The following is a 72,089-nucleotide window of genomic DNA, read 5'->3' as shown; positions in this document are numbered from 1 at the left end:
ATCCTGCAAGATGATTCCTTGGTCTAATGCGGCTGCCATAACCACAATTTCCTCTGAACCTTCGGTCATCATAAGTTCGTTGAACTGAACGGAGATGACGCAATCGGTCACCGACGGATTCAAATGTCTAACTTGCCTCGACGAAGGAGAACACCAAATCTCTGAACCTTGAAAGAGAAAGCAAGCAGCATTTCAGTCCAACTTTATCAGAACAGACATAAGCGTAGCTGAATAACTGTACTCTACTACTGATCATTGTTCCCCACAAATCACTGCCCCAAAACAAAATTTGATACCCGTAGATATAATTGATTCCCCAAAACACTGATACTGATGCCCTCAGGCCTGACACTCAGATTTGCAAACCGCTATATGCATTCCATGTAGAGATACACTCTAAAAAGCACATAGCAAGTAAAAGAGAGCCAAAACACCCCTATGTTGGGGCAGGGTTTCCCTGTCGTATTTTGTCAGGAGCTAGGGTTTCACTACGCACGTAGCGGTTTCAAACAACCTACAATCGGGTAGCAACTTGTCCTAGCTTGGAATGGTCACTATGGATTCCGAACATGCACTAGGTCGAATGGTCAAAAGGGTGCCCCGGTAAAACCGGGGTTTGTGTTCCCATACTGACAGCGCCCGTAACCGATCAACCTTATGGCACGCAGCCTCAGGCTAATCGCTCAGGAATAGCAAATGGCAAACACAGTGTCCTAGGCGGACCAATGCACATGCAATGCAAAGAAACACATAAGTGTAATTAAAACAAGATATCACGAGTTCGTGTCAAGCTCTCTAAACTCCCCAACAGAGTCGCCAGAAACTGTAGACGCGCCCTTGGGCCCCATGCTACAGTTCGGACTCGATTTGTGTGTCGGTTCTTAATCTGATCTCACAATGTGCAGTGTGAGATTCATAAATCACCAAAGAGTCCAAATCCTAGCAAATCGTTTTGGAAAATAGATTTTTTAGAAAGAAGTGCCAAACATGGACTGCTTTGCCAGATACAGAGTCGCCATCTAAATATTTTATTTTAGGAGAATTTAGGAAACCCTGACTCGTTGCCTAAGGCCACGTGTCCGTCATCACTAAAGTTGTCTCGGCTCAGGAACTTGGGTACGATTGGGGAAGGTCAGCTATGAGCACCCCTGCTCGCCCGATCCGAAGATCAGCCTCTACTAACCATGATATCTAGTTTAGAAAACGTTATGTGTTCTTATTCCGGTTATTAGCCTAATCTTACTATGTGATGCGCACAACACAAAAGTATAGACTAGATCGTCTAATTTGGAACAAAGCATTGCATATCTGTTTGGTTCAAAAACAATTTAAAATTTCCTACTCGCAAGTACGCTAAAACACGGATTTCAATGAGTTGTTCCAACTCAAACAATCCAACCTTCACCCACAGGCATTCAGGCAGTTTATATCACATAAGCATATAGCCACATGGAAAGCATGCTGTCATGTTTAACATTCACACTCATGTGAGATGCTAAAGCATAAAAACACTCACAGTGTACTCCAAGCCAAAACAAGAAACTAGTTTGTAATCATGCATGATCCTAGTTCATGTTAAAGTGGCTAATGCATCGCATACAAAATGTCACTAGAAATAGGCTCGGCTAATCTATGGATGGCATGTGAAATGCGACAGATAGCATATATTCAAGTTAGATTTGAAATACTATGCAGTTAGCATGATGCGCTGAGCCCGGTGCATGCAATACTGATGAATGATGCACGCATGCATAGCATAAGGTATGCAAAATTGAATATGCCCTACTACTAACCATCAAAAACTGGTAAATAAAAGGGAGAAAAACATGGGGTTGGAAGACATACACACACTCACGCACGCTTATTACACAATTGCCCTGGCTCAGAGGGTCCGAAAGAATAATACAAATTAATTAACCTACAAGCTAATTAATTAATTGCATACTAATTAACTAGTTAAGGAAATTAACTAAGCTAATAAAGCGATAAAACCGCTTCAGGAAGAGGGCCCAATGCACGTATGCTCGGCTCCGCTCGGAAACCCACCGCCATGCACAAGTTGCCTATGTTTTCACTGTTTTCCTCCTCTGAAGACTGCACAAGTCCCAAGGTACACCCTATGAACACTGGGAAATGCCATCGACCATGAGGAATGGTCACCGGCCAAAGGTAAGTGGTCATCGACCATCTATGAAGCCATCGGCCAGAAATGGATAGCCAGCCGGCACTGGAGATCGCCGACCGGCCATATCTTCCTGCAGGAACCTGTTTTGACAGCAGCAGAGGGCAAAACAAGGCATGGCAATGCATTTCAAAGAAATGTTTGTACCACCACACCCCTTATCATGTTTATGACTCAAAGGGGTATGGTACTCGATTCTCGAACCACTAATCGCGCATTTCAATGCGTGATGGCCCAAGAAACCAAGTTGTGCATTTTGGTGTGGAATGAAATGCACATAAACGAACAATGGAGGCCCAACCTCTATCATAATCAATTCAAGTGGCAAGGCATGCATGCTTAGTGAAATGCAACCTAGGCATGCAAGCTAAACATGCAACATGAGGATGCAAACAAGCATGCTAAGATGCAAATATGTAACAAGTATGCAAGTTAACAAGCATGCAAAGATGCAATGTGAACATGCAAACATGCAAGACATATAACATGTTAAGCAATCAAAACAAGAGGAAATGCATGCCAAATGCAATGTGATTCAAACATGCAACACATGCGATAGGCCAAGTTTGTAACAACATGCAAGGATGGCATGCAACAACACGCGAATGAGGGTCTTAGACTAGTTTGGGCAGCTCTCAAATATGCCCAAAACAGTGGCCGAATGCTAAGGAAATGAAGGCCAAAATACACACAAACATGCATGCATACATGGTTCAAAACTTAAGCATCAAAGAGCAACTTTTAAGCACACTTAAAAGGAACAAACATGGACATATGGCATGCATACTAAGCTCTGAAAATCATGTTATAAAGGTGCCAAACCAAGTAAACAAGACAAGCCAAGCGTGCAACAATGTCCAAGACTCAGGGGGGCTTAAACCAAAGCTATATGAAGCAAGCCCCAAAGGGCCAGGAGGACCTAAAACAGGTCCAATGCAGGTCTAAACAAGACCAAAGATGCACCTAGATGGCATCTAAATGGTCCAAACATGGAAGCATACATAAAGGTCCAAACATGAAGCATAAGACACGAGCCTTTTAAAGCATTAAAGGGGCATCAAATGCAAGAATACGAGCATACCACAAGGACTGAAATGATGCTATAAGTGGTGCCAAACCACTGAAACAAGCAAGTAAAGCATGCTAGAGGGGTCAACACTCAAGGCTCACAAGGGGGATTACATGGTAGCTATACAAAGCAAAACATGGATGACCCAAGCAACCAAAAATAGACCTTGGGCACACTAAAACATGCATAAAAGCTTCACAAAGCTAGGCCAAAACAAGTAAGCATAGTGGTCTAAATGCTAGGCACATGTTAAGGCAATTCATGGCATTACAAGTAAAGTATGCTAAGCATGCATGGTATGTCTAAACCAATTAAAAATAGTGTTATATCATGGCAAAATAAGCACAAATAACACTTAAGACATGGCCAACATGCACTTAAACAAGATGCTCACACATGAGGCTAAAATGGCCAACATTTAAGGCAACAAGGAGAGGAGATGGTCCTCTCCTTCTTAGGACCTTAAAGCACTATCCCCAGGGATTTCAACGGTGAGGAGGCCCAAACAAGGTGGTCCCGGAGCTCACCAAAAATGCACAAAATGGGGACCAAACAAGGCCTAAGAGGGGTCAAACAACCCCAAACGACAAAGTGACCTTAAACAACTATTTAGAGCACTCAAAAACAAGACTTTTATTAGTTATACACAAAGTCTAAAAATAGATGCAAGGTAGGTGTAGCTCTAGCAGCCTTCCTTACCCTTGTAGACCCCTTCAAGGATGGAGCTCCAGCAGCCTTCCTCAGCTCAAAACCAGCTCAAAACTTTGAAAACAAACCTTTGGCACCTCAGAAACCAAGGTAAGGTGTGGCACTAGGTGTTTATGCACAAAAGTAAGACACAAACACACTTATACACACACAAGGGCAAAAAGAGAGAGAGATATTGAGATAGGTGATACACAAACCCTAACCCTAATCTAGACCTCTGGAACTCAACTTTCTATCCCTTGAGAAGGGAGGAGAAGGCCTCCCATTATAGAGGATCACTCTTGCAAAGCTTACAAAACAAGCTAAGCAAGAGTGAAATCCCTCTATACACGTGTATAGAGGGGGGCAAAGTGGGTGCCAGCTATCACAGCTGGCACAAAATATCTGCCAAAAGCAGATGTACAGTGGTCGGCCAGCCAAAGATGCCAAATTGGCCAAAGCAATGGTCGGCCGACCATCAATAGTGCCGACCGGCCAAACATTTGGCTGATGGCAACAAAACAGTGGCCGGTGGCCTCAAGCCATGGCCGGTGAGGAGTGGGGATGGCCAACAAGCCATTCCCTGCCCTCCAAAGCAAAAACACAAGTGTTTGGTGCAAAACCAAACACAAAACAGTCGAATCGAGAGATCCTGAGGCAAGGCGCGTGGCCGAGACCTCCGGGAACTCAAGACAAACACAAACATGGATGATCACCGAGTGTTTAAATGGTGACATCCGAGTCTTAAGGACGGTCAAAAATGGGGTGTCTACAGCAACTTTTAAGAACACTTAAAAGGAATGGAAAGCGTGCAAATGTGACAACATTACATGCCCTGAAATGGGGCTAGGAGTGATGTCAAATCACATAAACGAGTCAAGCATGGCATGCTCAAGACTGGAGCCTAAGACTAGTCAAAGGAATTGAACCAAAGCTACACAAAACAAAGAGCACATGGCAAGTATGACCCAAAACATTCCTAAATCCAGCTAAAGTGAGCCTAAAACATGCAATGACCAAAGCCAAAACAAGCTAAAACGAAGGGGCAAAATCATGAGGCATGCAAGGCCATCAAAGAGGTGTTACACTACACCTAATACAACCAAACATGGCACGATTTAAGCGACCCAAAACAGAGTTAGGACTTGTCAAAATGAGCCGAAAAACCCACTTAGATGGCATCCTAATGACCTAAGCATGATGGCATACACAATGACACATTCATGAGGCATAAAACAAAAACCCTTTAAGACAATAAAGGAGTGATAAGTGCAAGTATTCAAGCATGAAATATGGACTGAAATAACATTCTAAGTGATGCCAAACCACTGAAATGATCCAAATAGTGCATGCTAGCAACTTGGACACTCAAAGCTAACAAGCTAGATTGCATGGTGGCTATACAAAACAATGCAAGCATAACCAAAACAATGAAAAACATAGCTTAAGCATGCTACAACAAGGCTAAAAACGTCATGGAGTTGAGCCAAAATCATGCTAAAAACACATGTTACAACATGATGCATGTTAAGGCCAAATCATGGGATTACAAGACAAGTGTATGAAGCATACATGGCATGTCTAAACCAACTCAAAGCAGAGGTGTATCATGGCAAAACAAAGCCTAATACATACTGAAATGGAGCTAAAACAAACTAAACACACATGCTACCACACAAGCCATTTATGTAAGCATTAAAGACAACAAGGAGAGGGGATGACCCTCTCCTTTTTAGGACCTCAAAACCACCTCTCCACCACTAAAAATCCTCTGGATTTCAGTGGTAGAGAGGTCATGCAAAGACCAAAACAATGGCCAAAAGGTATGGCCAAAAACAAGGCCTAACAAGGCCTTGGATGGGGGAGGAGGAAACAACCCCAAACCTCAAAGTGACCTTAAACAAAGTTCTAAAGAACACAAAATCATAACTTTTATCAGTTATAGTCAAAGCTTAAAACAGCATGCAAGAATGGCTAAAAGCCTAAGCAAGAAAGTGGTAACTAAAGTAAGGATGCTCACCCTTGTAGACCTTCTTTAGAAACAAAGGTCCAGCACCTTTCTTTGGTCAAAACCAATGTAAGAACCCTAACAACAACCTTTTAAGGCCTTAACAACCCAAGAATGGTGGAATGCTAGGTGTTCTAGTGCAAAAGTAAGACAAAACTCACTTTAGGTCACAAAACAAGACCAAACTAAGTAAAATAGATACAACACTATATCTATCCTCTCAAGAACCAATTTTTTGAACCCTAGAGGAGGGAGGAGGAGCTCCCTCTTTATAGAGGCTCAAATCCTCAACCTTTCAAGAGAAGCTAAACAAGAGGCAAATCCCTCTATACATGTGTATGGAGGGGGTGAATAATGGGTGCCAGCTCCAGCTGTGCCAGTTGGCACGAAATATCTGCATAAAGCAGATGAACAGGGTTCGGCCAGCAAAAATGGCCGATCGACCAACACAATGGCCGGTCGACCAAATATAGTAATGACCGGCCAACAATCTTGGCCGGTGGCAAAAAAAAAGGGCCGATGGCCTCATGCCCTGGCCGGTGGGTTAAGGGGATGGAAAACAAGCCACCGTCTTCCCTTAGAAGCAAAACCACAAATGTTTGGTCCATGACCAAGCACAAAACAGATAAGTTGAGAGATCTTGAGGCAAGGCGAGTAGCCGAGACCTCCGAGAACTCAAAACGAACATGAGCATGGATGATCATCGAGTGTTCAAACGATGACGTCCAAGTCTTGAGGACGGTCAAAAATGGGGTGTCTACAGAGTGCCAGAGCAAAGTAGGCAGGGAAACCTTATGAGTTAATGCATCGACCCATCCAAGGTACCCTAAACGGACGCTTTGTCTGGGAGGGGGAGGATTTTCCATTCTGCAGCTTCCCAGAGCCATGGTTGAACGCAGAGAAGCATCGCTTGCCAGGGTTTGAGATCTTCTTTGACCTGCAGTTGTCCGAGGATGATGTTGCCGAGGAGCAGACAGACCCATCAGCTGAAGTTGAGCAGTGGGGGAAAGTGGATTCTGAGAACACCGAGATCGAAAGGGGGGTAGCACTGGCTTGTCTACTTTTAGATCCTCCGATCGTACAGAAGTGCCTCGGGGATAACTTCTCGGTATCCATGATCGGGAATGAAACGGCTACGAGCCCATCTGCAAACATTTTGGATGCATCCATTGCACCTTCCCTCATCTGGTAGTACGAGGAAGGCTTTTTATCGAGCAGCACCGGGTCAGGTGGTGAGCCGGAATTTGATTCTACCGAGTCTGTAGGGTCGGAATCAAGTTCCAGCTCGTCTGAGTCTGAATCCGGTATTCCTGGGGGTGACAACCCAGATGCCATAGTCCTGTCTAGGTCGTCTTTTTCTTTCTCTTTTGAGTCTGTTGTAATAGAAGAGTCAGATGGACTAGATGGAATGATTAATGAGAATGATGCGGTTGTGGCCATCGAGTATTTTTCTATGCCTTTGATTTGTTATATTAATCAGGACTTTCAAAATTTTGATGAAAATGACGAGGAAGAAATTCCTCCGGTTTTAAAGCATTTGCTAGAGCAAGAGTAAGAGAGATTTGTTAAACCCTTGGTTGATGAAATCACCCAAATTAATGTTGGTACTGAGAAGGACCTGCGGCTGGTCCAGATCGGGTCCACGTTGTCTTCGGAGGAACGCGAGCACTTAGTCGATTTATTAAAAGATTTCAAAGATGTTTTCGCATGGTCCTACAAAGACATGCCTGGAATCGATCCTGAGATTGTACAACACCGGATCCCTCTTGACCCAGAGGCCCGACTTGTCAAATAGAAGCTTAGAAGGATCCATCCCGACTGGGCCATCAAGGTCAAAGAAAAGGTCACCAAGCAAATCGACACAGGGTTCCTGCTGGTATCTGAGTACCCAACTTGGCTGGCCAACATAGTTCCGGTGCCGAAGAAGGATGGCAAGATTCGGGTATGTGTGGATTTCAGGGATCTGAAAAAAGCCAGTCTGAAGGACGACTTTCCTCTACCACATATCAATGAGTTAGTGGATCTCACTGCTGGGCATGCACTGCTTTCATTCATGGATGGCTTTTCAGGCTACAACTAGATTGTAATGGCACCCGAAGACCGGGAAAAGACTACTTTTACCACCCCGTGGGGGACCTACTGTTATAGAGTGATGACGTTTGGGCTGAAGAATACTGGAGCTACATATCAACGGGTTGGGACCACAATATTGCACGACATGATCCACAAGGAGGTTGAGGTGTACGTGGATGACATGATTGTCAAGTCCAAAGAAAGAGAGGGCCACTACACTGCCTTGCAAAAGTTTTTGCAAAGGATCAGGGAATTTTGATTGCGGCTAAATCCTCAAAAGTGTGTATTTGGCGTTACAGCAAGGAAAATGTTAGGGTTCTTGATTACACAGAGAGGTATCGAAGTCGACCCTTCCAAAATTAAGGCCATCTTAGAAATGCCACCACCAAGAATTGAAAAGGAGGTGCGAGGCTTTCTAGGTAAAGTGCAATTCATAAGACGGTTTATTGCTAAATTAACCTTGACTTGTGAACCACTCTTTGGTCTCCTGAAGAAAGGAACAAAGTTCCAATGGGACGGTGAAAGCCCAGCTGCTTTTGAACAGATCAAGCTATACTTACAAAACCCACCCGTGTTGTCACCGCCTGAGCTAGGGAAACCGTTGATTTTGTACCTTTCAGTAACTGAGACTACAATGGGCTGCATGCTTGCACAGGAGTCTAAGGACAGAGTGGAGAGAGCTATCTACTACCTGAGCAAGAAGATGCTGGATTACGAGACCCGTTACACTCCGCTAAAAAAGGCTTGCTTAGCCTTGGTATGGGCTACCAGGAAGCTGCGGCACTACCTGTTAGCTCACTCTGTAATGTTGGTTTCAAGGTTAGATCCCATCAAATATCTCTTTGAAAAATCGGCACTTACGGGCAGGCTAGCTTGTTGGTTGCTTTTGCTTTCCAAATTTGATTTGAAGTATGTGACGCGCAAGTCAGTAAAGGGGAAAGCGGTAGCGGAGTTCCTAGCTGATCACCCAGTGGAAGGGGATAAAGCAGTTGAGTACCTATTCCCAGATGAGGCCATTCTGCATGTCGAAGAAGAATTTTGGACGATGTACTTTGACGGAGCGTCAAACCAGTACGGGTATGGGATAGGGGTGTTCCTGATAGCACCCGACAATTCCCGTATCCCTCTAGCAGTTAAACTCCGATTCAAAGTCTCGAACAACGAAACAAAGTATGAAGCGTGCATTGCTGGTTTAGAAGCCGCCCTAGAACTAGGGGCAAAACGATTGGACGTCATCAGGGACTCAAACCTTGTTGTATCTCAAGCTAAAGGAGATTGGAAAGTCAAAGAAGAAAAGATAAGGATTTACCACCAAACCTTGGACTTGCTGATTCCTCGGTTTGAGAAATTGAACTTCGCTCATCTGTTAAGAAAAAACAACAGGTTCGCAGATTCATTAGCAACTCTATCTTCTATGACAGACATCCCTTTTGGAGTTCGGATGTGTCTGATCATCATTGACTAAAAGTTTGCACCGGCCTACGAGTCGATTGCTGCCATAGAAGAGGTTCAAGATGAAACCCCCTGGTATTACGATCTCTGGAACTTCTTGGAGAAAGAAGCGTATCCACCAGGGGAAAATGCCAAAGACAAGAGGGCAATTCGAAGAATGGCTGCTCAGTTCATCATCTGCGGGGGAAAACTGTACAAGAGAGGTCATCTGGGAATGCATAAGCTGTGTGTTGAGGCTGAAGAGTTGAAGCGCCTAATGGAGGCCATCCATGGAGGAGAGTGCGGAGCACATATAAACGGGGTGATGCTAGCCCGAAAAATCCTCAGATAGGGTTACTACTGGTCCGCCATGGAGGAGGATTGTATCGGCTTTGTTCGGCAATGCAACAAATGTCAGATCCATGCAAACCGCATGAACATCCCGCCGTTGAAGCTATACAATATGACTTCGCCATGGCCATTTTCAGTTTGGGGAATCGATGTGATCGGGGCTGTCACTCCAAAGGGGTCTAATGGGCATGAGTTCATTCTGGTCGCGATAGACTATTTCACAAAGTGAGTTGAGGCCCAATCTTATGCGGTGTTAAAGGCTTCACATGTTGCGAAGTCCATCAGGAATAATATCATCTGTCGCTACGGGGTCCCAAACGAGATTATTTCAGATAACGGTTCCCACTTCAAGAAGGAAGTGATGGATTTGTTGGAAAAATACAACGTGGCTTTTCACAAATGTAGACACGCCCGCGGGAGGCCTCGCTACAGTTTGGACCCAATTTGTGTCACGGTTCTTAATCTGAACCAAAGAGTCCAAATCCGGCAAATCATTTTGAGAAAATAGATTTTTAGAAAAGAAGTACCAAACATGGACTGCTTTGCTAGATACAGAGTCGCCACCTAAATATTTTTTATGGGGGAATTTAGGAAACCCTAACATTGTTTTTCCACATTGCATTGTATTTGGCATACATGCATTGCATTGTGTTTGGTTTGACGTGTCAAACCAAACACGAGGAATAAGGGATGTTCATACTTGAAGGGACGAAACGTGCCTCAATCCTCTATCGCCGACGCTCTTGATCAAACATGATAGAGTTCTAGGCATTCATGTGTTTTGTTGCATTCACTCCACATTGATTTGCACACTTGGCACCTTTGGCCATCATGCATTGAAATGTGTGATTGGTGGTCCGAGGGTCAAGAGCCATACTCCCTTGAGTTCATAGTATGATAGGGAGGGTGTTCGTGCGTACATTGTCTTGTAAACACCTTGCCATGCATTGTCTGTCCTCTGCTCCAGCAAAAATAGTATACTGCAGGAAGGGATGGCCGGCCGGCCGTCTTCAGTGCCGGCCGGCTAAATTAACCTGGCCGAGAGCTCCACTTTTGGTCGATGATCATTTTCCCATGGCCGGTGACTTCATCTCTTGGCCAGTGACCTCCCACAATGCTCAGGGAGTGGTTCAAAAGCTTCCCAAGGATTTTCACAATTTTCAGAGATACAAAGCAGTGCAAACAGAGGCAACATGTGGCATGGCAACGGGTTTCCGAGCGAGGCGACCGAGCATGCATCATTCAACCATCCCGAGGCAGAGCTGCAGCGGCCTCTTTAGTTTCATACTTAGATTGTTTTGTAGTTAATTTGTTAATTAATTAAGAGTTTGTAATAATTAATTAGCTAGGATAGTTGATTTATTATTCGGTTTGTATTATTCTTTTGGACCCTCCGTCGAGAGGGCAAATTTGTAATAAGTGTGCGTGTGTGTGTGAATGTCTTCCAACCCCACGTCTTTCTCTCTTTTTCTTACCTGCTTTTGATGGTTAGTTTTAGGCCATGCTTCAATTAGCATACCTTATGTTAGCATGTTCGCATACATTAATTCGTACTACACGCACCGGGCTCGGCGCATCATACTAATTGCATAGTATTGCAATTTCAACTTGAATACGTGTATCGAGTTACCGCATTTCATATGCCATTCTTATAATAGCCGAGCCTATTTTAGTTGCATTTTTGCATGTGTTGCATTAGCCATCTTAACATGAACTAGGATCATGCATGATTTCTAACTAGTTTCTTGTTTTGGCTCGGAATACACTGTAAGTGTTTATGCTTTAGCATCTTGCATGTGTGTGAGTGTTAACATGACAGCATGCTTGCCATGAGGCTAATTGCTGATGTGATATAACTGCTTGAATGCCTGTGGGTGAATGTTGGATTACTTAAATTGGGACAATTCATTGAAATTCGCATTTTAGCCTACTTGTGAGTAGCAAACTCTAAACCATTTCCAAACAAATGGATATACGATGCTTTGTTCCAAATTAGGTGATCTAGTCTATACTTGTGTGTTGTGCGCATCACATAGTAATTCTAGCTAATTAACCGGAATAAGAACACATGTGTCTTCAAAACAAAATATCATGTTTAGTAGTGGCCGATCTTTGATCAGGCGAACGGGAGTGCTCATAGATGACCTTCCCCAATCGTACCCAATGTCCCAAGCCGAGGCAACTTTGGTGATGACGGACACGTGGCCTTAGGCACGAGTCAGGGTTTCCTAAATTTCCCTAAAATAAAATATTTAGGTGGCGACTCTGTATCTGGCAAATCAGTCCATGATTGGCACTTCTTTCTTGAAAATCAGTTTTCCAAAACGATTTGCTGAATTTGGACTTTTTGGTGATTTATCGGTCTCGCATTGCACTTTGCGGGATTAGATTCAGAACCGTGACACAAATGAGTCCGAACTGTGGAAAGGCATAAGGCCCCCCAGGGCACGTCCACATGTACCAGTGCCTAGGGCCAGAATTAGACCTGTAACCTCTAATCCTCCTAGCCATCATCTATAGTATAGGAATGTTGTCAGTATCCATAGTACCTTGAAAGGAATTCAATACGCTCAAACAAGAAAAGAATAGTGCTTACCGTGGAGGCATCGACGGACAAGTGCTCTGGAGGCTCTCGTAGTAGAATGTCCTCGCCAATTCCAAGGATAAGGCCCTCAAATCACGGAGCCTGGGGATAGAGTGTGTGTACGTGGCTGGTAGGTGGCCACATCAAATGGTCTATCAGTAAGGAGAGGCAACTTCAACTCAGGAATGAGAGGGAGGACATCCTCGGCCTCTATACCCTTACCTAGGATGACTCTAATACCAATAATAGGGTCGGGGATGGGAAGTTTGCTGCTAGCCATGAGGGAAAATAGAAGAAAAGTAGAAAATGGGTGAAAACCCCCAAATCCAAGCCCTAGTAAAGAGAAAGATGAAGAAAAAGTTGAAAATCAATAGGGGGTAAAGGAAATCACAAGGAAAATCGTGAGAATGAGCCAAAAAAACCAAGAGAAACCCAAAACTCAACCAAATCAAATTCTAATCGGTCCAAAATGTAAAGGATTAGAAGGGTTTTCAAAGCAAATTTTGCAAGAACCGTTGGGTACTGCGGATGAAGGGAAAATCTAGAGAAAGGAGGATCCTAGAGAAAAAGTTAGAATCTTTTTGAATATGGGTGTGTGAAATGAAGGTCCCAAAATGTGTTAAAGCAGCCATGAGTCGTGGTTTTACCGAACCTGCCGCTACTGCCATCGCGAGCTGGCCGGCTTTATTTAAGCTCGGTCATACTTCATTAAGAGCTGGCTGGCTCCAAATACAAACCTAGTTTTTTTTGTTTATCTCAGTGTGTTTCAGTGTTGGGTTTTGTGGAAAAGAAAAGTGAAAAAGAAAGTAAAAAAAGAGAAGGTGAAGAAAAAGAAAACAAAAAAAAAACGAGGAGAAAAATCAAGAAAATATATATGAAAAGGAAAAAACAAAGAGGAGAAATGAAAAAAGAAGAGTTTTTGTACTTTGCTCGGTTTTAATTAATTCAATTTGTTTAACCCATAAGTGTTTCAAATTCGTAATTTGGTTGTTTCGAAGTCATAATTATTTCATTACTCACTTTGTTAATTCATGCTTTGGTCCATCATCTCATTGTTTTAAGAATTTGTAATGTGTTTCATTATTCAAGCTAAGTCTATTTTCACAATTGGCAAACTTGCTCTTAAAATTGCTAATTCGAGCCTAGTTTTGGATTTGTGCGTTTCTTTTTGAATTGTGGAAACTCATGTTTATGCTTTGTACTGTTATCTCCTTGGATTTCTTGGCTTCGTTATCCGAGGCCTTCCTAGGGATGAGATAATCTCGCTCTATTATGAATTTGTTTGCTTCTTCGTTGAATTGACCTCCTCCCCTCGCGTGAGACATGTTAGGATTGTTTTCCTCGGTTAAAAAATAGCAGGTGTGCCTATTTGTTCACACCACCTCTCCTCTTCTCACCTGAGACGCGTTAGGATTGTTTTCCTCGGTTAAAAATAGCAGGTGCGCCTGTTTGTTCACACCATCCTTTCTTCCTCTCACGTGAGACGCGTTAGGATTGTTCAAGCTAGTTAAAAACATTAGATTCGCCTATTTGTTCACACCATCCTTTCCTCCTTTTGTGTGAGACGTATTAAGATTGTTCAAGTCAGTTAAAAACATCGGGTGTGCCCGGTGTTCACACCATCCTTTCCTCCTCGCACATAAGATGCATTAGGATTATTCAAGCTGGTTAAAAATAACAGGTGCACCTGATTGTTCACACCATCTTCCTTTCTCTTGCGTGAGATGCGTTAGGATTGTTCAACTCAGTTAAAAGCAGTAGGTGTGCCTGTTTGTTCACCGCTTTCCCTCCCTTCGCATGAGACATGTTAGGATCTCGAGTTCCTCGATTAAACCTTGGGTGCGCCCGGTGTTTACATCGCCCTCCACCTTCCCTGCGTGAGATGTAGGTAGGTTGGTGTCTTTCCTGCATAGGACATGGTTTGGTTTACACTCTCTTTGTCCCCGTGTTTGCTTACTCACCCCTTTCCGTGTGAGATGCGACTTGAGTTGTTTTGCTTTTGTTCAGACATTGCACACCACCTTTTGTTTAGCATTATTTCGTCGCTTGTTATTTACGTTTTGGTTTCATTGCATAATCATAAGTTATTTTTCTTGCATTTTATTGTGTACCTTGCCCTTGAATTACGCTAGTTTGATTCCTTGGAAAGGGGATATGTAGGCAACTTTCGGGTTCAACCTTTGGCAATTGTATTTTGATTTGTTTTCTTTCCCAAGCCTTACGGCCTCGTCAAATACGTCGTCTTTGGGCTTTGACATTTCCTCACGTCATTCCATGACTTCGAATTCTGTCAAAGAGGGGCAACTGTAAACACCCCATTTTTGACTGCCCGCAAGACTTGGGCGCTTTGCCCTGGGCACTCGATGATGAAGTTGTGTTGTGTGTGGTTCAAATTCTCAACGAAGGACCATAAGCTCATGTTCATGAACAATCCCAAACCGTTCATATTCATACTATTCTCACCCCAGAAATTCCTGTTTGAACATTGCGACATCCTACATTGAGTTTAAAACATTTGAACAGGGGAGCACATTGGGAGCTGGCCGTGGCCATTGCGAGCCGGCCGACTCTCTTTAGCGAGAAACACTGTTCTGGGTGGGAATCAGCTAGCTGTCCATTTTTGAAGATATTTTCAACCTATTTTTGCTCAAATTCTATAAATACGAGCATATATCTCAGTGCTAGAGGTTGGAAAAATTTCAAAGAAGCAAAAACATAGTTGAGAGCCCCTTCTTCCTTGCCAAGCTATCTTTGAACAAGCTTATCGTCCATACTCCATATCTATACACTGCACACAACCTTGGAGCCATAACTTAGAACCTTGGTTGAGCTTTGTGAATCACAATTCAAGCTTGAGAGTGTGCTTGGACCAAGTTTGGTTCACAAACTACAGCTTACCTCCTTCAAGAGGTATAAGCTTACCACCTTTCTATTGCTTTCATTCCGGGCTTTCTCTGCCTATTTCTTGTGTTTTTATATTGTTTTGATCCTATTTCAAGTGTTGGAACTTGGGTTTGAACAGCTACCAAAGGGTAGAAAGGGTTAACACCCTTTCTTGCACTATACGTCATAGCTCACACCCTTTTTTTACACTCTTTTCTTTGCCTTTTAAACTGATTTTCAGAGTTTAAAAAAGACTAAAAAAACATGGTTCGAGGTCTCAAAAATGGAGAGGTTAGCCACCTCTCCTTGCTCTTGTTCACTTGCTTTGCATTTCCTTGTTCTTTCCTACCTTTTTATGCTCTTTAACATGATTTTTAGCCATTGTTTTTAGCATATTAGGCGCTATTCTAGGACTACTGTAATTTATTTAATTAGTGTATGCTTTGAATATCTAGCTTGTTGTGTTGTAAGTCCTCATGCCTAGCTTGTTGTGTTGTGTTACCAATGCTTTCATAGCTTTTTTTTTGTTTAATTTTTAGTTGAAGAGTCTCATTCTAATAATTGATGCCACAATCATTTATGCAACCGCCCTCTTTTCTTCTTTTCTTTTGTTTGAGAGTCACTTCAACCGCTAGACGGTTATTCAAAGCATGACAAAGAAACCTATGCTCAATGGCTTAATCTCTACGGAGGTTCATCGTCAAGGCATAGGCTCTCTTTCATTCTTGGAATCACTTCTTGTTTGATATTTCTTCTCATTTAGTGGACTTAACTATCACTTTGGACAAATTGATTAAAGAATGGAAAGGACTAATAAAATCAGCTTAGAATGAATTAAACCGACATAAAGAAAATGTTTAAAGTTGGTTGGATTCGGCCAGACGTTATGATGAGTTCATCGTTTGGAGAATTGTCATGTATCAATACATGTTATGTTGATAAGACTTAGAGTGTGTCTACTTCCCTATTTGAGCCTTCATGATAAGAGGGAAGGGTGGTTTTCCATTACATTTATTCAATTTTGTCCAAACGTGTTCCAAATCATGAAGCCATCAATTTGTGCTTGTTGATGGTTTCGGACTCGAAATTGTTCTTCTCTTGAGTTTCCCATAACAGAGAGGGGCAGAAGGGACAAACAGGGCCTAGAAAGGCTCTGTCTGCACTATTGTCACCTTAGAGCACAAAACATTTTTGGCATAAAATTTAGATCTGGCCAGCACTTTTTTGGCCTGACCAGATCTCATTTAGGGCCGGCCGACTCCCAATGTTTGCTAAGCAGAAACCTTTTGACAGAAACAGAGGGTACTGGTTGAGGGTAAGGCAGAGCAATTTGGGCAGACATAATAGCTTTTGGGCGTTGTGCATGCGATCATTGTGTCTCATGGTTGCTTGGATTAAATTTTTTATTAGCATTGTTGTAATTATCATTGTTGTAATAATTCTTATTGTTAGTAATTATTATAATATCCTTATACAATTATGGTTGTTTATTAGAAATACCCATGTTGTAATAACTTAGATAGCCAGTTGATAACTTAGATTTCTAGTTAGCAGTTAGCTAACCTTAATTCATTTATTCGAATTTGTATTAGTTAGTTTAATTCGGACACTTGGACACTCATTCAGACCCTCTTGCATGAGGGCAAATATGTAATAACGGTGTATGTCTTCCAACCCCCATTTCTTTCTCCCTTTTATTCACCTGCTTACAATGGTAGCATAGAGCATTATATGTTTGCATAGAGCATCATATTTACTTAGCAATCTCACATGCATTTGGGTTCAGCTCATCATACTAACCAATGTCAATTTCAATTTCATTACTTGAAAACGTGATTTATCATGTCTTGAATTGGATCATATACCATGCTTATAGCCGAGCCTATAAAAATTGCATATATGTGTGCGTTGCATTAGTCACATTGTATTGTTTAGGAACATGCATATTTTCTAATCATTTTTCTTTATTTGGCTTGCCTTAGAGTACTGGGTGAGCACTTATTGTTTTGGCATACCGCATAAGTGTGATTGTTGCCATGCCAAGCATAATACCATGAGGCTAAATGCTTAATTGATATACTTGTTTCAAATGCTGGTGGATAAAGGCTAATTGCTAAAATTGGGATAAATTGATTAATGTACATACAAACTCACTATTTTAATTGACGAGTATCAAAAACAATTTTCAAACAAACATGAAATCAAAGAGTTCCAACTTTTGCAAATTAGTCTATATTTATGTGCATCACATAGTAAAAATAGCTAATAAATCGGAACAAGAGTATATAATGTAAATAAAAATCACATCATGATTAGTAAAGGCCGATCTTTGATCGGGCGAGTAGGATGCTCAATTCATGACCTTCCCCTCTCGTACCTAAGTTCCCGAGCCGAGACACTTTGGTGATGATGGATAAGTGGCCTTTGGCATGAGTCTCGGGTTTCCTAAATTTTTCAAAAATATTTAGGTGGCAACTCTGTAATCTAGCAAAGCAGTCCATTTTTGGCATTTGATTCAGACATCGATTTTCCAAAAGATTTGTTGGATTTGGACTCATTTGTGTTTATCTATTTCACATTGAACTTGTGAAATCAGATTCAGAACCACAGAAGTCTGAGCTGTACGGCTAATCGTATCCGAAAGGAGTACGAAAAGCAAGCTACATTTAGTCATGGAATTCTTGGGGTTTGTGGGTTATGTACATGTTGTTTCAATTCTCCATACTATTATTATGGGTCATTTAGTTTCCATTCTCTCTCAGCTTTTGTTGTTTCCTTCTTTCCCCTATCAGAGCTCACTCCGATAAGTTATTTATCTAAGATTTTGTTGTTTCTCTCCTCTCCTTCTTTCTCTCTTAGCTTTTGTTATTTCAGCTTTTAATGTTATGATTTGGTGTGTTATTGTTATTATTCTTTTAATGTTATAGGAACTTATTCATACCAGCAAGAAATGGATTTCGAGGGTGGGTTTCTCTACTTATGGGACTGATCTCATTTCATGTTTGGGCTTTAAGAGCATCCCCTCTCTTGAAATTTATATTTTAAAGTTTCCTTTTCCCCTCCCTTTCTGCCTTTGTTACATTAATTTTGTGTCCTAACTCTTTGATTTGCACATTATGATGAGAAGGTAGACCAATTGACTAAATGAAGAATTCTACTTGAAATCAAAATTGCATTAATTTTTTAGATAACTAAATGAGAAATTTTGACTAGAATATAGGGAGAATTTCCCTTGCTGCAATTCAAACGAGCTACTCCTCTTTTGGCTCCCTTTGAACTTGTACTTGCAAGGTAAGACTTCAAACTCGCTTCCTTTCTCTGCTCTTCATTGTTGTGCTGAGTTATTTGAATTGTTTGAATTTGTTGTTTGAATTCTATCTGATGTGAGTCCTTGATATTGGTTTGGAATTTTAACAAAAATCTAATTGCAGTGGCATTTATTAAATTTTTGGTTATATAAACTATTTATTGAGTCCCTCTCCTTTGTTATTGAGTCCCTTCGAACTCGCACTCGCACTCGCAAGGTAATTTTATAATTTTTTTCAGATTATGTTGATTACTCTCCGTTGCATTTTAATTTTTTTTTTTTTTTGTCAAATACACTGCGTTCTCTCCTCTATTATTGAGTTTATTTATTCCTTTATTTATTGTGTTTGTGTGCTCTGATTTTTGTTCCATTGTGAATAACATTTAGATAGCCAAATTTTGTTTAATGTAGTTGGATTCCCATATAAATCTATATATGATCTCATTTGACCATGTTGTGTTTTAAGAACAAAACATTCTGCCAAACGAGTTCATTGAGCCATTTCTGTTTTCTCTATCTAGAAGATAAATATTTTAAAATAATACAAAATAGTCTCTAGATTTTGGAAGAAATATTAGATATCTTATCCTATATATATACTTGATCATATGAGGATTGCGGTTATGAAGGTAATTTATTCCCTTTGCCTATAGAAAACAAATGCAAATAATTAAGCCCAAAAAAATATAATATACAAATGCCACTGTTAATTAAGACAATGAAAAGAAAAAAAAAATTAAACAATGGTGAATGTCTCATTCATCATTTTGATGAGATAAGAAGATGTGCATAGAGGAGGAAAAACACCATACGTTACATGTGTAAGCATGTATGTTACAACAACAAACACAAGGTTTATGCAAAAGCCTATATAAACTGCCTCTGCAATTCAAAACTACTACTGTAATTAGTTAATTACTTAGAACAATACTTGCAATAATATCTAATTCCTATATTGATGTTAAGGAAATTAAAAGAAACAATACAAAACCTTGATAGATATTCTGTTACTACGGACAAGTTTGGGGGCTGAGTAACAGCACACATGAAAAGAACAATATTTGGGTGCCGCAGGCATTTCATAATTGTGACCTACAAACATAAGTAGTGAAGTTAGAACATAGCCATAACTTAAAAATAAATAAACAAAAATATATTTGTTCCATTGTTATATAGATGTTCCATTGTATTTTCAATGATATGTGTTAGTTTTACTTGATAATTAGTATAAATTGCTGATGAAATAGTTTTTCTTTTTTTGTTTTTCTTTTTTGTGGCATAAATTTATGTTTGGACTTTCTAAATGATAAATGGTGAACTTCAAAATACTTATGATTATAATAGATTTTGCTTTTGGTTTTAATTTCATCTCTAAAAAATTGAAGGCAGTTAGGAAATTGTTGTGCTCCGATTTTAATACTCTTCATGTTGTCAGGGCAGATTTTGATTTTATCATTTTAATGTGATTGTTAAAATACATCATTGATGGGTCTAAAATTATATAACCAAACATTTTCAGGTTGAAGTATAACAGTTATGTACAATATCACTATTTTCGGTCAAGCAAGTTTTTTTTTCCCCTCCATATAAATTTAAGCATTTCTCTTATAATGTAAGGCCTATTTATTTATTTATTTATTTATTATTTTAAACTTGTCATATCTAACTTTCTTTGAATAAATGCTTCTTTCCTCATACTTTATACGTGGATGGAGACTTACACCGAACCATAATATCAAGAAAGAAATTATTTTTTTCTTATTTATGTGTATAAAGTTTTATTTATCACTCTAAAGTATTTGTATATCAAAAAATGACACAAACTTCACAAATTTCATTATGATACATAAAATTATAATTACATTTTGATCCTAACATTATTTATACCATGTCTTTAGGCATGGGCATACACTAATGTTATATAAGATCAATATATATAACACTTTTTTATATAGATAAATATTCAGATTAATTATATATAATTATATATCACATTAAATTAATTAAATAACACATTAAATTCTCATGAATCCACGCAATTAATAAGTTCAAAAAAATAAAATAATGATAATAATAATATATAAATAATGACTTACAAAAAAATTAGGGTTGCTACAGCACCACCTGAAAGCTAGCTCAATCATATGTTAGCACAAACTCAAGATTGGTGAGAGACCAATAAAAATTAGCCAAACAAACACTGACTTGTGAGCTTCCTCCAAAATTTTCCTTTTCAAATCTACATCATTTGGAACACATAATCCCCCTTGAAATTTCAACACGGAATCCTCAATTGTGAACCTCGGTTTAGGCTTGGTGTCAAATTCATCATAAATCTTCTTCAAAAACTCATCATTCTTTTGCTTTTGTCTGATTTCTTCAATAATTGCAGACTGTGCAGACATTGTAGCTATCAAGCCATCTTGTTTGAATGGCACCACTTCAATCCTGAGTCTTTCAAACTCCAGCAGCATCTCTCTCTGATCTGTGAGTAAACAAGCAAGATTCCACACGTTCTTTCTACTAAGTGCATCTGCCACAGTATGGGCTTTGCCAGGATGATAATGGATTTGCAAATCATAATCTTTGATTAATTCAAACCACCGCCTTTGACGCATGTTCAATTCCTTTTGAGTGAAAAAGTATTTCAAACTCTTATGATCTGTGTAAATTTCACATTTGGCTCCGTACAAATAGTGATGCCATATTTTCAATGCAAACACAACTGCAACAAGTTCCAGGTCATGGGTAGGGTAGTTCTTCTCGTGTGGTCTCAATTGTTGATAGGCATATGCAATCACCTTGCCATTCTGCATTAAGACCCAACCCAAACCCTTATAAGATGCATCACTAAAGATTACAAAACCTTTGGTACCTGAGGTAATTGTGAGGATTGGAGTTGTGGTCAATCTTATCTTCAACTCTTGAAAGGCCATTTCTCTATGATCTGTCCACTCAAATGGTTCCCCCTTTCGAGTCAACTGAGTCAATGGTACAACAATTTTCAAAAGGTCTCTAACAAATCTTCGATAATAACCTGTTAATCCCATAAAACTACGAACTTCTGATACATTAGTCAGGGTAGGCGAATTAATAATTGCTTCTATTTTATGAGGATCAATAGATATACCATCCTTATTAACGATGGTCCCAAAAACGCGATTTCATCAAGCCAAAATTCACACTTTCTGAATTTCCCATACAACTGTTTTTCTCTAAGTGTTTGGAGAGTCATTCTCAAGTGTTGTTCATGATCATCTCTATTTTTCGAATATATGAGAATATCATTAATAAACACAACAATAAATTCATCCAAGAAGGGTTTAAAAATTCTATTCATCAGATCCATGAATGTAGCAGGCACATTTGTAACTCTGAAAGACATGACCAAAAACTCATAATGTCCATACCTGGTTCAGAAGGTAGTCTTTTCAATGTCTTTAGCCTTAACCTTCAGTTGATGATACCTCGATCTCAAGTCAATTTTTGAAATACCTATGCCCCCTGCAACTGATCAAATAAATCATCAATGTGTGGCAAAGGATATTTATTTTTCATTGTTGCCTTGTTAAGCTCTCGGTAATCAATGCATAGTCGAAGAGTGCAATCTTTCTTCTTTACAAAAAGTACCAGTGCCCTCCACGGTGATGTGCTTGGTCTAACAAACCCCTTTTCAAGCAATTCCTGCAACTAAACTTTTGCTTCTTTCATTTCAGTAGTAAACATACGATAGGGAGTTTTAGAAATTGGTTGTGTACCCAGTATCACATTAATTGTAAACTCAATTTCTCTTTCTACTAGTTGTCCAGGTTAGTCATCTGGAATCACATCAGAAAATTCTTTCACTACTAGTATACTATCTAGGGTGACATCCATGGTTTGTTCAGTCAGCACAGAACACAAGTACCCTTGATATCCCTTCTTAAGTAACTTACAAGCTTTCATTGTAGAAATCAAATAAGGTGGAAGCACTACTCTATTACCCACAAATACAATTTCATCATGTCGTAGAGGTCCAAATAAAACTTGTTTCGTTGTTACACAATCAATAGTTACACAATATTTAGACAACCAATCCATTCCCAAAATTACATCAAAGTGTCTAATATCAAGAGGCAGTAGATCCACAAACAATATCACATTATCAACACATATTTCACAAGCACGATAAATAGATAAACATAAAGCAAGTTTCCCAGATGGGGTGGACACACACAATATATTGGGCAATGATTCCATGGGTCAATTTAATCTATGTTCAAACACAGAAGAGACAAAAGAATGTGTCGAACCCGAATCAATTAACACATATACATCTTGATTGCAAATAGGGAGAGTACCTGAAACCACAACCTCAGTATTTTGAGTATCTCCTGGAATCAGTACAAAAGCCCTTCCTTGCCTCTGCTCATTACTTGTTGTAGTGGGCGTTGCGTTTGTTCTTGTTGTTGGAGTAAATCTAGTTGAACTTGTAGTACCTTGATTTCCACTTCAACGTGGTTGTGTACAATCCTTTGCGATGTGTACCCCAATGTTTATTTCCACAAGTGGCACAAGTTGGTGCTGAATTACCACTTTGGCTTGAACCAATATTACTAGAATTCCCAGACTTCAACTTCTTGTTTGTTGACGCTGCCCCCTTATTAAAATTCCATCTCCTACTCTTCCATTCAAAGTTTTGTTTACAGTTAGCCACATTACCCTCTGTTATTAGTGTCTTATCAAGCACATCCATATATGTCGGTAATTTGAGAACATTAACTCTATCTCGGATTGGGTCACACAAACCTCCCTCAAATTGTCTAGCTTTCATGTAGTCTGTATCTACCATATGAGATGCAAATCAGGCTAACTCTGTAAATTAAGCCTCATATTCAGCAACTGATTTGTTTCCGCGCTTGAGTTCCATGAATTCAGACACTTTCCTATCTCGTACACATTGCAGGAAGTACTTCTTATAAAAGATCTCTAAAAAGCGAGCCCAAGTAATATCCTTATTCTCATCGCGAACCAACATCCACCAACACCTGGCATCATCTTCTAAGGTGAATGTAGTTAGTTGTACTTTCTGAGCTTTGGTACATAGGAAGACCTCAAACAACTTCTCAATCCCTAAGACCCAAGCTTCCATCTTTAATGGTTCAATCCCACCATGAAATAACGGTGGCTTCATCTTTTTGAATTCTCTAGTCAAAGCAACAATACAGTCCCCTGTCTGACACCCTGGAACTGGAGGTGGTACATGCATTAGAGGTGGGGGTGGCAATCGTTGTTGTTGTTATTGCCACTGTTGTTGTTGTCTTATGGCTTCAGCCATGTCCTGCATCATTCATTCCATTTTGTCCAATCTTGAGGAGGTTGCCTCCTTTAGCTCATCACTTCTTGTTCTCACCATTTTTCTATATGAAACTTTGTATTATGATAAACACAATATAATTCTGTACACGATGCTCATAAAATTAATCATGAAATTCATCTCACTCTAATATATAAATGCACATGTATGCAATTCCTAAAATCTCTTGTAAACTCTCTATAGCTCAAGGGACAAGTGAGTGGGATATAACCCGTGCTCTGATACCACTTTGTCACGACCAAAACCCGTCCCTGTACATTTAGCGTCATGACTGGCTAGTAATCATAGATTACCTATAACCTTCATAAACAAAATCCATTTTAAGATAAAGTACGGGCTTAGCGGAAGTATAAGTTAACATAACATTTGTCCATTTAGCCATGCGTATATGAAAAGAACTTCGTATAATAAGCAAAGATTTGTTCCAAAAGTACAAACATTCATGTCTTATAGTTATACAAAACCCCAAAATATACACAAAATACAAAACCATCTAACAAGCAAAAATGGGGGGTTCAACTAGCATGGCTCCACCTGAGCCTAGTTACTTCACTTGGAAGCTCCTCAAAAGGTTGACTTGGGTAGACTCGAGGCTTTCATAACTCTGATGTTTAGCTTGCCCACCTACATATATATAGATAGTGAGCTAGGGCCCAGTGAGTAATAACAGAATAAAAAGGTTTTATGAATGAAGCTCGATAACATGCCAATCCAATTCTCATTTCAATTCTTAATTCACAATATTCAATAAAATTCATTGTTGATGTCATTTCAATATCAAATTAAGTGGCATGTTCATAAAGCAATAACATTCCGATCACAATGGATCCTTATGGTCAAGCCAATGGACCACGAAGGATCAAACCAATGGACCACAAAGGGTGAAACCAATGGACCACGAAAGGTCATCCAATGGACCACGAAAGGTCAAACCAATAGACCATGAAGGGTCAAACACTAGAGATCTCTATGCTTCAATCAATCCCAATAACCATGGTATTGTTACCCCCACGCAATGGCCTATAATCAATGGATGCCACAATGCAGTTTCAAAAGTGAACTTCATTCATTAATAGAAAATAACATTTTTAATAAACCATTCAACAGATCGCGTATTGATTTCAAGAACAATAACAATTTCAAAATAAATATTACTTGGACATATTATAAAGTTACTACTCACAGTGGGTTATGTTGTCACTAGGCCTCGGACGTTCACCTATACAAAACACATAACAAAAATACAATTGAAGCACCGTTCGATATCCATTCCACTTTAATTAAATTTCTCCCATGTGTTTTTAACTCATTCCATGTTTGTATAAGCTTAATTCGTGTCTAAGAGTACTTGAAATGATATGAGAATGAAAGTATGCACTTAAAAGAGTTAGTCAAACTTTGTTGAAAACAGGATATTCGCACAAGCGCAGCTTCCTCTGCTCGAGTGGAGGTTCAAAAATTAGGGTGGTCGCTCGAGTGCCACTTCTATTGCTTGAGCGGTCTGTAAACTCTGCAAAAGTACTGGTTGCACGAATTTTTCGCTCGATGGACGCTCGACGGTCGCTCGAGCAGAAGAGTGAGTAAAAAGGGTCCTCTTTCAAGCGCAACTTTGGTCACTCAAGCGGTCTGCAAAATTTTGTAAAACCTCTAGGAGCTCGATTTTTATGCTTGAGCGGACAGGCCGAATTATGGAATTTCCAGAACTGTGTTTGAAATTCAAATATCATATTCAAAGGTTCAAAACTTGTATTTTTGGTACAAAAACATGGAAAACATTTTAGAACTTGGAAATATAGTCAATTTGAAGCCAATTGCTCAAAATCATGGACACAATTCTCAAAATCAAACTTAAATCATGAAGTTGGAACCATGCATGACATGTATTGCCCTCACTTCTTTTCAAATCCTTTCAAAACTTGATCACATTCCATGACCAGTGTAAAGACATGAAGAATTCTTCAAATAAATGTGTAGAAGTCCCATGCAAGTAAGAATTCATAGAAAATTGAACTCAAAGATGAAGGATTATGCATGCATGTATGCAATTATACTCAATTCTTCCATAATCAAGTCAATCCTTTCTATTTACATGCAAATAGGCTCATAACTTCTTGAATTCATTGCCTACATGTTTTATTTTCAATATTTAAGAAGGAATTCCATACCTGTGAATTCAAGTGTTGTCTAGCTCAATTATTCAAGTCCTCCACAATTTCCTTCAAATTCCCCTTTCTCTCTCTCTAAATGTTGAGTTTACTTTTCTCATCTCTCACAATCTCAGCCCATGTGTTTGTATAAGTGACTTCAAAACATGTACTAAGCATACAAATAGTGTAATTAACTTAGCCTAATCAAAGTTGATTAAGGTTAATTAATTAGGCTCATTTCTAACTAAGTTCAATCAGTTTATTCTAATTATTTTGGTCTGAATCAAATTCCTAACAAAAGTTGCCATAAAATTCTAAATATTCTAATTAACCTATTGGGCTAGTTAATTTTGGCTTCCGAAGCCATTTGGGCTTTCAATTTCGAATTCTAATTCATTATGTGAACAGATATTTCATGTAATAACAGATAATCACAAAATTAAGCATGTGATCACACAATTAAACACACAGCCAAGAAATTAAACTCATTGAAACAATAATATAATGGTACAGACTTTCACTAGCTCAAATTGGTTAGATCAGCCGGTTCACCGTCAATGAAACTTATATGCTATGAAACACGGGTATAGGTGTAAATACTGGTACTGGTATAATATGGGTACGTCTATATGGTAAAATTCAAAAAAAAAAAAAAAAGGATACGAGTACGGCTTGATATGCTTGTAAAAAAATATTTATTTTTAATTTATAGCAGTACAAAAATTAATTAAATGATTTAATTTGTTAAGGTCCAACCTATAATTAACATTTAATGTCAAAAGTAAAGGTATAAATCAAAATTAAATGTCAATTTATTAAATAACTTACAAATCATAGTCTAGTAAAAGAAGTTTTATCTCAGTAATAGAAGAAAATATTATTTCAATTAAAATACAGTACGGTTTGGGTATATCTTAGGCACATCTCGGCACGTCAAAAATCAAAAACAAAAAAACTTGGGTACGTATTTCATGTATCCGATACATATACAGAAGAATCATACGAGATACCACACGCCAGTAAGTACTCGATACGGATACGACATATCTTTCGAAAGACCCATAGTTCATAGCTTACATGCAACTCACTTTAATTAGTGTGCATTCCATGTATTCTTATCCCATAATCTACTTGTGAATGATGATTAAACTTCCCTTCCTATCATCATTATCATCACCGACTCATTCTCTAACACCACTCCATGTCACGCCACTTGAGGTAGATCAGCCCAGTATGGAAATGTGTGTAAGCCCCAGCGACCACCAACACATGAAACAGTTGGTGACTGCTGTAAACAATATCAAAGTTGCCCGGTTTCCACCTTTCAGGGACTCTAATCACATATATAAAAGCTCCAATCCCATACAAAACCCCCATTAGCACCTCGCAGACAGTGGTTTGGATTGCCTCTGAGCAGTTTCCATACAACATCAGCTTGTGGATCACAGGTGCTACACCTGACATGCCCATTGCAAAGTAAAGAGAAGTGCGAAAGCAACGGAAATAAGGCTTCTGGAAGGCCGGGAGGAAAGAGAAAATCATTGTTCCAATGCCCAGCAATGTGATGAAGGCCAAGTAGAGATAAGAGAGGAAGGGTTGGCAGAGGAAGGTATAGTAGACAGGAGGATAGAAGGAGGTAGTTATGAGGACAACAATGCCAGTATAGTCAATCCTGAGCATGAGGTAGCGAAGGCGTTCCGAGTGGCAGGCAAGGAGGTGGCAGGTGCTGCTGGCTAGTAAGTAGAACATGGCTCCTCCCAAGAAGGCGAAGAAGGGCCATCTTGTGATGGGTTGTTGAATCATCAATGGGGATGCCATGCCATCTTTTACACTATGCTGCATATAACACAAAATGGAAAAAGTCTATTCTTAGAGAGAATATATATAGAATTCTGAGTGTGATGCTTTTAAAATATAGGTTACTTTATTTGTTAGACCTTTTGACTTAAAGTGATTAACTCAACAACAGAGGTGACTCAAATCTATTTGAGGCCTTTGATCAGAAATCTAGGAGGTACCCTTTTACTTGTATTTTTATTTATTAGTTATATGTAAAATTACTAATTAAGTTTATATACTTAAGTTTTGCTAACATATCTTTTTCAATTGAAATTATGTCCAATTAATTTTGTTTTCTTTTTGATATAGTCAATCTTAGGTATCATTTTATCAACCAAAAAAAAAAAATCTATCGAAGCAATTGTTGCTGGTATTCTCAATAATATTTTGTATACAATGCATGCATTTGGGAAAGAAAGAATGCAAATTAATTGTTTTCTTCTATTCAAAAAAATTTTACTAAAACTTCTAAGAGTAATGTTGTAGATCATATCTGAGTAACAATAATGCCACACTCCACATTTTTATATCATGTTATGCTTACTATTGTACTTATTAACACAATATTAATGTAATAAGTCCCATCACTAATGTCTATTTCCAATGTAATACTGACACAAGTAAGAAAAGATGATATAAAAATACAGATGATCATATATTATAGCATTTATCAAATGCAGTCAATCTAGCATTACTCAACTTTTAATTCCATTTTGTGTGTGTGTGGGGGGGGGGGAGAGAGAGAGAGAGAGAGATATACACTGCATAACTTGCCATGTCATTCTGTATTATTATTACTTTCTATTCATATAGAATCTCAATGAAAGTACCATAAACAAACCAATGACAAAGAAATATAAATTACCAGAACAGAATCATCTCTGTGATTGGAAATGGAGAGCTGCTCAGGCATACAGTTGGCAAGTAGTTGAGAAATATGCAAACTGGAAAGTGAGGAAAGCAAGTCAGAAGGTATATGCTCAACTTTTAATCTGTGAAAGTCAGTCATGTTTGGCAATGAAGCAATGCAATTCTTGAGCAGTGCCTGAATCTTTTGCAGATCAATTCTTTTGAGCATGTCTGATAACTGTTGCAGAGAGTGAATGTCTATCACATTTGGAATTTTCATTGTTGTGTAGATTGTCAAGCAAAGGAAAATGAAGAATCCCATCAAATGCCTGAAATCAATGCTTGTAATGTATAAGCTATAGCCATATAGGGAAAGTATTTTGGATTCAAATTATGCAAAATGTTGGATTTTTTTTTATGTAGCGAAAACGTGTAAGAGAAAAAATTGCAATGGCGAAAAACTCTGTAAGAACTCTGTAATTGTAACAACCTGCATTTATGTCTTAGTCATGTTCATGAGCATTTGCATGATTATGACTCGTTGAGCTTGCATTTGTATGTTTATGACTTGTTTTGCCTAAGTAAGGTCCATGCCTTGTTTTGTGTTTATGTGATTTGCCTAACTGTTGTGTGCATGCTTTGTTCCTCCCTTGGTGTCTCAAGCCTAAGTTATGTTAAGCCTAGGTTATGTCAAGCCTAGGTCATGTTACGCCTAGATCATTCCAAGCCGAGGTCATCTTCAGTCTAGAATTATCTTGGAACCCCTTTGTTTGACCTCCACCTTCGCTCTGACATATTGGCCGAGATGTCATTATCTAGGCTGAGGTGTTCATCACCAAGGCCAAGATGTGTATTATCTAGGCCGGGATGTTACATTTGCACCTCAGTGATCTTGTCCTGGAGTGGTATGACCTAGACCGAGGTGTGGCACAGCTTAGTCAAGTGTTGTCCTTCCTAGCCGAGGTCATTGTCACCTTAGTTGTCGAAGCTTTGTCCTTAGCCGATGTCATCACTTGCCGGAGTGCCTTACCAGGTAGCTTGTTAGATATACTTTGTCATAGTCTTGTCTTGTCATAGTCTTGTCTTGTCAATCTATCACCTTTTTGAGGAGAGCCAACCAGCCGTTGCCACGTGTCCGAGCTGAGTGTTAAGTCAGCCGGTGGAGGGAGAAAACCTATCATTTGTTATATCCTTGTTTTTGAAGAGGAGAGAGAAGCTCTAGGTAAGGAAGAGGAGTTCTTGAGAGGAGGTAGATTTCCAAGCTTGATCCCTAGAGATCGAACCGTTAGATCCGTGTTCTAAGGTTAGATTCTTGTTCTGCTCTTGTCGTTCTTCATGTTCATGTTATTGGATTGCATGATTGAATATGATTTGTAAGCCATGCATTGCTTTGAACTTCGGTTTTGGAAAGAGAAAATAGTATTTATGTGTTTTTCAAGAAAAGTCATGTTTTGATCCGAAACCTCATGCCTAGATCCATGTTTTTGTGTTTGTTTTCATATGATTTTCAAGTATGGGTACCCAGGTCCATGATTTCGAACTCATAGCATGAAATCCCAGATTTTTGTAATAATGAAGTTATGATTTTAGCATTCATGTTCTTCACGGGTGGAAACCCAGATCTCCTGACCTCACTTCCCTAAGTGTAGTCGTCGAGATCACTGTTGCCTAGATCACACACTTAGGCCAGGCATCGTATCTCACCTTGGCCTACCTTGCATGATCACTTACACCTTTAGTTTGTCTTGTGCGCACCTCGGTATGCAGCCGCACGCCGAAGCCTAGGTAGCCACACCTCGGCCAGGAGGTGTGGGACCTCGACAAAGACCTGGTTGGTACACAGCTTGTCTTCCTGACATGTAAAACAGTGTTTTGAGTTCCAGCATATTTTCCCAAAATCATTTGCATGCATGTAAGACTTGTTTTGTGAAGTGCGTTCAGTAGACTTTGCCATGTGTTTGTAGGACTTGGACCTTTGCCTTGATCCCGACGTCCGAAGAGCTATGTGAGTGGTATTTTTAATAAAGCTATGTTATAAGGTTTTGATAAAGCTTTGCCTTGTTTTGATAAAAGTATTTGTTAAGCATGAATGATATCCCTATTTTATGTATCAAGTATAAGCTTTGTTTCGGATGACATTCTTGGAAAAGAGTCCTTAGTGCCAGGGGACTATAATGCAACTGCACATCTTGTTTTGAGAGTCCTTAGTGCCAGGGGACTATAATGCAACTGCACATCTTGTTTTGAAAGTCCCTTGTGCTGGAGGACTCTAAACTTTCGCAGTACCCTCATGTTAGGGGGCTACGGGCCTTTGTAACATAGGTCCTTTGTGCTAGAGGACTCTAAACTTTTGTAGCACCCTTGTTTCAGATATCTCCCTTGCCACCGACTGCCTTGTGTGGGTGGGTTTGTCTAATCGATTCCAGGTCGATTATTCCCTTGTTTTGAAAGTCCTTAGTGTCAGGGGACTATAATGCAACTGCACATCTTGTTTTGAGAGTCCTTCCGTGCTAGGGGACTTTAAGCCTAGGTAGCACCGTCCTTTCGTGCTAGGGGACGTTAAGCCTAAGTAGCACCCTTGTTAAGATATCGGCCACCGACGAACTATGAACGGGTGTGCTCGATGCCGAGGCTATGCTTTTGTTTTGTCCGGAATGCCATCACCCCTTGTTTTAAGTTGACGTATGTTAAGTAAGTAAGTAAGTAAGTTTTGAAAGACCAAGGTTCAGTTGATGTTTTATTTTAAGTCAAGCTAAGCTATGTTATGTATGGTTTTGACAAGGATATACTATGTATTGTTTGAAAGGATCTTGGGTATCATTCATTTAAACCCTTTATTACTTGTACCATTCACTGAGTATCCAAGCTCACCCTTCCTATGTATGTATGTGGGTAACAAGCAAGAAGTCGGCTACGCCCAGATGTGTGTTTTGTATGCATGTTATGTCGACAGTGAGGATGTCAGCAATTTTGAAGCTTATGTATTTTGAACATGTCGGCTTGAGAAGACTTTTTCCAAGATGTAATATGTACTTTTGTACTTCATTTTATTTGTATTCAAGCTATAAAGCTATGTAAAGATGTATGCTATTTCATTTGATCTACACACTGCTCTTATGGACCACTTGTATTTGTATATATTGCTTCCGTACTTGTGAGCCCCATATATTTATACTCTGATTGTGTGTGAATTTTGAAAGTTGGCCTTCGGTAATCTCGAATTACTGGCCATCACGACACCATCCTACTAGGGGCGGGTTGGGGTCGTGACAGTAATATTACTCATACGCTGATTAGTCCCAATAATTACATCGTTATTTACAATGAGAGCAAAGCAAACCCTAAAAGCATTAGGAAACAAACAATTAAGTCAATTACTTACTAATCACCTCTAAATCAAAGGAAGTCAATAAACTACCCACCAAAAAATAAATAAAGAAGGAAACAGAGAAAAATTGGATTAGGCTCAAATTTGAATTCTAGAATCAAAAGGATGGATTTTGTAGAAAAAAAACCTAGTCAAAATCAAATTTGTTTTTAAGAAGAAATTGGCAAAAACAAATCTATCCAAAATGGCCAAATTGCAAATCGGATGACTAAACAACGAAATTTGCACAAAATCTACCTTAGATCATGGTGAACCCCAAAATTTGTAGCTGCTCCAAAATTTGAGTTGTCACTACGTTCGCGTTAGTTTTTAGAGTCAAATTATGCCAAATGTTAAGTCTACTCTCAATCTATCCCTCCCAAACCCTGTTGAATGAGGACTAAACCTAGTACCGTAATCTTCTTTTTAGCATTCTTGTAACAACTCCCTGTCCACAACTGCACAAGACCTTCAACTGATCCAGGCACTACCCAATGAACCCCCCACCACTGCAACAGATCAGTCCAAACTCTCCAAACCATAGGACAGAAAATAAGCACATGTTCTATTATTTCCTGATTAACTTTGCAAAAAATACATAATGTAGAAGCACTTCCATCTAGAATTCCAAGTCTTTGCAAGAATATCAATGTTGTAACCTTATGTTTCCCTGCAAGCCACCCAAAAAATTGTACTTTTAAGTGGAAGATATTTGATCCACACCAATCTACTAGAATTAACTAGCTCACCATAAGATAGAGTAGCATAATCATATAAGAATGACACAAAAGATTGCCTTGTTTTGGTTGCCATCCAAGCAGCTTTATCCTTGACACATGTATTCAACATAGGTACAGCTCCAAGAATCTCATTGAGTTTGTGAAGTTCCTCTTTCTTCCATTCAAATAAGGGCCTCCTAAAACTAAATTCCCAATTCTCTGAGCTGCCTTTATTCTCAACATATTCTTTGAGTGATCCATCTTTATCATTAGACAACCTAAATAGCCTATGAAACTCCAACTTCAGACACACTTCTCCGGACCAATTTTATTCTATCTAACTCATATTCTTTTTGAGTTTCATTAAGTCTTGTTTAATGTAATATAACAAAATCATCATTTCTAATATTTTGCACATATTTCCATTTTGAAACTTATACATAACAGTAGTCTCTCATTTCATGGAGAAAATCCCTCTCGCATTCCATCGAGAAAATCTCAAATTATGAACTTTGAACCTTTTCATAATTTGAAAATTTTTAAAATAACGAAACAAAAAATCTGAATACAAATCATAATATAATGTGAATGTTTACAGTAAACAATAAACATACAACTAACTTTTGAAAAAACAAAATACATATTAAAATACAATGTGAATGTTCACAATAAATAACAAACATAAAACTAACTTTCAAAAAAATAAAATACATATCAAAAGACAATATGAATGTTCACAATTTATAATTAACATACAACTAGCCTTAAAAAAAATAACTCATACCAATGTAAACATTTATACTGCAACGTAAAAATATAAAACAAAATTAAAAAAAAGTGAAAATTGACTATTTCAATTGTTCAACGGTAACAAAAATGATTGTTCAACTAATAAGCGTAGTAACAAAAACAAAAAACGAACAATTAACTTTCAAAAAATAAAAATAAAACTTATACAAAAATACAATGTGAATATTCACAATTTACAATTAATAACTAGTTTCAAAAAAATAATAAACTCATACTAATGTGAGCATTCACACTGCAACGTGAAAATATAAAATAAAATTAAAAAAATAAAAATCAACTATTTCAATTGTTCAATAGTAACTGTGGGTGCCGAATAAAAGGGGATGCAGATAGGCCGAGTACACATTTAGACAATCGGTACATATTATACTCGCCCCCGTCTTGTACGTTCTGGATGTCGAATATATTAGTCGGCCATAAAGCCAGTTGAACGAGGGGCCGATTGGAAGTTGGAATACGACAAAAGAAGGGCTGAGTGAGCAATCACACGACGGATTAATAGTGGGCCCTATCCTGAGGACTAGGAGCGTATATAAATAGAAGGATAACAACCAAAGAGAGGTATGTGAGAACCAATATGCTTAACTTAAGATACAAGTAACCAAGAGAGTATACACTGACTTATCTGTCGGAGTGCTAATTCTGGTACCCCCGACCGGAGTGCTCATTCTTTTTCAGGTCACTAGCTGAGGATCTCGAGCGTCCCAGTGGATCAAAGAGTATTTCCAAACCTCATCCCCACAATTGGCGCCGTCTGTGGGAATACTTCAGCACATCCATGGCGGGCGTGACGGAAGATCCTCCGATAGTCACTGACAACCTTATGCCACAAGTTGATACAACTCCAAGCACCATGCTGGGACCAGAAAACAATACTGCACGAAGAGCCTTGAACTTCAACTCAGCTGATGAAACAATGAAAGTGATTATGGAACAAGCAAAGCGAAACGAAATGAAACGAACAAAGGTTTGAGAGCATGATTGTTGAAAACGAGCACCTTCGACAGGATTTGGCCTTAGGGGTGGCAAAATCCCAACAGGCCGTGCACCAAGACCTGGCACAACCACTGAGAAAGGATGTTCGATGACCTCGAGCTCAGAGACAAGGTAGTGACAGTGATTCTGACTCCTTATCCCCAGACCCCAAAAAGAAGGGGCGAGTCGAGGTCTTCAGTTCTTCTGGGGGAAGTCCGCGTGCACGAAATAAGAGAAGAAGAAACGATTCAGATGAAGAGGACCAACATAACTCCTTTGTGCGACGGATCGCAAGGGCAGTGCTACCCAAAAAAGTTCAAGGCTCCATTGTTCACCCTATACGACGAAAAATCAGATCCCACCGACCACATCCGCCATTATAAGCAAGCCATGATGCTGCATGCAAACGACGAGGCTCTCATGTGCCGAATATTTCCAAGCAATTTGGGACCATTGGCCGCCAGATGGTATTGCAAGTTGGAACCGGCGCCGATTAAGAGCCTCCATCAATTACAAAAATCCTTCAAGGCAAGATTCATCACCAATGAGGTCCAGTCGAAGCAAGCCGACTTTCTCTGGGTAATGCAGATCCAACCAGGGAAAACCTTACGAGTGTATTCGGCGCGCTATTGGGAATGCTTTAATCTTGTGGATGACGCCTGCAACGACTCCATGGCCATCATCGCCTTTAAAATACGGTTGCATCCTAATAGTGCCCTCCGCAATTCCTTGACTAGAAGGCCCCCTAAAATAGTCTGATCGTTGATGAAGAAAGTCGAGGAATACTACAAAATAGAAGATGACGCTCTGCGGGTTAAAGTCGGGAACAAGGCCAACTAGACAGCCCCTTCTGAGATTGTTCAACTGATAAATTCTATACCATCACAGAGCCCTGAACCACGAAATCGGGCTAAACGAGACAAGAGACGGGATTCGCGCCGAACAAATGACCAATGCCCCCATCAAGCTAGTGAACAACTTCTAGAAGATAGCAAGCGCACAAGGCGCACGGACAAGAAATATATGGAGTTGTCAGAGCCGATCAAGACGGTTATGTCTAGAGTCCAACACCTTTCGTTCTTCAAATGGCCATCCAAAATGATGGGACCTTCCGACACGAGGAGACGGGATAGGTGGTGCGAGTATCACAAAGATCACGGCCATGATACCGAGAGTTGTTATGCATTGAAGGATCGCCTTGAGGAATTGGTACAAGATGGTCGGCTTAAGCAGTACGTCCGAAGAGACAACTCAACCAAAGCAGTAGCTTTACAGCAAGATTCGCCTCCACTCGGCGTAATCCATATGATATACAGCCTGCCAACGTCACCCGCGATACATACAATTCAGTCGCATCCCGACCCCCAAAAGCGAATCACACAAGCAAAACAGCCCCATGAAACTCCGAGTATTACTTTCAATGATTCTGATTTGATCGGCGTAACACTCCCCCACATTGATCCACTTGTCATCGAGCTATGAGTAAACCGATTCACCGTTGAACGCATTCTCAAAGACCAGGGGAGTACTTCGAAGGTTATGTATTGCAGGACCTTCATCAAACTCGGGTTCACCGAGTCGAACCTGTCTCCGACTCCTTATCTGCTATTCAGCTTCAACGCAAATCTGGAATATCCGTTGGGCAAAATCACACTACCAGTTTGGGCGGGCTCCCAATCAGTGGATATAGAGTTTTTGGTTGTCAAGCTGCCTTCGCCGTATAATCTTATCATGGGAAGAACTTGGCTACATGCCATGTAGGCCGTGCCTAGCACATATCATAAACTACTTCTCTTTCCGACTGAATGCGGCATCGAGCAAATTTGAGGCTCCCAGAAATCAGCGCAGGCATGTTATCTTCTCACTGCAAAGACACCAAGAGAACTGGAAGTAAATTCTATCGAGGCGTCGGATCGAGAAAGCCTCAACGATGTTGGCCGGCTCCCAAATGAAAAGGCAACGGAATCCTTGGATCGAGTTGAAATTGACGGAAATTCTAACAGGTTCTGCATGATTGGTGCCTCCTTGAATCAAACCGACAAGCAGCAACTAATTTCCTTCTTGCTCAGCAACCTTGATGTATTTGCATGGACACCGTATGAGATGTCGGGTGTGGATCCTTCTGTTTCGCAACACCATTTAAATGTTGACCCCAAATACAAACCGATTATTCAAAAAAACCGGTGATCAGCCGTAGAACATACCGCTGTCGTTGTTAAAGAAGTTGACCGGTTGCTTGATGCCGGGGCAATCTGTGAAGTGACCTATCCTATATGGCTGTCGAATACTGTGGTTCTAAAGAATAAAAACGGGACTTGGCGTGTCTGTGTTGATTTCACGGATTTAAACAAAACCTGTCCTAAGGACTGCTTTCCCCTTCCCAGAATAGGCCAGCTCGTAGATGCCACGGCCCATCATTAATGAATGAGCTTCCTGGATGCCTACAGAGGCTACCATCAGATTGCCATGCATCCAAAGGACCAAGATAAAACTGCATTCCTCACCCCAAGAGGAACCTATTGCTATAGGGTTATGCCTTTCGGGCAAAAGAATACAGGGGCAACTTACCAACGACTAGTCACTGCCATGTTCAAGGAGCAACTCGGCCGTACTATGGAAGTGTACATTGACGATATGGTGGTCAAATCTAAAGAAGAGCAAACTCATCTAGCCGATCTGGAAGAGACATTTGGCATTTTACGCAAGTACAAAATGAAGCTAAACGCTTCCAAATGTGCATTTGAGATTGGATCAAGCAAATTCCTTGGCTACATTTTCAACCACCGAGGAATCGAGGCCAACACGAGGCAAATCACAGCAATCTTGGAACTCGTCTCCGCTCGATCGGTGAAGGAGGTTCAAAAGTTGATGGGGATGGCCGCCGCACTCAATAGGTTCATTAGTCGTTCCACAGATCGCTGCCGACAATTCTTTCATACCCTTCGGCAGGGTAAAGCTTTTAAATGTACCTCTGAGTGCGAAGACACTTTCAACGGTCTGAAGACTTTCATTCCACTCCTAACAACACCTTCGGCAGGCGACCCGCTCATTCTGTATCTTGCAGTTTTTGATCGGGCCGTCAGCGCCGTACTATTAAAGAAAGAGCTTGAGGAGCAACGACCAGTGTATTATGTGAGCAAGGCAATGGTTGACGTCGAAACACGTTACCTTCCATTGGAAAAACTCATCCTAGCCCTCGTCATGGCAGCAAGAAAACTGATGCATTACTTTTAGGGGCATACCATCGGGGTACTAACGGACTACCCCCTCCGATCAGTACTCCGTAGTGTAGAAGCATCAGGGCGTGTTTCAAAGTGGGCTTTTGAACTCGGCCAGTATGATATTCAGTTTCTGCCTAGAACCTCAATAAAAGGGCAAGTGCTTGCCGACTTTGTGGCCGAATTCACTGGGAGTCTTGCCGACTTCAAGTCTAATCAAACTCAACCTAAGCCAAACTGGAGAATATATGTTGGGGACATTTGACAGTTGTACTGTGATGGATCATCCAATCAACGCGGCAGTGGGGCCGGAGTAGTGATCATGGCTCCCGACGGAGCAATAATCGAGCAGGCTATCAAACTCGGCTTCGAAGCATCAAACAATGACACCGAATACGACGCCCTACTAACCGACTTACGGAATACACATCTCTTGGGTACTCGGCGTTGGCTTATATTTTGCGATTCAAAACTGGTGATCAATCAGCTAAAAGGGGAGTACGCGGCCAAAAATGACTGTATGACAGCTTACATGAAAACGGAGAATTCCTTGCTAACAAAATTTGACCATCATGAATTGAACCAAATAACCTGTGATCAGAATACACATGCAGACGCCCTGGCTTGCCTAGCCTCTGCCATTAACTCAGAGATTAAATGGACAATTAAAGTAGGTTTCATCCCTAAGCCGAGCATTGGCCCTCCAGAGGAAGTCCAGGTCAATGTCATAGAATCAGGACCGAGTTGGATGGACTTCATTGCTGCATTCCAATCTTCCGAACAGCTCCCGTCGGATAAGAAAGAAGCGCATAAGCTGCGAAATAAAGCCCTGCAATACTACTTGGATCTGCAAGGAAAGCTTTACAAAAAATCCCTTTCTGGTCCGTACCTAGAATGCGTTCATCCGAATAAAGTCAACGAACACCTGAACGAAATACACGAAGGTAGTTGTGGGGCCCATTCTGGTGGGTGCTCTTTGGCTCATCGAGCTGTGACACAGGGATATTATTGGTCGATAATGAGAGCTGATGTCGAATATTACGTAAAGAAATGTGAACAGTGCTAGAAGTTTTCTCCTTTAACCCATCCGCCTGCTGAAGAATTAAGCTCTATAACCAGTCGTTGGTCGTTCGCCCAATGGGGACTTGACATCGTCGAACCATTGCCCCGCGTGTAACAAGTCCGCAGGGGGGACCTCGCTACAGCTCGGACTCGATTTGGGTATCGGTTCTTAATCTGAACCAAAGAGTCCAAATCTGGCAAATCGTTTGTGAGAAAACAGATTTTTTTTTTTTGAAAAGAAGTGCCAAACATGGACTGCCTTGCCAGATACAGAGTCGCCACCTAAATATTTTTAAAATGGGGAAATTTAGGAAACCCTGACTCGGTGCCGAAGGCCACATGTCCGTCATCACCAAAGTTGCCTCGGCTCGGGAACTTGGGTACGATCGGGGAAGGTCAGCTATGAGCACCCCCTTTCGCCCGGTCCGAAGACCGGCCTCTACTAACCGTGATATTCTGTTTTGAAAATGTTTATGTGTTCTTACTCCGGTTATTAGCCTAGAATTGCTATGTTGTGCGCACAGCAAACAAGTATAGATTAGATTGCCTAATTTTGGAATAAACATTGCATATCCGTTTGCTTTAGAAATACTTTAGATTTTGCTACTCGCAAGTAGGCTAAAACACGGATTTCAATGAGTTTTTCCAACTCAAACAATCCAACCTCCACCCACAGGCATTCAAACAGTTTAACACATAAGCATTTAGCCGCATGGCAAGCATACTGTCATGTTAACATTCACACACATGCGAGATGCTAAAGCATAAATACTTACATCGTACTCCGTGCCAAAACAGTAAACTAGTTAGCAAAACGTGCGTGTCCTAGTTCATGTTAAATTGCCTAATGCAACACATACAGGATGCAATTTAGATAGGCTCGGTTAACCTAAGCATGGCATATGTAATGTGATCAATTATCACATATTCGATTTGTAAATTGAAGTACAAATGCAGTTAGCATGATGTACCAAGCCTAATGTATGCAGTACAAATGCATGAATGCACGCATGCATAGCATAAGGTATGCTAAATTAAACATGCCCTAATCTACCATCATAAGCAGGTAAATAAAAGGGAAGAAAGACGTGAGGTTGGAAGACATACACACACTCACGCACACTTATTACATAATTGCCCTCACTCGGAGGGTACAAATAAATATTACAGTCCCAAATAATAAGCAAATAAAATTATTACAGAATTTCTAATTAATTAAAAGAAAGAATGCAAAAGAAAGAAGAGGGTGGCCGCAGCCTCTGTCTCGGGATGCGGAGATGATGCATGCTCGGAACTTGGCTCGCCCGAAAAACCCGTACCGTACCCCTGCCACCTCTGTTTGTACTGCCCTGTCTCTCTGAAAATCGCCAAAACTCCAGAACAGGTTCCTTGCACACTGCAGAGCACCACCGGCCAGACAGAATTCCCACCGGCACTCTACAATTTCCACCGGCTGTTGTTGGACTAATTGGCACTTCAGTAATTGCCGGTCGGCACTAAATTCTGCCGGTCGGCAGAAACTTCCTGCAGAAGACAGTTTTGACAGCAAACAGAGAACAGATAGTGCATGGCATGGGGTTTTCAGGCACATGTGAGCATGGTCATACATCCTATCATGCTTTGAACTCAAGGAAGTATGACCTTCGACCCTCGAGCCATCAATGGTGCATGATAGCCCAAGGGATCAAATTTGCCACTTAATGTAAAGATGCATGCAACATACAAATGAGATCTAAAGCCTTATCATGTCGAAGTCAAAGGCCTCGGTGACCGAGAATCAAAGCACATTACATCACTTGTAGTATGAATGTTCCTTGATTCTCACACTTGGTTTGACACCCCAAACCAAGCAATGCAATGCATGTTATGTGAACATGATTCAAATGCAACATGGTGCCAAATATTCAAGTCATGGCAAATGTTATGGAACTATCATGACAAATATGCAATGCTAAGCATGCAAGGTGCAAATGTGATGCAAACATGGACCAATTTACCATAAAGTTAGCATGGGACTACACATTTATGAAACAATTATGTAGCAAACATGAGACAAGCATGCAAGAGGGCCTTAAAGTGATAAAGGTGCAGGCCTTAATTCACCTCAAAACAGCACCAAAAAGTGCTCAAAATGATGGGCAAGCTCTCATGTCAACATGCAAGCCAATAGACCCAAGGCTAAGGCACCAAAAGGGTCACTTCATTTCCAACAACAAGACCAAATCATGGCATGGTTTAGACAAGTAAAAACAGAGTTTTTGCAGACAAAATAGGACCCCAAACCCTCCTAACATGGCAGCTAAAATGACTCCAAAGGAGTGTATGCACCAAGGCTCAAATGTAGACATAAAAGGGCACACCCTCAAGGCACAAAAGAGATCATAAATGCAAACATGCAAACATGATTTAGGGACTGAAATAACATGGCAAACAACTTCAACTCATTAAAGTGGACCAACTAAGGCATGCTTGTGACTCATATACTTGAGGGCTCACAAGCCAAAATGCAAAGCAACCATATCAAACATGTCAAACATGACCAAATGGATAGCCAACAGACTTCAAGCATGGAAAAATAGTGCTAACATCTTCATGGAACCAAGCCAACCCATGCAAAAATCATGGTCTAATCATGAGGTGCACTTCCAAGCTAAATGGAGCAATGCAAAGCAAGTACTACAAGCATACAAGGAGGCACAAATCCGGCCAAAAACAGAGGTTACATATGACCTAAAACATCCAAAAAAACTTCTGAAATAAGGCTCAAGATGATCAAACATACATGCTACCCTTTTAGGCCAAAATGTAAGGAAACATGACAATGAAGGGAGAGGGGTGTCCCTCCCCTATGAAAGACTTCAAACCACCTTCTTTACCACTAAAAATACACTGATTTTCAGTGGTGAAGAGATCAAAACACTGAAGTAAACAAAACCTTACCAAAAGGGCAACAAAAGGGGCCAAACAAGGCCTAATAGGGTGAGTTTGCACTCAAAACACAAAACAACCTTAATGAAAATTCTAAAGCATGAAAATATAAGCCTTTTTTATGTTATACACAAAAGCTAAATCAACAAGCAAGATAGGTAAAAGACTATTGCAAGTTTGGGGAATATAAAGCAAGATGCTCACCCTTGAAGAACCCTTGAAGAACAAATGGTCTAGCCCTCTTCTTTTGATCAAAATCAGTCCAAAAACTCAAGAATCAACCCCCCAAGTCCCTCAATCTCGGAGTAAGGTGTAATAGTGTGTGTAATGGTGCAAAAGTAAGGTAAAATCCACCTTTAGGCCAAGGAAACACACACAAAGGAGGAGAGAGAGGGAGATATAGAGATAGAATGTATCTATATCTCTAAGCTCTGGTTTTTGCTTCTAACTTTCTAACCTAGATCAAAGAGGAGAGCCCTTCCTCTTATAAGACTGCCTCTTGCAAAGCTTATACAACAAGCTTGCTTAGAGGGAGATCCCTCCATACACGTGTATGGAGGGAGGCAGAGTTGGTGCCAGCTATCACAGCTGGCACAAAATATCTCCATAAACTGGATGAATAGTGGTCGGCTGCCCAAAAATGTTATTTCGACAAAAAAGAGTGCCGACCGGCAACAAACTATGCCGACCGGCAATAAAATGTGCCGACCGGCAACAAATGGTGCCGATGGAAGCAAAAGACCAGCCGGTGGCCTCTAGCCACTGCCGGTGGTGTGTGGGGATGCCTCACAAGGCATTCCCTGCCCTTCAAGGGCAAAACCCAAGTGTTCGGTGTGAAACCAGACACTAAACGGTCGAGTTCGGAGATCCTGAGGCAGGGCGCGCGAGCCGAGACCTCCGGGAACTCCAAACGAACACAACATGAATAAACACCGAGTGTTCCAAGCGGTGACGTCCAAGTCTCGAGGACGGTCAAAAATGGGGTGTCTACAGTTGCCCCTCTTTGACAGAACTCGAAAGTCATAACAATGACGGGAGTGAATGTCAAAGCCCAAAGACGACCCATTTTTGACAAGGCCGAAGACTTAGACAAACATGCAAGACAATCAAGATATGCGCCCGAAGGCAGGGGCAAAATGCAAGACAATGCACAGAGCCGGACATAACTTATGATCATGCAAAGAAAGCTGTAACGAAGCATACATGCGACAGTTTTAAGCTAGCATACACCGAACTACACTACAATGCAGAAAGGATGTAAGAGAATTATGCAATTCTCAATACGTCTCACTCGGGAGATACAATACCTGTGCGGCTCGTCTGGTTGCACCAACCTCAAATGAACCGTACATACAATATCGTGCCTGAAAAGAAAACAAACTTAACAGGTACAATATCGTTAGCAACATGCATAGTAGTATACTCGAAATGCGTGACAGCGCAAAGCAAGTGGGAAGCATAACAGTGCTGTGGAAATACAAACATGTAAGTGGAGCATGCGGTCTACGCCGGTAACGAAATTGATCATAAGCATGCGGTCTACGCAGGTAATGAAATCAACAAATTATGCGGTCTACGCAAGCAATACATGCGGTCTACGCAAGCAATGAAATTAATATGGGGTCTACCCAAACGAAACATGCGGTCTACGCAGGTAATGAAAATAATAAAGATGCGGTCTACGCAATCAAAACATGCGGTCTACGCAGGTAATGAATTTAATAAAGATGCAGTCTACGCAATCAAAACATGCGGTCTACGCAGGTAATGAATTTAATAAAGATGCGGTCTACGCAATCAAAACATGCGGTCTACGCAATCAAAAACATGCGGTCTACGCAGGTAATGAATTTAATAAAGATGCGGTCTACGCAATCAAAACATGCGGTCTACGCAGGTAATGTAATTAACATGCAGTCTACGCAAGTAAAGAATTTAATAAAGATGCGGTCTACGCAATCAAAACATGCGGTCTACGCAGGTAATGTAATTAACATGCGGTCTACGCAAGTAAAGAATGATTACAAACATGCGGTCTACGCAGGTAATGTAATTAACATGCGGTCTACGCAAGTAAAGAATGATTACAAACATGCGGTCTACGCAGGTAATGTAATTAACATGCGGTCTACGCAAGTAAAGAATGATTACAAACATGCGGTCTACGCAGGTAATGTAATTAACATGCGGTCTACGCAAGTAAAGAGATGATTACAAACATGCGGTCTACGCAAGTAATGTAATGAACATGCGGTCTACGCAAGTAAAGAATGATTACAAACATGCGGTCTACGCAGGTAATGTAATTAACATGCGGTCTACGCAAGTAAAGAGATGATTACAAACATGCGGTCTACGTAGGTAATGTAATGAACATGCGGTCTACGCAAGTAAAGAATGATTACAAACATGCGGTCTACGCTGGTAATGTAATTAACATGCGGTCTACGCAAGTAAAGAGATGATTACAAACATGCGGTCTACGCAGGTAATGTAATGAACATGCGGTCTACGCAAGTAATGAAAGGTATCGTTACACAGCATGATTGAAACAACTTGTGGAATTCACAAGGCATAAAAAGGATACAGGGCGGGACATTCTTCGCACGCATCGAGCATTGTTCGCAGAAGTTGTGGCCTGAGGTCAACTCGAAGGTTCACATTTCAAAAGTGAGCGTCCTCACATGGTTTAAAGTAACGAAGGTGCGCAAACGCGTCGTTGACCCGAACAAAGGTACGGAAGGTGCGTTGACCGCAAGGGGAGTTTCACTGTTATCAATTCTGATACTTTGCTTCCTTGTCACTCTATGCTTTACTTTCTTTTTACTAGTAATTTAAGCACATTGCACTGCCTCAGGCAGGTTTTATTCTTTTTCAAAGTTACACATTTTGCAAAACACGTGATGGGAATGAAACAATCCATTTTGTTCAAAAGATGTTGCATTTGTGGACTTTCTGTGCATCGCATCGCAAGGTATCACACCACAATGTGAACGAATTTTACTTTGGAAATTTGCATCGTAATAATCAGGTAGTGAACCGACTTACAACTCGATAAGAAAATGTACAAAGGCATAATAGGACCAAACAAGCGTGAGTACAACTCGATAAACAAATCAAAAACTCAAGAAGAGTGGAATACAACTCGATAAGCAAATGTATAATAACTTGTCAATCAGACAGGCGTGCCCTCGCAAGAATCGATCGCCGGGGAGGGGTTCGAGGTGGTGAAGTTCCCCGATGCCTAGCATAAGCAGCTTAGGAAACCAGAAGGAAGCCCATCGGCTTGGAGTAGAGACCACCGGCTGCAAAGAATGGCTACCGGCCATAAAATTGTTTGGTCGGCAAACTATTATGGCCGGTCAGCAAAAAGTTTGGCCGGCCGGCACTAAATGATGGGATCACCAGAATGTTGACACCTGTCCCCCACTCAACCTTATCTCCTTCAAAAGATCCCAGCTCCGTAGTTTTTCTCATTTTCACACTGATTTGCTCCAATGGAAGGGTTTCTTGCTCAAAATCTCACAGCTTGGATTGCTAGCTTGGATGGCTCGGAAAAAGTGAATTTCCGAGGTTTTGGCATAAATGCACTATTCACTCTGGGCCGCACCCCATTGCACCGCCCGTTTCTTCATGCCGCGGCAAGGTTTTGGAATCTGGTGACGCATGTCTTTAGCTTCGCCGGGCAAGAGATATGTCCTACCTTTGAAGATTTTCGAGCCTTAATGGAGTCCGAGCGCGAAGAGGAGCTCCTGCCCCAACTTAATTTTGCTCATGCCCAATCCTTAGGGCGCATGTGCGGATTCAGCATGCGTGATGCTCGGTCCCTAATTTGTGACGGGATGCTGGACATTCCGAGTTTGGCCACTCGATTTTCTGATGTTGGTGATCGCAACAACCATCACTGGCAAGGCTTCCGGCGACACGCCCTCTGTTTGTGCATGCTATCCCATTTTCTATTTGTCTCAGGCTCTGGAGGGGCTAGTGTCCGGCTGATCGAGGTTGCCCAAGGCTTGAGGGAGGGCAAGAGCTGTATTGCTATGACTCTGGCCGAAACGTTAATGGGCTTAGACGCCTTTTATCGCCATGAGACGACCAGATTAGCAGGAAGTCCACTACTACTGCAGGTAATGTTTCCCACCCAATCTCGCATTTATGTTTTGCTCACATCACTCGGCCCTCAAGCTCGGTCTTTTCTCACAAAAACCCCATCCTCACTTTTCTCTCATCGTACATCTCTCTATTCTTTACTCTCTCATTTTTCATCCCTTCCCAGGTATGGTTGATGGACAAACTGCAGGTTGTGGACTCTTGCCCAGCATATTCAGCTCGCGGCTACTTCTTCCGGCACCATCTAGTCAATGCCTTGGATGAGGGATGGTGGTTCGCTTGGATGTGCCGTTTGTCCGCAGACCGTATTGCTTGGCGGTGCCCTTGGCTGAACCTCCCGGCAATGAGTTACAACATGCCCCGGCAGACTGGGATTCAATTGGTTGGTCTCACTCACTGTGTATTCTATTTCCCATTTCGGATTCGACGCCAATTTGGCCATGATCAGACCTGCCCGCCAGAGGGGATAGAGTATCCTGCTGCATTCCCAGCCCGAGGCGCACAGCTTGCTTGGCAGGCCACCGCGTGGAGGATGAGAGAACTCCTGGCCCCCGCTCTTACTTTCAGTTGCACTTTATCTAACGAGTGCGTGGATTGGCTTAACGAAGAAGCACAGATTGGGCCCAGCTTGGCATCAGAGGCTTCGACCAGCTCTGGGAGGGGGCGCAGGAACACCTGACTTGATTATGCCCCAGATTTATTGCTTTATTAGTACTTTCAAGTTTTCTTTATGAATGTAATAAAAAGCAACTTCAATTGTATGCATGAGCGGGAGAACTCTGTTTTGAAATCAATGAAATTGAAAGTTGTGGTACTGAAAATTTTCCGTTTGGTCCAAAAATGGTCAAAGTTGTAAAAAGATTATTTGAATGAAATCGGCTTTATTAAAACTTCTCAAAAACATTTTTGATGTGGATCAGAACTGGACACGCCTGAGATCTGCCACTAAGATGCACAACCCCAGATCCCCGCAACTGGAAAGTTGCCCCTAGTCTGAAGAGCGCCGTAGCACTGCACAACAACAGAAAGTTGCCCCTAGTCTGAGTAGCACTGTACTGGGGATTCCAACGAATGCTGATAGACAAAGATGACTGAGATGATCGAATGGACAAAGTTGATCGGGGAAGTGTTATGGCTGAACTTCAAGATGAAGATGCCTACGTATCCCAAGGATGGGAATCAAGCCTTACATAGTTCCAGCTTAGGTTCGCTCGAGTATTTTCACTCTCCTTTTGCGCTCTAACTTTTGCCAAGGCCACCCTTTGCGGGTTTTCAGCCTTGTGAGCTCAGTTTTTATATTTTCTAATTTTTTGTGCTCTGACTTTTGCCTAGGTCGCCCTTTCGGGTTTTCGGCCTAGCGAGCCTCTCAAGGGTAGTATTTCTTCAACTTGTCCATGTTGATCGGTTGGGAGAATTCCAAGCCATCTAAGTCCATCAGAACCACAGCTCCACCTGACCAGATAGCTTTGATGATGTAGGGACCAGTCCAATTGGGTCTGAACTTGCCCCTCGGGTCGTGGATGGGAGCTCGGTTGTCCTTGAGCACCAAATCCCCTTCCTTTAGATTTCTGGACTTAACCTTCTTGTTAAAAGCCCGCGCAATTCTGCGTTGATAACTTTGGACGTGGTACAGTGCTTTCAGCCTTCTCTCGTCAAAGAGCATGAGTTCCTCAAACCTGCTCTGCTGCCAATCTGCCTCAGCTATCTGACACTCAGCCAATACCCATAAAGACAGAACTTCAATTTCAATAGGTAGAACGGCCTCCATTCCATAAACTAATGAATACGGAGTCGCTCCGGTAGAAGTTCTAATTGAAGTCCTGTAGCCCCACAGAGCAAACGGCAACTTATCTGGCCAATCTCGGTAGGTCTCCACCATTTTCCGCAGTATGTGCTTGATGTTCTTGTTGGCGGCCTCAACTGCTCCATTGGTTTGCGGCCGGTACGTAGATGACTTATGAAAAGCCACGTTATACTTTTCCAACAAGTCGACCACTTCTTTCTTAAAGTGGGATCCATTATCCGAAATGATCTCGTTTGGCACCCCGTAGCGACAAATGATGTTGTTTCTGATGAACTTAGCGACGTGCGACGCCTTCAACACCGCGTATGATTGGGCCTCGACCCACTTTGTGAAATAATCTATCGCTACCAGGATATACTCATGTCCGTTCGACCCCTTCGGGGTAACAGCTCCGATCACATCAATTCCCCAAACGGAAAATGGCCACGGGGACGTCATGTTGTATAGCTTGGACGGTGGGATGTTCATACGGTTTGCATGGATCTGGCATTTGTGGCATCGCCGAACAAAGCCGATACAATCCTCCTCCATGGTTGACCAGTAGTAGTCCTGTCTGAGGATCTTTCTGGCCAGCATTACTCCATCATGTACGCACCGCACTCCCCTCCATGGATGGCCTCCATTAGGCGCTTCGACTCTTCAGCTTCTACACAGAGCTTATGCATTCCCAGATGACCCCTTTTGTGCAGCTTACCCCCGTAGATGATGAACTGAACAGCCATTCTTCTGATTGCCCTCTTATCTTTGGCATTTGCCCCTAGTGGATACGTCTCCTTTTCCAAGAAGTTCCAAATATCGTAATACCAGGGGTTGTCGTCTTGAGCCTCATCTATGGCGGAAATTGACTCGTATGCTGGCGCAAACTTCTGATCAATAATGACCGGACGCATCCGGACTCCGGACGGGATGTCTATCATGGAAGATAGAGTTGCTAGTGAATCAGTGAACCTGTTGTTCTCTCTTACGAGGTGGGTGAAATTTAGCTTCTCAAACCGAGGAATTAACAAATCCAAGGTTTGGTGGTAAATTATCATCCTTTCCTCCTTGACTTTCCAGTCTCCTTTTGCTTGAGACACAACAAGGTTCGAGTCCCCAATGACGTCCAACCGTCTTGCCCCTAGTTCTAGGGCTGCTTCCAGACCAGCAATACATGCCTCATACTCTGCCTCATTGTTCGAGACTTTGAATTGGAGCTTGAATGCTAAAGGGATACGGGAATCGTCAGGCGCTATCAACAACACCCCTATCCCATACCCATACTGGTTTGACGCTCCGTCAAAGTACATCGTCCAAGTTTCATCCTCGATGTGCAGAATGGCTTCATCTGGGAATAGGTACTCAACCGCTTCATCCCCCTCAACCGGGTGGTCGGCAAGGAACTCTGCTACCGCTCTTCCTTTCACTGACTTGCGTGTTACATACTTCAAGTCGAATTCAGAAAGCAATAGCAGCCAACGGGCTAGCCTACCCGTAGTGCTGGTTTCTCGAAAAGATATTTGATGGGATCCAAACGTGAAACCAACATTACAGAGTGAGCTAACAGGTAGTGCCGCAGCTTCCTGGTAGCCCATACCAAGGCCAAACAAGCCTTCTCCAGTGGGGTATAGCAGGTCTCGTAATCCAGCATCTTCTTGCTCAGATAGTAGATGGCCCTTTCCACTCTGTCCTCTGACTCTTGCACGAGCATGCAGCCCATGGTGGTCTCAGTTACCGAAAGATACAATATCAACGGTCTCCCCAGCTCTGGCGGTGACAACACGGACGGGTTCTGTAGATACTCTTTGATCTGTTCAAAAGCTGCTTGACATCGGCCGTCCCATTGGAACTTCTTTCCTTTCTTCAAGAGACCAAAAAGTGGTCCACAAGTCAAGGTTAATTTAGAGATAAACCGTCTTATGAATTGCACTTTACCTAGAAAACCTCGCACCTCCTTTTCAGTCCTCGGTGGTGGCATTTCTAAGATGGCCTTAATTTTGAAAGGGTCGACCTCGATGCCCCTTTGTGTAATCAGAAACCCTAGCATCTTCCCTGCTGTAACACCAAAAGTACACTTCTGGGGATTTAACCGCAGCCGAAACTCTCTGATCCTTTGGAAGAATTTTTGTAAGGCGGTGTAGTGGCCTTCTCTTTCTTTGGACTTGACAATCATGTCGTCCACATACACCTCGACCTCTTTATGGATCATATCATGCAAGATCGTGGTTGCTGCCCGTTGATAAGTAGCTCCAGCATTTTTCAACCCAAATGGCATCACTCTATAACAATATGTACCCCACGGGGTAGTGAATGCAGTCTTCTCCCGGTCTTCGGGTGACATTACTATCTAATTATAGCCTGAAAAGCCATCCATAAACGAAAGCAAGGCGTGTCCTGCCGTGAAATCTACCAATTCATCAATGTGCGGCAAGGGAAAGTCGTCCTTCGGACTGGCCCTGTTCAAATCTCTGAAGTCTACACAGACCCGAATTCTGCCGTCCTTCTTCGGCACCGGAACAATGTTGGCCAACCAAGTCGGGTATTCAGATACCAGCAGGAAGCCTGCATCAATTTGCTTGGTGACCTCTTCCTTGATCTTAAGGGCCCAATCAGGGCGGATCCTTCTGAGCTTCTGTTTGACAGGTCGGGCCTCGGGATCAAGAGGGATCCGGTGCTGTACAATCTCAGGATCGATTCCAGGCATGTCTTCGTAGGACCACGCGAAAACATCTTTGAAATCTTTTAATAAAGCGACTAAACGCTCGCGTTCCTCAGAAGACAACGTGGACCCGATCTGGACCAGCCGCGGGTCCTTCTCAGTACCAACATTCACAGCAGTGATTTCATCCATTAAGGATTTAACAAATCTTTTCTACTCTTGATCAATTAACCGTTGCAAAACCGGAGGAATTTCTTCCTCGTCGTTTTCATCAAAATTTTGAAAATCCTGATTTAAGCAATAAATCAAAGGCACAGAAAAATACTCCGAAACCACATCCACGTCGTTCTCATTAAATACTTCCGAGCCGTCGGATTCCTCTGTTACAACAGACTCAAAAGAAAATGAAAATGACGACCTAGACAGGACTGTGGCATCCGGGTTATCACCCCCAGGAATACCGGACTCAGACTCAGTTGAGCTGGAACCTGATTCCGACGCACAAGATTCGGTGGAATCAGATTCCGGCTCACTACCTGACCAGGTGCTGCTAGATAAAAAGCCTTCTTCATATTGCCAGATGAGAGAAGGTGCGATGGACGCATCCAAAATAGCTGATGGTAGACCCGCAGCCGCTTCATTCCCAATCACACATACCGCGGAGCTATCCCCCAAGCACCTCTGTTCGATCGGAGGATCTGAAAGCAGACACGCCAGCGCCGCCCCCATTTCATTTTCAGCGTCCTCAGACTGCACTTCCTTACTTTGCTCAGCCTTAGCCGATAGATCTGCCTGCCCTTCGGCAATGTCATCCTCAGGTAACTGTAAATCAAAGAAGATCTCAAACCCTGGTATGCGCTTCTTCTCCGTGTTGAGCCACGGCTCTGGGAAGCCACAGAACGGAAAGTCCTCCCCTTCCCGGACGAAGTGCCCGTTTAGGGTCCCCCGAATGGGCTGGTGCATTAAGTCAAAGGGCTTCCCCATCTGTTTCGCTCTGGCCCTTCCGGCCATTTCCTTTCCTTTCCTTTCCTTATCCAATCCTCTTTGGTGGGTAGGTAGCCCAAACCAAAGGTATGAGGGTTATGCGGTACCTCGGCCAATGTTGCGACCCCTTTTCGGCCGCTCTTGCCCAATCCCATCCCGGGGATGTGCTGGAGTTTGTTCATGAGATAGACTGCTTGGGCACTGACATATACCCCTTCATTAGCTGCCATGATGTCCTGTACAACCCGAGCCTCAGCCAAGGTAAAACCTGATATGAACACATCTTCCATGCCGTGTTTAATTTCTAGAACAGGCGTGGATACTTCTGGCGGCGGATGAATTGATGAATTTCCGAAGACAATGGCTACTCCCTTCCCATAGGGGTATTTCACCCCTTGATGCAGGGTAGAGGAGACCGCCTTTACCTGATGCAGCCACGGCCGCCCCAAAAGCAGGTTGAACGTTGTAGGAACCTCCAAGACATGGAAATCTATCTCGTGCTGTCCCGGCCCAACCTTTGTTTGAATCTTAACTGTTCCCATTACTTCCCGGCTTGTGTTGTCATACGCCCGAATTACCTGGGCAGTTGGCACGAAATCCGCGACTTTCAAACCAATCGCATAAGCTGTCCTTGCCGGGCAGACGTTGATGGCGGACCCCGTGTCGACAAGCACCACGGGTATCCATTTATCCCTGCACTCCACAGAGATGTAGAGTGGCTTGTTATGGTTCGCACCCTCGGGTGGCAGTTCTTTGTCTGAAAAACTCAATGCTGGGGAACTTCCTCCCGAAAAGACTAAGCCCACCAGCTGTTCGGGCGTGGTGTCTATGGAAAGCTTGGCTTTGTCCATGGCTGTAAGGACGGCTTGTCTATGTACTTGAGAAGCCATAAGCAGTCCCCAGATGGAGATGTCTGCTTGTATCTTTTTCAATTGTCTCAATACGGCCTCATCTTCGAGTTGCTTTTCCTTTTGCTTCTCTGCCTCCTTATCCTTTCCCGACGCTTCCGGTTGATCTAGGTGTGGAGGCTTGAAGTACCGTCCACTCCTAGTCATGTGATCGACTTCGCCGATATACCAGGTATCATTTGGTTGGTTACCTTCCTAATCCTCGTCCGTGTGGGCAAGACATAGATCATCGTCTTCCCACCACATACCATCTGCAGCCGACAGGCATCTGTCTGGTTCTGGCATAACTGTCCCGATACTTGCAGTACCTTTTATCCCTATGCTCGCAGCATTCTTCATTTCTGTACTTGTGGCAGTCTCAACCCCCACGTGGCCTTTTGCCTTCCTGATCCTCTCAGAATCTTCGAATCTTCCCTGTTCTGACTGTGTCAACGCAGTAGATTGCTCAATGATCCCTGTACTCAAAATGCTCCATTCCTGAGCGAAACTCTCGACACCGGCGCTCTCCGGCGATGTATTCTGTTCTTCGACCTTCCCAGCTGCTATTGATGCTTCTGCCCCTGCCGGGCCTTGTTCTGACTGAAACTCTCCTACCACATCTGGCTGATCGTCCAACCATCCCGTGGCCTCAGCCGATTCCTCATAATCGAACCAGTTGACGGTTGGGTCTTCTGGATCTTGGTTACCGTAAAACTGGAACTTGGCAAGATCCTCTTCCACAGCTGTCAAATCATCCGTTCCCTGTCCTGGACTGTCCTCTTGGATTACACACAGCTCTCCCCCGGCTGGAAATTCGACATCTGGTCTATTCTGGCCCGTTGGTGAAATGTAGTCACTCGGACTATAGGCATTTCCAACATCACTCCCAGACTTCGCAGACTCTGGCTTGACAATCTCTTTCTTGATGGTCACCACCACTGGCTTGGGTTGGGTTATGGAGACGTCCATCATGCACAAATCGATGCTATCAGGAAGGAAGACCTCCGGCTTAGGCAGGTAGGAGGGTGTGATATAGATACTAGGATCGTAGGATGCGACCCCAATGTGGATGAGATTGATTCTTTTGGGTGGTGGAGCTTGGTTATGTGTGGGGAGAGGGTTTGTAGTGACATTAGGTTTTTCAAGGGGTAGAATCACCCCATTATCAATGAGATCTTGGATCTCATGATGCAATCGAAAGCACAGGTCGGTGTCATGACCGTGCTGCTGGTGGAACACACAATACGTGGCTGGATTGTGGGCGGCGGGGAGTCTTTTGGGTAAGGGCCGCGGCTCTAGGGGCTTCAGATGTCCTTTTCTGATCAAAACCCCCAAAGCTTTGGATAGGGGCATATAAAGCGGAGCGAAGGTTCTGGTATTTCTGGGAGGGTATTTGGTTGTTTGAGGGTTGCTTCCGGATGCACCGGAGAATGGTGTGGCTGCCGTAGTTCTTGGGGAAGGGTTGGTGGTGACCATACTCACTTCGGAGGTCCTGGCAGTTGTAGCGCCACTCGGGCCTGCGGTAGTATTTCGATTGAAAGTTCTGCGGGGTTGCTCTCGGTCATTATCAATCAGGCCTTGTTTTAAGGCATCCTCGATCTGCACCCCCATTTCATGTAGATCAGCAAAAGTAGGGAAGGGGATTACAATCATCTTCTGCATTAGCTTCAGCTGAAGATTGCGCACAATCATCCGAATCTGGTCCTTGTCCGTGGGTCATAAGGTCATCATCGAAGCCTTAGCCCGCCATCTGGTTACAAATTCTGAGAAACTCTCCTTGGTTTCTTGTCTCGTTGTCTCGAGATCCCGGGTCGTGATCTCGATTTGTGTGTTATACGAGTACTGTAGGATGAAGGCCTCAGCCATCTCGTCCCAACTTCTCTTGACGTCATCTTCCAATTTTGCATACCATGCGGCCGCTACACCCGACAGGGTCCGACCAAATAAAGACAGCTTCTGTAATCTAGTGAGGCCCATTGGCCTTAGGACGTCTGAAAATAGTCGCAGGTGTACCATGGGATCCTCAGATCCGTCAAAACGATCGATTTGTGGCATCTTAAACCGATCTGGCAATGTCACGGCTGCATCAGTGTATCCATCTCCAATGTCCGGAATGGACTTCGCACCCTGAGATTTCTTGAACAGCTTTTCAAGCTTGTGCATTTTCAATGCCACAGGGTCCACCTCAGACTCGAAGGGGGAATCCGATAGATTGATAGGAGTGGGTGCCTTGGATTGCTGAGGCAGAATCGGGGGTGGAGCTGGCCCCGTTGGGATGTCCGTATCTTCTTGGACGTTCCGGGCGTTTGGAGTCTCTTCGGGTATCGGAACCCTTAGTGGGGGAGGGACTTGCTGTGAAGCTGACGTCCTAGTTTGCTGCTGCAATCTCACAATTAACTCCGCTTGCTCACCCATAACTGTGGCTTGTTGTTTGGTGAATTCTACCTGTCGGACAGCATCCTGCTGCATCATTTTCATGCTGTCTTGGAGTTGGCGCACCATCTCCTCTAAGCTAGCCATACTATTCTTCTCTGTTTGGATTACTGGTATATGTTCTCTTTCTGTAGGTGAGACAGGACCCTGATCCCTACTGAACTCAGGCGGGGTAGATAAGGCTCTCTGAACTGACTGTTGAACCGATGCCCTCTGCCTAGTTGCCTTCCGTTTAGTAACCGGGGGTAGAGAGTGGTACACCGGTTGTCCTGCTATCAGATCCTTAGATCGATGGAGTCGGCGACCTCTGATCCAGAGTGCTTGGGGAATGTCTACCGGGTTAGAAGCAATGATGCTAAACTACCTAGCAAAAAGATAAATAAAGCAATAAATAAACCAACAACCGGACAGCACAACGGCATAAAATAAACATATAATACACAGTTGAGTATCCATAATACATAGTCAGTAAGCCGAACACACTGTCCCTCAATACTGATCACTGTTCCCCAAAATCTCAGTTCCCAAAACTGAACCTGATACCCGCAGATAACTGATTCATAAACTGATACTGATGCCCTCAGGCCTACTACTCAGTCCTGCAAACTGACATGCACGTTCCTGTAGAGCCACACTCTAAAAGCACATAGCAAGTAAAGAGAGCCAAAACAGCCCTATATTGGGGTAGGGTTTCCCTGTCCTATTTTGTCAGGAGCTAGGGTTTCACTATGCACGCAGCAGTTTTCAAACAACCTAATATCGGGTAAGCAGCCTGTCCTAATTTGGAATGGTCACTATGGATCCGAATATGCACTAGGTCGAATGGTCGAAAAGGGTGCCCCGGTAAACCGGGGTTTGTGTTCCCATGCTGTCAGAGCCCATAACCGGTCAGCCTTACGGACATGCCTTGACAAGACAAGCCTCCGGCAAACCGTTCAGGAATGGCAGATGGCAAACACGGTGTCCTAGGCGCACCAATGCACATGCAATGCAAAGAAACACATAAGTGAAATCAAAACAGGATATCACGAGTTTGAGTCAAGCTCTCTAAATTCCCCAACAGAGTCGCCAGAAACTGTAACAAGTCCGCAGGGGGGACCTCGCTACAGCTCGGACTCGATTTGGGTATCGGTTCTTAATCTGAACCAAAGAGTCCAAATCTGGCAAATCGTTTGTGAGAAAACAGATTTTTTTTTTTTTGAAAAGAAGTGCCAAACATGGACTGCTTTGCCAGATACAGAGTCGCCACCTAAATATTTTTAAAATGGGGAAATATAGGAAACCCTGACTTGGTGCCGAAGGCCACATGTCCGTCATCACCAAAGTTGCCTCGGCTCGGGAACTTGGGTATGATCGGGGAAGGTCAGCTATGAGCACCCCCTTTCGCCCGGTCCGAAGACCGGCCTCTACTAACCGTGATATTCTGTTTTGAAACTGTTTATGTGTTCTTACTCCGGTTATTAGCCTAGAATTACTATGTTGTGCGCACAGCAAACAAGTATAGACTAGATTGCCTAATTTGGGAATAAACATTGCATATCCGTTTGCTTTAGAAATACTTTAGATTTTGCTACTCGCAAGTAGGCTAAAACACGGATTTCAATGAGTTTGTCCAACTCAAACAATCCAACCTCCACCCACAGGCATTCAAACAGTTTAACACATAAGCATTTAGCCGCATGGCAAGCATACTGTCATGTTAACATTCACACACATGCGAGATGCTAAAGCATAAATACTTACATCGTACTCTGTGCCAAAACAGTAAACTAGTTAGCAAAACGTGCGTGTCCTAGTTCATGTTAAATTGCCTAATGCAACACATATAGGATGCAATTTAGATAGGCTCGGTTAACCTAAGCATGGCATATGTAATGTGATCAATTATCACATATTCGATTTGTAAATTGAAGTACAAATGCAGTTAGCGTGATGTACCGAGCCTAATGTATGCAGTACAAATGCATGAATCCACGCATGCATAGCATAAGGTATGCTAAATTAAACATGCCCTAATCTACCATCATAAACAGGTAAATAAAAGGGAAGAAAGACGTGAGGTTGGAAGACATACACACTCACGCACACTTATTACATAATTGCCCTCACTCGGAGGGTACAAATAAATATTACAGTCCCAAATAATAAGCAAATAAAATTATTACAGAATTTCTAATTAATTAAAAGAAAGGAAGCAAAAGAAAGAAGAGGGTGGCCGCAGCCTCTGCCTCGGGATGCGCAGATGATGCATGCTCGGAACTTGGCTCGCCCGAAAAACCCGTACCGTACCCCTGCCACCTCTGTTTGTACTGCCCTGTCTCTCTGAAAATCGCCAAAACTCCAGAACAGGTTCCTTGCACACTACAGAGCACCACCGGCCAGACAGAATTCCCACCGGCACTCTACAATTTCCACCGGCTGTTATTGGACTCATCGGCACTTCAGTGATTGCCGGTCGGCACTAAATTCTGTCGGTCGGCAGAAACTTCCTGCAGAAGACAGTTTTGACAGCAAACAGAGAACAGATAGTGCATGGCATGGGGTTTTCAGGCACATGTGAGCATGGTCATACATCCTATCATGCTTTGAACTCAAGGAAGTATGACCTTCGATCCTCGAGCCATCAATGGTGCATGATAGCCCAAGGGATCAAATTTGCCACTTAATGTAAAGATGCATGCAACATACAAATGAGATCCAAAGCCTTATCATGTCGAAGTCAAAGGCCTCGGTGACCGATAATCAAAGCACATTACATCACTTGTAGTATGAATGTTCCTTGATTCTCACACTTGGTTTGACACCCCAAACCAAGCAATGCAATGCATGTTATGTGAACATGATTCAAATGCAACATGGTGCCAAATATTCAAGTCATGGCAAATGTTATGGAACTATCATGACAAATATGCAATGCTAAGCATGCAAGGTGCAAATGTGATGCAAACATGGACCAATTTACCATAAAGTTAGCATGGGACTACACATTTATGAAACAATTATGTAGCAAACATGAGACAAGCATGCAAGAGGGCCTTAAAGTGATAAAGGTGCAGGCCTTAATTCACCTCAAAACAGCACCAAAAAGTGCTCAAAATGATGGGCAAGTTCTCATGTCAACATGCAAGCCAATAGACCCAAGGCTAAGGCACCAAAAGGGTCACTTCATTTCCAACAACAAGACCAAATCATGGCATGGTTTAGACAAGTAAAAACAGAGTTTTTGCAGACAAAATAGGACCCCAAACCCTCCTAACATGGCAGCTAAAATGACTCCAAAGGAGTGTATGCACCAAGGCTCAAATGTAGACATAAAAGGGCACACCCTCAAGGCACAAAAGAGATCATAAATGCAAACATGCAAACATGATTTAGGGACTGAAATAACATGGCAAACAACTTCAACTCATTAAAGTGGACCAACTAAGGCATGCTTGTGACTCATATACTTGAGGGCTCACAAGCCAAAATGCAAAGCAACCATATCAAACATGTCAAACATGACCAAATGGATAGCCAACAGACTTCAAGCATGGAAAAATAGTGCTAACATCTTCATGGAACCAAGCCAACACATGCAAAAATCATGGTCTAATCATGAGGTGCACTTCCAAGCTAAATGGAGCAATGCAAAGCAAGTACTACAAGCATACAAGGAGGCACAAATCCGGCCAAAAACAGAGGTTACATATGACCTAAAACATCCAAAAAAACTTCTGAAATAAGGCTCAAGATGATCAAACATACATGCTACCCTTTTAGGCCAAAATGTAAGGAAACAAGACAATGAAGGGAGAGGGGTGTCCCTCCCCTATGCAAGACTTCAAACCACCTTCTTTACCACTAAAAATACACTAATTTTCAGTGGTGAAGAGATCAAAACACTGAAGTAAACAAAACCTTACCAAAAGGGCAACAAAAGGGGCCAAACAAGGCCTAATAGGGTGAGTTTGCACTCAAAACACAAAACAACCTTAATGAAAATTCTAAAGAATGAAAATATAAGCCTTTTTTATGTTATACACAAAAGCTAAATCAACAAGCAAGATAGGTAAAAGACTATTGCAAGTTTGGGGAATATAAAGCAAAAGATGCTCACCCTTGAAGAACCCTTGAAGAACAAATGGTCTAGCCCTCTTCTTTTGATCAAAATCAGTCCAAAAACTCAAGAATCAACCCCCCAAGTGCCTCAATCTCGGAGTAAGGTGTAATAGTGTGTGTAATGGTGCAAAAGTAAGGTAAAATCCACCTTTAGGCCAAGGAAACACACACAAAGGAGGAGAGAGAGGGAGATATAGAGATAGAATGTATCTATATCTCTAAGCTCTAGTTTTTGCTTCTAACTTTCTAACCTAGATCAAAGAGGAGAGCCCTTCCTCTTATAAGACTCCCTCTTGCAAAGCTTATACAACAAGCTTGCTTAGAGGGAGATCCCTCCATACACGTGTATGGAGGGAGGCAGAGTTGGTGCCAGCTATCACAGCTGGCACAAAATATCTCCATAAACTGGATGAATAGTGGTCGGCTGCCCAAAAATGTTATTTCGACAAAAAAGAGTGCCGACCGGCAACAAACTATGCCGACCGGCAATAAAATGTGCCGACCGGCAACAAATGGTGCCGATGGAAGCAAAAGACCAGCCGGTGGCCTCTAGCCACTGCCGGTGGTGTGTGGGGATGCCTCACAAGGCATTCCCTGCCCTTTCAAGGCAAAACACAAGTGTTCGGTGTGAAACCAGATACTAAACGGTCGAGTTCGGAGATCCTGAGGCAGGGCGCGCGAGCTGAGACCTCCGGGAACTCCAAACGAACACAACATGAATAATCACCGAGTGTTCCAAGCGGTGACGTCCAAGTCTCGAGGACGGTCAAAAATGGGGTGTCTACACCGCGCCTCGGGCAACAAGCGATTTTTGATTGTCGCGAACAAATTATTTCACAAAATGAGTAGAAGCAAAGGCACTAATGCACATTCGACATACTAATGTGAAGCGTTTTGTATGGAGAAATATCATAACGCGATTTGGCATTCCAAGAGCACTTATTTCAGACAACGGCACCCAGTTTGATTGCGGTGTCTACCGAGAACTGTGCAGCAAGTATGGTATTCGGCAGTATTTCTCCACCCCGGCTTATCCTCAGAGTAATGGCCAAGCTGACACCTCCAACAAAGCCATTCTGGACAGCATCAAGAATAGGCTGGAGAAAGCTAAAGGCAAATAGGTCGAAGAATTGCCAAGTGTGTTGTGGGCTCATCGCACTACTCTGAGGCGATCCATTGGGGAAATGCCGTTCGCTTTATGTTTCGGAACGCAGGCAATCATCCCCTTGGAGATCAGCCTCCCAACCTTGAAATCAAAAGCTTTCGATATGGGTGAAACGACATGATGTTGGCCTTGGATCTAAATCTAATTGAAGAACAAAGAGACCGTGCCCTTGCATCCATGGCACGGTACCAGCAGTAGCTTGCTAAATCATATAATCAACGTGTTCAGCTACATCGCTATGTACCAGGCGAATTGGTCCTGAAGAAAGTGCTTCCAGCTGCCAGAAAGCCGGCTGATGGAAAACTGGGTCCTAACTGGGACAGCCCCTATCAGATCGACTCGATCACGGGAACAGGGGCATATTGGCTCAAAGACATGTCTGGAAAGAGTCTGCCACGCCCTTGGAACTCCACGCATTTGTGTAAATTCTATCACTAAACCCGACCTGTGGGGCATGATACTTGTTTTGAATGATTCACCATGTATGGATTTCGCTTTTGCAATGCAAAATCTCCTATTTTCTCATTATGAAACTCAGTTGAAAAGTCTGCCGAATAAAGACACCGGATTCAGAGCACCCTTCGTGGATCTCAAGATTGGCCAAGATAAAAAACCTCCGAATTCAGACCCCCATTCGTGCAGGTCACATTTGGGCCGAATAAAGACTCCGGATTCGGAGCGCTCTTCGTGGATCTCACGATTGGCCAGGATAAAAAAGCCTCCAAATTCAGAGCCCCATCCGTGCAGGTCATGTTAGGGCCGAATAAAGACTCCAGATTCGGAGCGCCCTTCGTGGATCTCATGATTGGCCAAGATAAAAAAAACCTCCAAATTTGGAGCCCCATCCGTACAGGTCACGTTTGGGCCAAATAAAGACTCCGAATTGGGAGTGCCCTTCGTGGATCTCATGATTGGCCAAGATAAAAAAAAAAATCTCCGAATTCGGAGCCCCATCCGTGTAGGTCATGTTTGAGCTGAATAAAGACTCTAGATTTGGAGCGCCCGTTGTGGATCTTACGATTGGCCAAAGATAAAAAAAAGTCTTCAAATTCAGAGCCCAATCCGTGCAGGTCACGATTGGGCCGAATAAGACTCTGGATTCGAAGCACCCTGCGTGGCTATCATGATGCACGGCAAAAATTGAAACACGCAAGCATTCAAAATGAAATGAGTTGAAACATGCAAACATTTAAAACAGAATGTTTTATGAAATTAACCAATAAATACATAATTTGCACTCAATCTGCGTTTAAGCATTACAATGTCTACTTTTATTCGGCATCTCCCTCATCATCACTCTTCTCGACTTCGAAGGAAGAAAAGGGAAAGTGATGACCTTGATATAGCAGTGACGCCGAATCAATGCTTACTGCCTAGAGAACGTCCGCAGTTTGAAGTGCCTTGATCCAACCGTGTTTATATCTACGATTTTCACATCGGCAGACCTCCTCGGCAAGTTTTTCCCTAATCTTGTCTATCCCGACCTTTCGGTCATCATGAAAGCCTTTTTAATAGGCCTTAGACTTAGCAGTCTCAATTGCAAACATGTTAGCCGTATCTCGATCGGCAATCGCATGACTTATTAGCTGTTGGGTCACCCTTTCCTCCACGACCGAGTTACGATATCCGGCCGATTGTGACTCGACAGTCTTGACCTTTCTTAGTTCACGCTCAGCCTTCTCTGCTCGAGCTTCTAAGCTTCGAATACGTTCGTCTCTCTGCTCTATATCCCGCCGTGCGGCACGAATACGCATGCCGATTTCATAGGCGGTGTACAGCCCCTTCACCACCCCATGAACGCCTTCCCGAAACACTTCGAAATCCTGTCAACCTACTATTGACTGCTAGCTTCAGGTGGAAAAATCTGTCGAGTGAACTCGACTGCCACATTTGGGTCACGGACGATTGAATCCACTTCAGTCATTGGTCTATTCCCCACAAAGACCGTAAAACTCAACGGGCGCGGTGTCGCATCGGATTCTCTTCCGGAGCGGGGTTGAGGGGATTTGCCCCGTTCCTGCTTTTCCCTCCTGGGCGACCTACTTCGACGACGAGGGGACTGGCGTCTCTCTTGCTCCCTCAAAGTCCTGTTTCCCGTGTGCATAGGTTTGCCATTTCAATTCATCTCTCCTTCCAGCTCAGACATTGTCCTCCCCACTCCTCTACTATTGAAGAATAGTCTATTTGACATTCGCGCTTGTCCAACCTTCCTCAATGGACTGGACTAAGTTGTTGAGTGTGAGCACATTAATAAGACCTACATACACAAAGCACTTTCCCCATTTATTCCTTACGGGGGCAGCACCCTCGAGGCGATATCATTAATACTAAACTTCAAAAGCCTAATGCCACGAACTACCTGTTTTCGGCGTCCCAGTTCATTAACTTGTTGGGGCAAGGACAGATTCATTAATCTATTCAGCATAACTGTCAGAGCTCAGCCGAATTACCATTATGCCCCAACAAATTCTTGAACTGCCGTTTTCAGTCTGTTTGGGTTCATTAACTTACAGGGGCAAGGGCAGATTCATTAATATATTCAACGTAACTATCAGAGCTCAGCCGAATTACCATTGTGCCCCATCAAATTCCTGAACTGTCATTTTCAGTCTGTCTAGGCTCATTAACTTGCTGGGGCAAGGGCAGATTCATTAATCTATTCGGCGTAACTATCAGAGCTCAGTCGAATTACCATTGTGCCCCAGCAAATTCCTGAACTGCCGTTTTTAGTCTGTCTGGGTTCATTAACTTGCTGGGGCAAGGACAGATTCATTAATCTATTCGGCGTAACTATCAAAGCTCAGCCGAACTAAAATTATGCCCCATCAAATTCCTGAACTGTCGTTTTCAGTCTATCTGGGTTCATTAACTTGCTGGGGCGAGGGCAGATTCATTAATCTATTCGACAAAACTGTCAGAGCTCAGCCGAGTTACCATTGTGCCCCAGCAAATTCCTGAACTGCCGTGTTTAGTAAGTGAATTCATTAACTTGGTAGGTCAAGGGCAAATTCATCAATCTATTCAGCATAACTATCAAAGCTTAGCCAAATTACCATTGTGCCCCAGCAAATTCCTGAACTGCCGTTTTCAGACTGTCTTGGTTCATTAGTCCGACTGGTTCATTAACTGTTGCGGCAAGGGCACATTCACTAATATATTCATTTAAGCTGCAGCACTTTACAGTTATTTTTAATTCGTCAACTTGTTTCATTCATTTCATGATTTTACATCTTACTTGGCTGCTAACAAGCGCATTCATTGAGCACGAAAGGCAAAAATAATTTCCACTCATAAGCTGCACACAAATAGCAAAAATAATTTTCATTCGTAAATTGAGCACAAATAGAATTCATTTTACAAATGAAAACTACCCTATATCAGCTTCTCACAAAAATGAACAATAAAAAACAAAAACCTAATACATGCAGTAAAATCTACATACGCTTAATACCAAAAGCAAAATGGAAAATATTCAACTATCTTCGGGGTCAGACTCTAGCAGCTTAACGTCTACCTGCTCGTACGGAATCGGCTGTTCCGATATCACATTAGCGACAGCCAAGGCTTTGAGCCAGCCGTGTTTGAACCCCATATTTTTGAATTTCGGCACTTCTTCAACGTAGTCCGCCAATGCCGCATTCTTGCCATCCTGGAACGACTCGGAAAGCGCAAACTCGGTGTTTGCCTTTGCCTGCCTCGACTCTTCCAGGTCGGCCTCCAGCTTGGCAATCATCTCGTTGGCCAGTCTGAGCGCTTCTTCATTCGTTTTCGTCTTTTCCTCAGCGGCCACTTTCAGTGCGACAGCAGTCCTGGCCTCATTTGTTTCTGCATCGGCCCCAGCTTTCTCTTCCGCCGCTTTTGCGGCCTCAGACTCGGCTCGGAGAGAGGCCTCAGCTATTCTCCCCTTCTTCTTCTCCAGTTCAGCTATAAGAAAGTCGATCTATTCGATTGCGTCATGTTGGCGACGTCCAATCTCGGCTATTCTCCCCGCTGCCTACAAAAGGAAGGACCGGTAAGCTAATATAGAAACTCCTATTTAACCTTACAAAGCTAAAAAGGACTACGTACCAATATCACCGATTGAGTGGCTAACACGATAGCCAGCAGATCGGCCTCCGCCCTAAAAGTTACTCTGTCAGCCAGCAGAGAAATGGAGGAAGCCAGGCTCAAGGCCACTGCCGGGTCTCTTTTAGTCGATGAATCGGTGCCAACCGGCTTGTTTTTTATCTTTGGTTGCACTATGAACGGCACAACCAAGTCCGATTCTTCCAAGCGTGGCCGTTTGTCCACTAGGTCTTCCGAATAAACGGTTTCATGATCGGCTGGGCGCTTTTCACCCCTGTACTCCGTCACTTGACCGTCCTGTTGATCGATAACAGTTTCCGTTTTGGCCATTTCATTCTAAACCACCTCTTCAACAGGAATGGGTGGAGTTTTTTCCCTGGCGTCAGGTGAAGGTGGCAGAGGTTGGTTTCGCTCGGCTTCAGCTCTTCTTCAGGCAGCCGTCCTCTCAGCGTTTCATTGTTTGGCTAATTGGGAGAGAGACTTACCGGCCATTTTGTCAGGGTAAGAGCCGAGCAAGTCCTCTATGTTTGTAAAAATGTCTTTGAAAAAGTCCCCATGGCGTGAGGCGGGCGAAGGGTCAGACGAATTGAATCTGGCTTCCTCAAAAGTCGAATTAAGTGTTTCGTGTATTTCGGCTTTCAAATGGTTCAAGTCCTCGGTGACCGGATCGGCTGCTTATTCTTCCTCTTGTTCCAAATCAGAGGCTTCTAAACTAACCTCCTTTATGTTTTTGAAGCTAGCGAAGATAAGGGTGGTAAGATGGTCTTCACCACTCAGAATTGGAATGTGTTTTACCGCCAAAAACGTAGAGTAAGACAGCACGTATCGCAAAAGAATGTGGGCCGCCCTCCCTTGTTTCTGCAGGTTTGGATGGCCAACGAACTGTAGAGCAACTTTAATGACTGCAAGTACAACGTCGTCGGCTGAAACCAACACTTTCTTCAAATTGGTACCAGCATAAACAAAATGGTAAACACATAGAAGCAAAGTCGAATACAAATAAGGTAATCAGAGAAACTAGAGTGAGCTATACGGCCACCTGGTTCACCTTTTCGCCTTGGCACAGGATCTAGGCAATCTTCACCCTCGCCGAATTCCCAGTTGCCTCGGACAACGAATATCACGTCGTCAACATACTTGCCAGAGCTAGCAAGCATAGTCACTAGGTGATGATCGGTATCTTTGGCCTTGAGAAAATAGCGTCCCAGCCGGCCAGTAAACTTGGCTAAGGCATAACAGTGCTGAATTGCAGGTATACCTAAGTTAATCCTAAGATGACAGTTCAACTCTATAATCCCCATTATGATGCGGACAATGTTCACATTAGGCTGGGAAGGGATTAGACCCCAGTGTCGAAGGACGGCTCTTAAAAATGGGTGAAAGGGAAAACGGACTCCGCTCTCAGCAATCGATAGGAGAGGAAAGATGATTGTACTCTCATCGGTCCTCTCCATATCAGTGGTGTTGTCTGCCACGAGTGACAGATGGACGTCGTCGGGGATGGAATAGTGGCGTCGGAAGCCAGAAATTCGATCCGCAGAAAGGAGCTCTTTCAAATTTTTGCCATCACAGCCAGCCTAAGGATTATGCAAAACTGAAAGTAAACAAGGAAATGGTATTGGGAGTGAATGAGAAGAAAACTTACGAGGAAGCAAAATGTATAATGAGAGACAGTAGGAAGTTGCAGAGGTCGCAAAGTAAAGAAGTTGAACTAGAAGGCGAGCCAGAAACGTTAAGTGTTCAGAGTATACATTCGAAGAGACAAAGTTTTAACTCATATTAAATGGAGGATGCGTACGAAGATGTGGGAATTTGTAATGATGACCAGAAAACGTGTGCGTTTTGACACACGTTGGAATGAGGTTAACCGCCGAATTTTTGACTTTTCAAGTTCGAAACCAAGCACGCTGACTAACTAGTGTTAGTGGGGTGTTTAGGGGGCAATTGTGGGAGCCGGATAAAAGGGGACGCAGATAGGCCGAATATGCATTTAGACAATCGATACATATTATACTCGCCCCCATCTTGTACATTTTGGATGCCGAATATATTAGTCGGCCATAAAGCCAGTTGAACGATGGGCCGATTGGAAGTTGGAATACGACGAAAGAAGGGCCGAGTGAGCAATCACACAACGGATTAATAGTGGGCCCTATTCTGAGGACTAGGAGCGTATATAAATAGAAGGACAATAATCAAAGAGAGGTATGTGAGAACTAGTACGCTTAACTTAAGGTACAAGTGACCAAGAGAGTATACACTGACTTATCCGTCGGAGTGCTAATTCTGGCACCCCCAACCGCAGTGCTCATTCTTTTTCAGGTCACTACCTGAGGATCTCAAGCATCCCAGTGGATCAAAAAAGTATTTCCAACCTCATCACTACAGTAACAAAAATGATTGTTCAACCAACAAGCATAGTAAAAAAAATAACAAAATATAACTAATTTTCGAAAAAAAATTCAAAAAAAAAATTCATATCAAAATACAATGTGAATGTTCACAATTTACAATTAATATGCAACTAACCTTAGAAAAATTAAATTCATACCATTGCGAACATTAACATTGCAACATGAAACAAAATTGAAAGAAAAAAAAAATGAATACTTTAATAGTTTAATAGTAACAAAAAATGATTGTTCAAACAACAAGTATAGTAACAAATAACCAATAATATGTGAATATTTATATCTTAAAAAATATATAATTATGTCCATATCTATATTTCAACACTTATTTCTCAGACTTTCAAACAATGTGAAATGTGAATATTCACATTGATTGGCAAAAAAATAGAAACAATGGCAGCAATAGAATTAGAAATCCAAAAAAAAAAGTTCAATCACTACAAAAATAAAAAAATATCACCTGCATCCTCATATTCATCATCATCTTTATCATTATCACTATCATTAACAATCTATGCAATTTCACCATTCAACCAATCCAAATCAAACCAAATCCACTTTCGTTGAATATATTTGTAATAAAATTGACTGGACATAAATAGGGTTTCGACTTACAACAATGGAGAAACATAAAGTTTCGAACACAAAGTAACAATGGACGAACACAGAATTTTGAACACAAAGTGACAATGGAGGAATATAAAGTTTCACCTCAACAATGGAGGAACGTAATATTATTTCACCACCATGTGTAAATTAGAGTTTGGAAACCCTACCAAATAGAGAGTTTCGAAACCCTAGCACAATGAAACAATACCACAAATGTGAATGAAACTGATCAAAAAGAAAAATGTGAATAATGGTAACTATCAAAATAGAGGTAGTAATTAAAATGAAATGTGTATATCTTTTTTTCATATAATACATATTAACAATAAACATAAGGGTATAATAGTCGAACAAACAATATAAATCAGGAAAAAATAACCTTATAGAATAAAATTGTAAATACATGAGACTAACTATATTATAATTTTTCTTGGTAGAGTTATTGGGTTAAAACACCTGTAAATAGGATTTATCAATAAAAAAAAAAAAATCCCTTGATTCAATGCCAAGATGATATAAAAAATATGAAAATAAAAATGAGAAAACTTATGGATCATAAAAAAAATTTCATGAAAATAATCATGAAAGATTTATGATCCTTGGATTACTTGATTAGTGTGTGGTGCTTTATTCTAAGTGTAATCCAAGGATCACAAAGCTTTCATAATTATTTTTATGAAAGGTTTTTCACGATACCTAGCATTGGTGAATAAAAATTCCAAATTGAAGTAGAACTAAGTATTTATTTTTAATTATTAATAGTTGGATTTAATTCCACTAACAATTATCAATTCGTCGTTGAAAGTTGGTCTTAACAAAATCATCACTAAAAACTAAAAAATAGTAACTTTTTTGATGTTTTTAAAACTTATTGCTAAAAACTAACAATTAGTGATATTTTTCTGAATTTGCAGCTAAAAACTAATAATTAGTGACTTTTTGTGATGCTTTTCTAAATCTATCACTAAAACTTGATAATTAGCAACGTTTTTCTATGAGAAAAAACTAATAATTAATGACTTTTTTATAAAAATGTCGTTAATTATCACATGACTTATTAAGTAATAAGATCTATTAGAATATGTACGTAAGTTTAAAAAAATAAATAAATAAATTGAAATAGAATAAGACAGAGATAATTCAAGGTTACGCAGTTTGGGTGATAGAATCGTTACGTCCAAACATTTAGAGTCTCATTGTGAATGCGGAAGATGCTTAGGAAGGTCTGATTCAATGGCCATTCAGATCGGTAATAACCCAAATGTTTGTTTGGGTGGACATGAGCTTGGGATTGGACTAATAGTCCAATAAAATTATTAATCCGATGTTTGGTTAAACAATTGAAGTACGGACTAATTATTTTAAACTTGACTATTAGTTAAGATAGGATACATAATCCAACGAATTCGTAGTCCTAGGACTATTAGTCATGGGAATGCTAATCCAGTCCGCCCAAACAAACATGGCTAAAATGAATTCATTGTCCTTTAAATATCCAGGCAAGGAGTGGTAATCGATCAGCTGATCTTGTTTAACTTTCTTCCATTGTTTCTTTCCTTTCCCTTCCATACGTAGAAAAAAATCCAATCCTTTATCTTCTTATATATATGTGTATGTATATATATATATAATATGGGCTGTATATATACCAATCCTGTGTTTGGTTTGGGCAGAAGGGAAGTCAAAGAAGGACAAGTTAGAGAAATGAAAGGAAAAAAAAAACTAAAAAACTTTCATTCCTTTGATTGAGAAGAGAAAATGAAGGGACAAAATTTCCCTACTTTTCTCTTCTGCAAATTGGTGAGATAGAAAGAAAAGTGGGAAAGTGAAAGCAAAGGGAAGGGAGTTTTCCTTGCTTGTTTGGTTGAGATGTTAGACTTGAAAGAATTTTATGTTCTTTTCTTTTCTTTTCTTTTCTATTCTTTTCAACCAAAGTGAGACAGATTTAGAGGGAGGCAGTGATAATATTGAAAAGGGAACAATTTAAGATGTGATGATGAAACAAGAGGCAGTTTTTTCTGTTATAAGAAAAAATATGAGGGTTTTTGGAACGGGTGGAAGATATTTATTTCCGGAAGAGCCCATATGGATCAATTTTATTTAATTACAAGCAATGCACTAAAATTTTTAGATTTGATGTCCTGTTAAGACTCTGATTGGAGTAATGATAAAAACTAGAAGCTAACGCCAATGAGTTTTTGACTATTTGGCAAAACTTGTGTGGTAACATTATAAAATGTTTCATTTAAAATCAATTTTTAAATTTACGTAGCAACTATATATTTGTATAAAATGAAAATGTTATACAAATTATTATTTTTAATTTTTATTAGGGTAAATTACCAGCAGGTCCAAATAGGTAAACTTAATTGTCATTATCAATTCATCGTTGAAAGGTGCTTCTGCCATAATTGTTGCTAAAAAAGATTTTTGTGACAATTTTCTGAATGTGTCACTAAAAATCGACAAATAGTGACGTTTTTTGTGACTGTTTTTAAAAGTTGTCACTAAAAACTAACAATTAACGATATTTTTCTGTAACAAAATTTTCAAACTGTCATTTAAAACTAACAATTAGTAACCATTCTTTTTGCAAAAACTCCTAATTATAAAACAACCTATCGATCAATAAGTCCACCTATTAGAATCTACACATAAGTCCCTTTTTATTACAAATTAATGTGTCGTGCAATAAGTGAACTTTAATTTATAAAATGAGACACAACAACCTATTATGATTAGTGACGCATAAAAACTTGAAAAACGCCTCCAAAAAGAGAAATGTTTGAAAAAACAAAATTGTTTGTGTACACAGACATTAAAAAAATTTATGCTTAATGATAAAGAAACCTAATGAAAAATATGATTAGAATTATCATGTGATTACCATCTATAAGAAGAAAAAAAACACCTCTAACTGTTGAACGGTCGGGAGTCTTCCATTGCTCAAGTTATAGTCCTCTATATTATAAAAATATTTAATGAACAAATTAAATAGAGAAAATAACGTACCTTTACCCATGGGGTGTGGGTCTAGTTATAAAAGTTGATTGCTTGCTTAATAAGTAGTCTAAGTGATCTAGAAGTTTTTCCCAAACAATCTCCAATTGTTTAGGACTTTTATATCAATAAGATTTTATCTCACGCTGAGTTGTACTCCACCTATAATACTCTTGTTTTGTTTGACCATGGCCTTACGCGTGATAATCCATAACTGTGTCATGTGATTGTGTTGGGACCCATATATTTCTATGGTGATTTTTATTTCCTCGTAACCCATATATTGCTGTGGTGATTTTTATTTCCCCGTAATTGCCCAAAAGCTTTCATTTTCTTTAAGCCCAATGAGAAGAAGTGGAAAGTCTTATGTTATTTCACTTTATAGTTGTGGATTAATGTTTGGCTAGAACAATATATATGGGTTTTAGGCCAAATGCCCTCCATTCTCCTTGACTAGTATAATTTTTAAAGGTGCCCATTATATTGCTTGATAGTTTTGCAAGGTTCGAGCACCTTCCCGAACTAATATACAGGCATTTACTAATCATACTGTGCCCAACGAATACTAGATCTTAGAAAATATCTAGCAAATGTTAGGGGTTATTCTAATAATGCCTAACCATGTTAGGACTTATTCCAAGAATATCTAATCTTATTTTGAGTTATTTTGAAAATGCTTAACCTTACTATGACTTATTCCGAAAATGTCTGGCCTTGATAGGACTTATTATAAGAATGCCTATCCATGCTAGGTCTTCTTTTAATAATGTCTAATCTTGCTAGTACACTACTTCCGAAAATGTCTAACCTTACTAGGTCTTATTCCGAAAATGTCTAACCTTACTAGGTCTTATTTTGAAAATATCTAACTTTGTTAGGTTTTATTTCAAGAATGACTAACCATGGTAGCTCTTTTTCATATAAGGCCTGACTTTGTTAGGACTTATACCGAGAATATCTAGCCTTGCTAGGTCTTAGAGAATACCTCACGAATGTTAGGACTTATTCCAAGAATGCCTAATTGTGCCAAGGCCTTTTAGTGAGCAAAAGCATGGCCTCAAATTTTTCTAAGGTTAACACCTTAAAATCTCTAAGTGTCTCCTACTCAATCCATCGTCCATCATAGCTAAGCTACAGGTAATTGCCAAGGGGAAGTGTAATTCATCTTGCCCCGTGATCCATCGAGTGCCACAATTCAGCTAAGGAATAAAAGTTCCTTTTTGCTGATCATAAAAAAATTGAGCTAAGGAATATTCAAGGGGAAGCAACAAGGCTCGCCCCTGCACCAAGCTTCACCGTTCGACTGAAATTCTTCTCAAAATGAATAAGTGCTCTCCTTTTTTCGTAGTAAATTCTACTTGGCAAAGATAATTAGAACCCAAGGGAAGCACAATTCATCTTGCCCTCGCACCAAGCCCTACCACTGGCTACAATTCTTCTTCTTAAAGAAAACAAGTGTTCTTATTTTTTTGCCGAGCAAATTCTACTCGGCAAAGAGAATTGAAACCAAGGTGAAGCACAATTCATCTTGTCACCGCGCCGAGCTTTACTGCTCAGTAGGAACTCTCCGCATAGGGAACAAATGTTCTCATTTTTTTCGTTAAGCGAATTCTGCTCGACAAAGAGAATTAAAACCAAGGGAAAGCAACATGGCTTGCCACTACACCGAGTTCCGCCACTCAGTTGGGATTCTTTTCAAAGGGAACAAGTGTTATCCTATTTTCCGCCAAACAAATTATACTCAGCAAAGAGAATTAAAATAAAGGGGAAGTGTAATTCATCTTTCCCTATCCACCATGTATGGAATAATTTTTCTAATCATCAGGCAACTAAGCCTTCCAAATTCGGTGGCCTATTCAACCAAAAATGGTTTCCATCTGGATCCAGTGGCTAATCAAACCAAAGAACAGTCTCCAGCCAAGTCTAATGGCATATCAAACCAAAGAATGGTCTCTAACTAAGTCTGGCCATTTTATCCAACCAAGAATAGACTCCAGCTAGGTCCGATGACTAATCTAATCGAAGAACGATCTCCAACCA

General features: G+C 41.5%; 1 protein-coding gene across 1 annotated transcript; it reads right to left on the bottom strand.

The window, feature by feature from the left end:
• Positions 1–27,266: 27,266 nt before the first annotated feature.
• LOC145792306 (heptahelical transmembrane protein 4-like) lies at positions 27,267–68,618 on the bottom strand. The gene is made up of 4 exons (XM_082873068.1): positions 68,521–68,618; positions 68,225–68,311; positions 28,783–29,095; positions 27,267–27,914 (listed from the first exon to the last, which is right to left on the bottom strand). Exons 1-4 carry the CDS (start codon positions 68,616–68,618, stop codon positions 27,267–27,269), a joined length of 1,146 nt encoding a protein of 381 aa, XP_082729194.1.
• Positions 68,619–72,089: the final 3,471 nt, after the last annotated feature.

The sequence above is a fragment of the Camellia sinensis genome, chromosome 6 (genome assembly GCF_055761805.1).
Source record: "Camellia sinensis isolate YWXY chromosome 6, ASM5576180v1, whole genome shotgun sequence".
NCBI lineage: Eukaryota > Viridiplantae > Streptophyta > Magnoliopsida > Ericales > Theaceae > Camellia > Camellia sinensis.
Note: the sequence above shows the minus strand (reverse complement) of the source record. Positions and strands in the feature narration are given on the sequence as shown.

Excerpts from the sequence above, each read along its gene's own strand:
- LOC145792306 (XM_082873068.1), bottom strand. The coding sequence starts at position 68,618 with ATGGAAGGGAAAGGAAAGAAACAATGGAAGAAAGTTAAACAAGATCAG. Across the intron at positions 68,312-68,520 it reads TTAAAGGACAATGAATTCAT|TTTGGGTTATTACCGATCTG; the intron begins TTTAGCCATGTT and ends CCCAAACAAACA. Across the intron at positions 29,096-68,224 it reads GAGACTCTAAATGTTTGGAC|GCATTTGATGGGATTCTTCA; the intron begins GTAACGATTCTA and ends CATTGATTTCAG.